This window comes from Mobula hypostoma, chromosome 6, assembly GCF_963921235.1.
Source record: "Mobula hypostoma chromosome 6, sMobHyp1.1, whole genome shotgun sequence".
Classification (NCBI taxonomy): domain Eukaryota; kingdom Metazoa; phylum Chordata; class Chondrichthyes; order Myliobatiformes; family Myliobatidae; genus Mobula; species Mobula hypostoma.
The window spans coordinates 186,965,426-187,037,514 of NC_086102.1; the positions used below are offsets into that span (position 1 = coordinate 186,965,426).

The 72,089-nt window shown below is 41.5% G+C and overlaps 1 protein-coding gene across 2 annotated transcripts; it reads right to left on the reverse strand.

The window, feature by feature from the left end:
- Positions 1-9,930: 9,930 nt before the first annotated feature.
- Positions 9,931-42,828, reverse strand: insig2 (insulin induced gene 2). 2 transcript variants are annotated; one of them, XM_063052468.1, is made up of 6 exons: positions 42,764-42,828; positions 34,672-34,993; positions 32,560-32,684; positions 32,119-32,285; positions 13,440-13,539; positions 9,931-11,781 (listed from the first exon to the last, which is right to left on the reverse strand). In XM_063052468.1, exons 2-6 carry the CDS (start codon positions 34,919-34,921, stop codon positions 11,740-11,742), a joined length of 684 nt encoding a protein of 227 aa, XP_062908538.1. In that variant the 5' UTR covers positions 34,922-34,993; positions 42,764-42,828; the 3' UTR covers positions 9,931-11,739. The 2 variants fall into 2 exon arrangements, with proteins under 2 accessions (XP_062908538.1, XP_062908539.1); XM_063052469.1 differs by lacking the exon at positions 42,764-42,828 and adding an exon at positions 38,683-38,788.
- Positions 42,829-72,089: the final 29,261 nt, after the last annotated feature.

Below are 72,089 nucleotides of genomic sequence, written 5' to 3' on the forward strand. Positions count from 1 at the left end.
TGAAACGTCGACTGCGCCTCTTCCTATAGATGCTGCCTGGCCTGCTGCGTTCACCAGCAACTTTGATGTATGTTGCTTGAATTTCCAGCATCTGCAGAATTCCTGTTGTTTGCATCCAATGGATGTGTTTTTTTTATTTTTTTCCTATCCAGCTTTTTATGTTCTACTAAAATCTGTTCTCTTTGTCCCAACTTCTACCCTCCTATTCACTCATTGTCTCTATGTTTGAGGAACCAGTGGGGGAAGCTGGGGAAGGTAGTGTCAGTGGTTTTTGCAGACCCTCGTGACTTCTTCCAGTTAGTCCATGGCGTGGTTATTTTTCTTCACTTGTGTCTTTCTTTTCTTTTCAAGGTGGTTGGGGTTCTATCAGATCTACAGTTCAAACTATGGTTCTTTGCAAGCGGTGGGTTTTCAGACCGGTTGTGCAGCCTGGTGCTTCTCTACCTCCGGGAACAGCGTGGAGGATGTGCACCTTCAGGGAGCGGCCCCCTAGACGACCCATTTCTTCACCAATTTCACCAAGTGAAACATCAAGGCAGCAGGCAGTGTGTGCGTCTCTTTGAGGAAGGCCTCTGTACTCAAGCGATCCCTCTCTCTCGTCCTCTCTTCCTGATGGAGTGCGAGAGTCTGTCGGTCCTCAAGTCAGGGGGACTCAGCAAAGCGATGTGGAAGATTGTAACATTGGAACAGCGAGTTGCTGGTCTCCACTCTCACTGTTGCAGGGGCAAATTCTCTCTCCCTCGATAGGGGACAGAGCCTGTCTGACATAACGAAATACTGGGTTACGAACTATCGTTTTTGATAGACTAGTAGCTGCCTCTCCACCTGTTTCCTGCAGTAAGATGGACCACAACACATAGGAGCAGAATTAATCCATTCAGCCCATCCAGCCTTCCCCACAATTTAATTAAGTCCGATTTATTATCCGTCTGAACCCCATATGATGGTGGCATAACAATGATCAAGTGTGTTGACTCCTCCGGTTCCACAGATGATATGTTGGTGATCGTTGTTCAGAGACTTGTTCAAGCTGGCCTGGTTGTAGAATGATAGAGAAGGTTTCCGGGTGTGCCGTTTCGTGCCTGCTGATTACATCGCTCAGCTCGGCCAGTGCCTGCTTGAGGATGGCCAGAGGTGGAATGTACACCACTGCCAGGATGATGGTGGAAAACTCCATCTGCGGATAAAATGACCGCTAGATTGTTCCATGTCGGCTGAGCGGGACTGAGACAGAATCGCCGTATCTGCGCATCGTGATGAGTTAATTATAAACCATACTCCAAATCTTCCGCTGCTAAAAGACTCAACTGACCTGCCTTTGTGGAGAATGATGAAGTCATCAGGCTGCAGCACTACGTCCAAAATGCTGCTATCACGTTAATCATTTCCATTGTTTCACTTTAGAACCTTCCGATAGTTTTCAACTATTTCTTCATATTTGTACTTCCTGAAATCTGTTGGCATGTTAGTGAATTCCCAATGAAACCTTCCTAAAGACTCACTAATCTTCCAATAGCAGAGATTCCAATAATAGATACCATCATTTAATTGTAATTGCATTAAGGCTTTAATAGTTTCCTGTGAATCAATTTGAACAATCACTAACCAAAATAAAACATGCATTTCTGTAAGGCTTACTGTGATAGCTCTACAAAATATATATCAATAAATGCTGTTTCATTTCAGATTCAGACTTGCAAATAGAAATGAGTTTAAAAATCATAATCCGAATCAGGTTTAATATTACAGGCATATGTTATGAAATTTATTGTCTTTGCAGCAGGAGTATAATGCAATATATAATATAAAATAACTTGAATTACAGTAAGTATGTATATATATATATGTAACAGTAAAGTTAAATAAGTACAAAAACAGAAATTAAAAAGTAGTGAGGTTCATGGATTCAATGTCCATTCAGAAATCTGACAGTAGAGGAGAAGAAAATGTTCCTGAATCACTGAATATGTTCCTTCAGGCTCCTGTACCTCCTCCCTAATGGTAACAATGAGGAGAGGGCATGTTCTGGGTGACATAGAAACTGAGAAACATAGAAAATAGGTGCAGGAGTAGGCCATTCAGCCCTTCGACCTGCACCGCCATTCAGTATGATCATGGCTGATCATCCAACTCAGAACCTTGTACCTGCTTTCTCTCCATACCCCCTGATCCCTTTAGCCACAAGGGCCATATTTAACTCCCTCTTAAATACAGCCAATGAACTGGCCTCAACTGTTTCCTGTGGCAGAGAATTCCACAGATTCATCCTCAAATGTGACGAGGGTCCTTAATGAAGGCCGTCGCATTTTGAGGCATGCTTCTTTAAGTTGTCCTGGATACTATAGAGGCTAGTGCCCATGATAGAGCTGACTAAATTTAAAACTCTCTGCAGCTTATTTCAATCCTGTGCAGCCCCCCACGCCCCAACACCCCAACACCAGAGGGTGACGCAGCCAGTTAGAATGCACTCCAGAATACATCTCGAGATATTTCTGAGTATCTTGGGAAAGAAAGTTAACAATTATTACTTTCTTAATGTTTTGTCTTGTTATTTATGTTAAGTTCTGATCATGAAATTATTTATTGTCAATATTCAACCTCTTTCAAAATCTGGGGCTGAGGGCAGTCCTTTCACTCATATTTATCATCAAAAGTGATGCCCTGATGTGAATGTGCTGTGTATCCCAACATGCATTAACAGCAATCTGTCAATGAGGTGGCACACTGACAGAAACGGATGAGCTAAGAGTGCATAATATGACATTAAAGCTTTAAAAAACTCTACCAATTTCAAGACAAGCAGCAGAATTAATAGTTGATTAAATCCTGATGTTGTCAGCATTTTTTCCAAATAAATTAAGCAAGTTAGAGAACAGAAAGGTACTCAGATAAACACAACATGGGCTAACTCGGAAAGCCACAAAACAGGTGCAGGAATGGTTAACCAAACACACTGATTTCAATGCAGACAGCATACCAACTTCCTGTTGTCTGCTCACTTGAGTGATTGCCATGTATCGTCAGTAGTAACCATGTTGTCTATTGGCCAGATATGTCAGCAGGAACCATGATCACAAGCAGCTTGTGTGGATTCTTAAAGCTAACCTGCACAGCTTAAAACATTGGCTGGTAGTATTAAGATAATGCTGTGTTGTCAAGAAGCAGCAGATTTCATGAGCTGTTAAATTAAGTTCCCAACTTTTCCTCCGAGTGAATGTGGAACTGGGCTGGCAGGGTGGAGATATGTCTCCACATGTCTTGTAAAGACACTGCCCAGAAGAAGACAATGGCAAACCACCTCAGCAGAAATATTTGCCAAGAACAATCACAGTCACAACAGAATCAACAAACTCATTCGTAAGGCCAGTGATGTTGTGGGGATGGAACTGGACTCTCTGACGGTGGTGTCTGAAAAGAGGATGCTGTCCAAGTTGCAGGCCATCTTGGACAAAGTCTCCCATCCACTACATAATGTACTGGTTGGGCACAGGAGTACATTCAGCCGGAGACTCATTCCTCTGAGATGCAACACAGAGCGTCATAGGAAGTCATTCCTGCCTGTGGCCATCAAACTTTACAACTCCTCCCTTGGAGGGTCAGACACCCTGAGCCAATAGGCTGGTCCTGGACTTACTTCCTGGCATAATTTACACATTATTATTTAATTATTTATGGTTTTATTACTATTTAATTACTTATGGTGCAACTGTAACAAAAACCAATTTCCCTCGGGATCGATAAAGTATGACTATGACTACTATAACTGCTACGTCATACAACACGGCACTTGATGGTTATGATACTTAATGGCCTATAGAGAGGAAATCCATCCAACAATCGGCATCCAGTCAGACATGGCTTAGAGCTCTTTTCTGATTTCAGTGACAGGAATGGCTGTGAGGAACTACGGTGTTAGTATTTTATGATTTCTAAATGTTCATTTAAATTCTTTTTTATTTTATAAGTTATAGGTTGAATACATTTAAAAGGCTTTACTAGTTTAATATCACAGTTATTCAGAAACAAGCTAACATTTTGATAGCTGCTTCAGCCATTAGGCAGTTGGCAAAGATTAGCTGCTGAAATTGTTTGTTTACGGCTGTTTGCAGACAGGACTTGATTAAGTCATCTCCTTTTGTCAAGTTTACAGAGGGCCAAATGCACAAGGTAAGTTAGAGGCTTCTTAAAATGGGCCAGGGACATGCACAAGTGGCAAATGATGTGTTCTGCTGATGTTAATTGAGGGATAAATAAGTGATAGAATACCAAGGAAAAGATACTGGCATGGGTAGAGGAATGGCTGACAGGCAGGAAGCAGTGAATGGAAACAAAGGGGGCCTTTTCTGTTTGGCTGCCTGTGACTGGTGATGTTCCTCAAGGGTCGGTATTGGGACCACTACTTTTCACAACGACAGTCATTTGGATAATAGAATTGATAGCTTTGTGGCAAACTTTACAGATGATACAAAGAAAGGTGGAGGGGTAGGTAGTGCTGACGAAGTTATGTGATTGCAGCAGAACTTAAACAAATTGGAAGAATGGGCAAAAAGAGGCAGATGGAATACAGTGTTGGGAAATGTACGATAATGTATTTTGGTAAAAGGAACAATAGTGGAGATTATTATCTAAATGTGGAGAAGGTTCAAACATCAGAGGTGCGGAGGGACTTGGGAGTCCTCGTGCAAGACTCCCAGAAGGTTAATTTACAGGTTATGTCTGTGGTAAAGAAGGCAAATGTAATGTTGGCACTTATTTCAAGGGGAGTAGAATATAAAAGCAAGGAGATAATACTGAGCTTTTGTGAGACACTCGTCAAGCCGCACTTGGGAGTATTGTCAACAGTTTTGGGCCCCACATCTCAGAAAGGATGTGCTGCCATTGGAGAGTCCAGAGGAGGTTCATGAGGATGATTCCAGGAATGAAGGGGTTAACATTCGAGGAGCTTTTGGCACCTTTGGGTTGTACTCACTGGAATTTAGAAGAATGCTGAGCGATCTCATTGAAACCCTCCAAATGTTGAAAGGACTGGACAGGATGGATGTGCAGAGGATGTTTCCTATGGTTGGGGTGTCCAAAACTAGAGGGTACTCCAAATTGAGGAGTGACCTTTTAGAACAGAGGTAAGGAGGAATTTGTTTTAGTCAGTGAATCTGCGGAAAGCTCTGCCACAGACTGCAATGACAACCAAATCCGTGGATATATTTAAGGCGGAAATTGATAGTTTCCTATATCCTGCCATCATACTTGACCTACCAAAATGAACCACCTCACACTTATCTGGGTTGAACTTCATCTGCCACTTCTCAGCCCAGTTTTGCATCCTATCAATGTCCCGCTGTAACCTCTGACAGCCCTCCACACTATCCACAATACCTCCAACCTTGGTGTCATCAGCAAATTTACTAACCCATCCCTCCACTTCCTCATCCAAGTCATTTATAAAAATCACAAAGAGAAGGGGTCCTAGAACAGATCCCTGAGGCACACCACTGGTCACTGACCTCCATGCAAAATATGACCAATGTACGACCACTCTTTGCCTTCTGTGGGCAAGCCAGCTCTGGATCCACAAAGCAAGGTCCCCTTGGATCCCCTGCCTCCTTACTTTCTCAATAAGCCTTGCATGGGATACCTTATCAAATGCCTTGCTGAAATCCATATACCCTACATCTACTGCTCTGCCTTCATCAATGTGTGTAGTCACATCCTCAAAAATTACAATCATATTATGCCTCTCCAAATGTTCATAAATCCTGCCTCACAAGATCTTCTCCATCAACTTACCAACCATTGAAGTAAGACTCACTGGTCTATAATTTTCTGGGCTATCTCTATTCCCTTTCTTGAATAAGGGAACAACATCTGCAATCCTCCAATCCTCTAGAAGTTCTCCCTTCCCCATTGATGATGCAAAGATCATTGCCAGAAGATCAGCTATCTGCTCCCATGCCTCTCACCTACCAGTTTCCGATACAGAATTCTTGAGCTGACACATTAACTGTTTCTCTCTCCGCAAATATTGTCTGACCTAGAATACCCCAAGTACTTTCTGATTCTTCAACCAAGTCTGCTACTTGATCACCTAATCACACAGATGTTCTTTAGTATCTCCCTTCAAAGACTTGAATCTGAGTGGTACATCAGGAACAACTTAAATTTATAATCTCCTGCAGAATTTCCATCAAGCAGAAGAACTAAAATGGTCTGTGCCAGGTTTAAATCTCTGTTGCCTTTTCCTCTTTGGAAATATGCTCTTTGTGCCATGTATTCAATAAAGTGTCTCAATGACATTAAAGACCCATTCAATAGCCACCTTTTGTGACAATCTCTGTTTTTAAATAGGGAATTCTTCAACTTATTTAGTATGGGACAAGCCACTTTTATACAACATTTTTTAAATTCATAATCCCACCCTTGCTTATAAGGAGTTTGTATGCTCTCCCTGTGAGCACTTGCGTTTCCTCCCACCAACCAAAGGTAAACAATTTGGTAGGTTAATTAGTCATTGTAAATCGGCCTGTGATTAAGCTAGGTTGAATCCAGGTTGCAGGGCAGCGTGTCTCAAAGGGCCGGAAGGGATTGTTCTGTGCTGAATCTCAAAAAATAAATAAATATTTTCTAAATAAATATTTTCTGAACAAATGCAACAGAAGCCCCGCATCGGTAACAGGAGGAGTGCACAACCCCACGCCTGCCTGCCCTGTCAGCTACTTCCTACCACATCTCTGAAGAGGCCACTGTTCTCACTAATCACCCAAGAACCTAAAAAAAACCTGAATGGAAGCAAGTCATCCTAAACACCTGGGAGAAAATTCTCTTTGAATTGAAAACTGACCACTGAAAATAACAACTCATTTGTTTTTAAACAGCTTACATAAATTGTTTGATGTGCCTGCTGCTTAGTTGTATAGCTCTAGAATATATCTGTCCCTGACAACAATTGGAACAGTCACCATAACACTAAATTGTCTCCATTGCTTCAAAACACAACAATTACTATGTGTTTATATAGATTAAGCATGTAAATTGACAATATAACATTTTTAGAGCAAAAAATGACGCTCTGCTCTTTGGTGGCTATAAAGAGGATTTTTTTAATGTTGTAAATAACTTTTTCCTGCAAAAATGCATTGCGAATATTATGCATATTATAACCCGAGTGAAATCCTTTAAATAGAATACAACTGCACAAACATGCAAGTGGCAAGAAGTAATGCAAGTCAAAAGGTAAATATTTCTTCTAAATCTCAAACAAAATTTATTATATACCTAGCCTTTTATTATGTGGGGCTCGAGTTTCAGCAGTATGATTGCTCAGGCAGAAAGAGAGAAAAAATTGAAATCAACTATTACTTTTCTCGTATCACTTCAATGCATCAGTAAATGTGCTGTTGAACTATAGTACTGTGCAAAGGTCTTAGGCACACGGTTGCAAAAAAAAGTTTGTGAACCCTTTGCGGCTATCTGGCTTTCTGTATTAATTACTCGTAAAATGTGGTCTGATCGTCATTTAAGTCACAATAATAGACAAGCACAAACTGCCTAAACTAATAAAACGCAAACAATTGTACTTCTTCACATGAATACTGAGTACACCCTTTAAACAATCACAGTCTAGGTTCTAATGAGTATGTGAACCTTTGGGGTAATGCCTTCTACAAATACTATTTGGAGGCAGGTGTTCCAGTCAATGAGATGAGATTGGAGGTGTGTGTTATAGAAGTGCCCTGCCCTATAAAAAAGACACATAAAATCAGGTTACTAACAGATCCGGCTCTCCTCAAGAAAGATCTGTTTATGTTCACCATGCCTCAATCAATCAGAACTGTAGAGATGGATGAAGCTGGAAAAGGCTGCAAAATCATTTCTAAAGACTTGAGTATTCATCAGTCCACTACAAGAGAAATTGTCTGCAAATGGAGTAAATTCAGTATTGTTGCTATTCTCCTTGGAGTGGCCATCAAGCAAAGATCACACCAAGAGCACAACGTGCAATGTTGAAGGAGGTGAAAAAGAATCCAAAGGTAACAGCAAAAGACCTGCAGAAACTTCTAGAACTTAAGTCTCTGTTCATGTGTCCACTATGAGAAAAACAATGAATGGTGTCCGTGGAAGGACACCACAGAGGAAAACACTGCTCTTAAAACAAAAAAATTGGTGTATGTCTTAAGTTTCCAGAAAACCAGCTCAATGTTCCACAACGCTTCTGGGACGATGTTCTGTGGACAGATGAGACAAAAGTTGATTTTTTTTTTGGCAGAAATGCACACTGCTACATTTGGAGGGAAAAGGACACTGCACACCAACACCAAAACCTCATCCCGACTGTGAAGCATGGTGGAAGGAGCATCATGGTTTGGGGCTGTTTTGCTGCTTCAGGGCCTGGACAGCTTGAGGGAACGATGAATTCAGAATTGTATCAAGCCATTTTACAGGAGAATATCAGGGTAGCAGTCAGTCACGTAAAGCTTAATAGAAGTTCAATGATGCAAGAGGACAATGACCCAAAACCCAAGAAAAAAAATCAACAGAATGGTTTAAAAAAAGAAATTTCCTGCTTTGGCATAGCCATGTCAGAATCCAGACTTTAACCCAATTGAGATACTGTGGCACGACATAAAGGCAGCTGTTCATGCACTGTATTCCAGAAATATTGATGAACTTAAGACAGTTTTGTATGGACGAATGGTCTAAAATTCCTCTCGCCATTGTGCAAATCTGATCAGCAGCTACAGGAAACACACATCAAAGTTGCTGGTGAACGCAGCAGGCCAGGCAACATCTCTAGGAAGAGGTACAGTCGACGTTTCAGGACGCAGGGTCTCGGCCTGAAACGTCGACTGTACGTCTTCCTAGAGATGCTGCCTGGCCTGCTGCGTTCACCAGCAACTTTGATGTGTGTTGCTTGATTTCCAGCATCTGCAGAATTCCTCTTGTTTGAGCTACAGGAAACATTTGGTGGAGGTTATTGCTGCTAAAGGAGGTTCTACCAGTTATTAAATACAAGGGTTCACATACTTTTTCCAGCCTGGACTGTGAATGATTAAACAATCTGTTGAATAAAGACATGAAAAGTTTGTGTGTTATTAGTTTAGGTAGATTGTGTTTGTCTATTATTATGACTTAGATGAAGACCAGACCACATATTATAAGTAATTAATGCAGAAAACTAGGTAATTGCAAAGGGATCACAATTTTTTTCTCGCAACTCTATATACGTGCCTAAGACTTTTGCACAATTCTTTATATGTCAACATGGAGCAGAGAGCAAGTTTGTAAATCTGGCAGGAGCGAATGATATTGGGAATGGCAGGGATGGAGCTCTGCAGGACAGGTGGCACAGGAGTGCTGGGTGGGCTTTGGCAGGGATGCAGCTTCACCCAACCCTGCTTTATTGATTATTACAGAACATCTCTGCTCTCTCCTCTCTCCCTTCCCCTTTACCCAATCATGATTCTCTTCTCCCTGCCCCCTTCCCACTCTCAATCCACAATACAGTCCCACATCAGAATCAGGTTTATCACTCATGTCATGAAATTAAAGTTTTTTGTACCAGCAGTACGTTGCAACACGAAATTACTACAGTACTGTGCAAAAGTCACAGGCACACCAACTATATATGTATTTCAAATTTTTAATTTAGTGCTAACAGAAGAGGGACAATGTGAATGTATTTGACAAACACTGGCTGATTTTGGCAACACACACACAAAATGGTGGAGGCAGCAAGCATGGGGAGGAATAGAGTCAACATGAGTTATTCTGGATTTTCAGCATCTCTTGTGAGGCTGACTTTGGCGATGTGTAGGCAAGTTGGATAATAAATGACGATTAAAGATTAGTCTTGATAAGCTTAATAAAACATTAAGGGGAAGGCAACAATATTTCTCCAAAAATACATTGCAGCATTAAGAAGAAATTGCACACTTGTAATATAAACTTTTATTGTGAAAAATATGTCATTTTATTTTTTTTTTAAGTATCTTACATTTACACTCTAATGTTCATAACCATTGTGATACCACACAATGGCTAAAGAATCTCGAGCTCCTTTTGCATACAGGCAAATCAAAGTAAACAATCATAAACACTACTGGTGCATTGCATGGTTAATATTTCATTGAGATCAAAAATACATATAAAATGCGTCTGTATTTGAAACTCAATCATTCTACTTCAATTGACAAAATTGAAAACCTGGCAGCTTTAATATTTGTGTTAAATTGCACACTGATTTTTTTTTTCATTATTCAGCGTTTTACTTAGCAAAGTCGAGGCATAACCTGTTCTAAATATTTTGGAAAGCCACAAACCTGAGCATACCAAGAAAACACAATATAGAACATTGCAGTCAGCTATTTCATTTTAGTCGAAGCTACTAAATGCACTGCATTAATGAGGCTCCATCCACATAACTGCTGACCCAAAAGTCCTATCAATTGACACTTCAAATTTTCAGAATGCCACAAAGCAGGTTACATACATCAGCAAAGAATTAGTGATTTGTTTAGGTGCAGCAAAATCCAAGATTTACACATGTACAAGTGAACAATTGATAGTATTAAACAATCCCCTGCATGTTTACATTTGTACATAATCCTACACAATCAGGAATTTTGTCTTCAAAAGCTTTCCTTTTGCGTTATTATTTTCTTAATCACTACCAAGTGTGATTAAAAGCTAACAAGGTTGAGTTATACAACTGGAGGGAAATGTTTAAAAATGGAAGATTTTGTTTCATTACAGGGCAAGAGACACCAACTTTACCGAAATATATTCAGGGGCATTCAGATTAAATTAGTCTACAATACCCGAGAGGCTAAATGCTTTTGTTCCCACCTAAAATTTGATATTTTGGATGAAAAGAACGAAAGCAATTTGTACAATAAATATCTTGCTTTAACTGAAACTTCATAAAGGGTGCTTGTTCCAAGTTAATTTTCTTTATTCTAAACAAAATACATATAGTAAACGTCATCATTTCAACTGCAAAAGCTGAAGGACATCCAAGTTTTGTTTTATGAAATAAAATTAGAAGCATTCAAATTTTTGAAGTATCAATAAATAGCTTATTGCTTTAGAAACATCACATCTATGTCAATACATATTGGTGAAAGCAGCTTCATGCATTAGTAAGTACTTTTTTCTTCTGCTGCAAGCAGGACTCTAAAAAGTTGGGAGGAACCAGGAAGTTCAGATAACTATATTCCCTGCAAGGCATGAAATATTCACATAGTAAACTTTAAAAAAATCAGAAATAATAATGTACTTTATGTCCTGACTTTCTAAACAGATGCATGCCAACTAGTGAAATGAGAAAACTAAATAACAAGATAACTTAAAGTGTTTGAAAATTATGCTTACTAAATAACTGCACGATTCTGCCGAATGAGCATCGCAAATGGGTAAAACTTGTGTCTTTTGCTCACATCAGGTATTATATTATTTGTATATGATCACCACACATATGTAAATAACAACATGTTCTAAAAATGAGGCTAAATGTTACACATAGATTAATGGTCTCGTAGATATATTATTCACACAACAAAATATTTTTTTTGCACCACCTGCAATCACAGATTGCACTTCATGTAGCAGAATGAGTAAGGAAAAACAAAACTGCAGCTTCTGCAATTTCATACTGGAATCCTTATTTACAGCTTTTTACATTCATTTGGCATATCATCCTGATTTCCAGCCGTCAATTTGAAGCCTTCAAATTCCCACACTATTACATCAATCTTGATGAGGTTTCTCTGGAATAACTTTACACTCGTACTGCAATTAAAGAAAATATAAAGTGGTAATGGTTTACAAGTTTTGGTGAAGAGTTCAATGTGTGTTCAGTCAAAATCTACTTTATAACTTCAACTGGGATGTAAAACAACTCATAAGAAAATTGGATGTTAAAGTTGATGTTAAACCACTCATAGATTTGCAGAATATGGATTTTAAAACAGAGGTTTCTAACCTCGGTTCCATGGACTTCTTGGTTAATGGTAAGACTCTATGGCATAAAAAAAGGTTGGGAACCTCTAATTTAACATCAAGAATGTGAAAACTAGACTGCTTCTATCTCCATTGCATTTATTTGTCCTTGCACTTCCATTTTCAGATCTGTTCGATTTTATTCCACAATCGCTCCTACCTTGTGCAGTAGAATGTGACAACTGAAGCTCCCCACGGATCTATTCCAGAAACTCAGTTTTTTCTAATTATATTGGGATGAAGTAAGTTAAAAATTCAAGTTTTCTAAGCAGCACAGAACATTTCAATGTAGCCCTCATTCCCAATGACCATCCACTACATAATGTACTGGGTGGGCACGGGAGTACATTCAGCCAGAGACTCATTCCACCGAGATGCAACACAGAGTGTCATAGGAAGTCATTCCTGCCTGTGGCCATCAAACTTTACAACTCCTCCCTTGGAGAGTCAGACACCCTGAGCCAAAAGGCTGGTCCTGGACTTATTTCCTGGCATAATTTACATATTACTATTTAATTATTTATGGTGCAACTGTAACGAAAACCAATTTCCCCCGAGATCAATAAAGTATGACTATGAAAGACCCTAACTATGTGGACACCTTGGTTGAAATCTCCATCCCAATGACATCATCATACACTGTTTCAAAGGAACCTCAAGGAATAGCAGCTCAGTTTTAGACTATTATAACCTTGTGACAGCAACAGTGTATTCAACAATATCCAAAATAGTCCTACTTTCACTTTAGATTCTTCCAAAAGCAATCTAATGCTCATCAAATCTAACTACAATGACCTTTTACCTGGCACCACTACACCTTTAATTATACTGTGGCTATGATGCTGCTCCAGCTAAGCTTTGCCGTTGTACCTATGTATAGAAGTAGAAACACAGAAAACCTACTGCACAATACCAGCCCTTTGGCCCACAATGCTGTGCTGAACATGTACTTACTTTAGAAATTACCAAGGGTTATCCATAGCCCTCATTTTTCTAAGCTCCATGTACCTATCCAGGAGTTTCTTAGAAGACCCTATTGTATCCACCTCCACCAACGTTGCTGGCAACCCATTCCACGCACTCACCACTCTCTGCATAAAAAATTTAATCTCGACATCGCCTCTATACCTACTTCCAAGCACCTTAAAACTGTGCCCTCTCATGTTAGCCATTTCAGCCCTGCGAAAAAGCCTCTGACTATCCACACGATCAACGCCTCTCATCATCTTATACACACATGACAATAAACATGGCTGACAATTAGCAAAGGTTCTTGTTCCTTAACATTGCTGGACTAAATCCTGGAACTGCATAAACCAGGGGCCCCCAACCTTTTTTTAATGCCATGGAACCAAGGGGTTCGTGGACCACAGGTTGGGAACCTCTGAACAATTTAGTAGCATTTTCAAGAAGTCATCATATTGGTAAAAATAATTTATTTCACTTACCAATGCTAACTGGCGTCCTATATTTCCCATTGTTATTCCACCAGCAAAAAATATACAAGGTAACCAAGAGCGAACATAGAGGAAATCTGGAGATGTGTATCTGCAGAACAAGATATAATAGGCAAAACCAAAATCGTGACATACAATTGAATCAAAACTAATGAAAGTTCTGTAAAGCAATACAATAGCTATACCAAATTTATCAGTAAAGACTGAATCCTATATAAAAATAGGTATGTGAATTAATTTTCAGAAGAAATTTGAACATTAAAGATAATGGAAATTTCAAATAAAAACAGAGAAAGAGCAAACACCCAGCAGGTCAAGCAGCATTTGTAAAAAGAAAAACAAAGTTAACAATTCTGTCAAAGATTCTTTGCCACAAGTGGTAAAGACCTGAAACACCAACTCTAGTTTCTCTTTCATAATTGATATGGTCAGTTCACCAAACTTAACTTATGCTAACAGTTGAAAACTATTTTCAGTCAGAAATTCATTCAGCATATAAACTTTAGTTCAGTAACCATGGTAGTCATCAACTATGTTAATCCCATTTTTAATCAGTTGGGCCACTACCTTCTATACCACAGATTTTTGTGTGTGTCTGTGTGTCAAATTTTTTCACAGAATTAGTTTGCCATTGCCTTCTTCTGGGCAGTGTCTTTATTTAACGGGCAACCCCAAACATTATCAAATATTCTTCAGAGACTGTCTGCCTAGTATCAGTGATCGCATAACCAGGACTTGTGATATGACCATCCACCACCTTTCCCATGGCTTCACATGACCCTGATCAAGGGACTAAGCAGGTGTTAAACCTTGCCAAAGGCTGACCTGCAGGCTAGTGGAGGGAAGGAGCGCCTCGCACCTCCTTTGGGAGAAACGCATTTCCACCCTGCCATGAACCAGTCCATTTATTATTTCGGGCAAGGATGAAAGTGTTTCACGCAATTGTTAAATTTGTGTTAACTTTTTCGACTAATAACTGCTAATTTGCAAAGTACTCAAGATCAAAATAATGGTGATGAATATTGCCATAAAATGTAAAAGCTTGAATTTAACACAACCACCACAACCGGATTTTAATTTCAAAAACAGTTACTGTAGCTCAGCTGCATGCTTAAAGACATTACTGACTACACAAGGAAAACAGTGTCTGCCGACTGTACCGGTGACACCTCCCTCACTGACACTCTAAATAACTTTTATGCACGCTTCAAGACATGCAATACAACGCTATCCATGAAAGATGCACCCCTCCCAGGTGAGCAGCCAGTGTCGATAAATGCAACAGATGTGAGGACTCTACAGAGTCAGCCCATTAAAAAAAAGGTTCAAAGGTTCATTTATTATCAAGTATACAACTTGAAATTCTTCTCCTCCAGGTAGCCATGAAACCAAGAAAGAAAAGAAAGATGCACGATTGTCAACCCCCGAAATGCCCCCTCCCTGCACACAACCCCCAACCAAAAAAAAACGAAACAGGCACAATGACCCCCAATTCCAATCCCTTGTCCATAACATGGCTTGGCCAGACAATATCCCAGGCTGAGCACTCAGGGAACCTGCACACCAGCTCAAGGATGACTTCAGATATCTTCAACCCTTCATTCACCCAGGCTGCTGTCCCCACATGCTGCAAATCAGCCATCATCATCCCTATAGCAAAGAATTTACACTCTCCAAACTAAACAACGACCATCCTATGACACGGATGCTAACCATCATGAAGCACTTTAAATGGCTGGTAATGGAAAATATCAAAAACTCCATTCCTGCCACTTTGGACACTCAGCTACAGAACCAGTCTACGAAACATGCCATAGCATCTGTCCCTGATACACAGAAAACAAGCAACAAATGCCAGATGAACTAATTAAGTATTTTTGCATAAGTCTCAATGTGGAAGACACCAACAATATGCCAGAAATTTGAGTGTCATGAGGCCGAAGTGAATGTAGTTGCAAATACTAAGGAGAAGGTACTTGGGAAGATGAACGGTCTAAAGGAAGGAAGTCACTGGGATCAAATAGACTACATCCCAGGGTTTTGAAAGAGGTAGTTGAAAGGACTGTGGAGGCATTAGTAGTGAACTTTCAAGAATTACAAGATTCTGGAATGGTACTGGAGTGGAAAATTGGAACTGTCAGTCCACATTTTAAGAAGGGAGATAGGCAAACAACAGACAATTACAGGCCAATAGGGAAGTATATGGTCATGCACTATCTTCTAAACAGAAAGTCCTAGTGGAGTATTCCCTCAAGGTTAACTTGCAGGTTACATCAGTGGTACAAAAGGCAAAAATACAAAGTTTTATTATTTATTTTCAGAGAACTAGAATATAAATGCAAGGATGTAATACTGAGGCTTTACAAATTGCATTTGGAGTATTGTGAACAGTTTTAGGCCCCATATTTAAGACAGGATGGGCTTGTATTGGAGAGGATCCAAAGGAGATTTACAAGAATGATCCTGGGAAAGACAGAGTCAATGTATGAGGTGTGCTTGATGGTTCTGGGCCTAATTTGCTGGAGTTTAGAATTATGGTAGGGTGGGGGAAGAGATCTCATTGAAATCTACTGTATATTGAAAAGCCTAGTTAGGAATGGATATTGAGAGAATGTTTCTAATAGTGGGAGTGTCTAGGAATGAAAGGCACAGCTTCAAAATAGATGGTCTTCCTTTTAGACAAGAGAGGAATAGGAATTTAGCTGGAGTGGTGTATTTCATTGCCACAGGCACCCGTGGAGGCCATAACATTGGCTATATTTAAAGCCAAGTTGATAGGTTCTTGATTAGTTAAGGGTGTCAAAGGTTATAGAAGTAGGCAAGAGAAGACAGGAGAGTGGAGATGAGAGGGAAAATACATTGGCCATGATCGAATGGCACAGTAGACTCAATAAGGGCCCAATGCCTAATTCTCCTCCCATGTCTTATGACCTTACAATCTTTCTACAGCCTTGCAAGTCCTTCAGGCGATACAGATTAAGTCTGAACTAGACTGTGTTAGCTACAACATTTATTTTCCATATGATCAAATGTCATATTTATGCCTTTCCAAAGAAGTGATTAAAATGCATGAGAATTATTTATTACAATAAACTACTAGATAGCTACATTCAAAAAATATTTTTCATATTTCAATGAATCAAAGTTTGCAACTTTTCTTTCTACATGCAGGGCAGCTTTATAACATTGTAATTGCTCATTGAGCAGGCAAGAGTTAAAAGGTCAAAATTATTTCAAATGTGAACTGTATAGAATCTGGATCCATGCATTCCAGTCATAATAAACTTTTGCCCACAATTAAAATTACACAAAAGTATCTGGCTGGAAAAAGCAGGAAGTCTTTTCTATAAATATTAGCACAACACTCCTTTACTTATTCAGACACCCTAGGCCAAACATTTCTCCCCACTTTTGTTCCCGAAGTGACAGCCAAAGCTTTGAAGTCTCAGTCTCCTGCAGTAGAAAAAAAAACTTCAAAGCTTATAAGCTCTGCTTTTCATTACCAAGGATAATGAAGCAATTAAACCATCTGAAATACCTGCAATAATTAGCTGCACAAGGCATGATAACCAAACACAACTGCACACCCAACAAATTTCACTTTTAATTGTAAAATGCTAACAGTATGAAAATGCAGGTTTTAATGTTAAGGTGACAATGCAATTAGTGGGAGATTAAGCAAAATAATTTCATGATGCAGAAGACACATGCCAATGTATCACAAATGGCAAGGCAGCAAATTCAGATTTTTTTTTCCTTTAAGGCTTGGATCCCAATTTATCACAATGAACAGAAAACACCAAAGTTAATTCTTGCATTTCACTTTTCCATTTGTTTGGGAAAATATAATCAACGAGTTAGCTCAGATATTTAGCTCACTGCTTCTGGACAACATACTAATGACAACTTCATGTTTCTATCTTACTATGTTATGGCTACAAAACCCACCACAAATGCCTTTTTTGATCATTTTTTAATTTCTACTGGTAAATGTGGCCAATGCTATCTGTAGATAAAGTGTATTTCTCCATTTGGAACTTGGGTAAGCTGATGTATTTTTTTTAGTTGAATTGGATGTTGTTTGTAACCACTCATATTCCAGATTAAATAGTAATTGACGTTTGTTTGCTTTATTGAGCTAGTGATGGTAAAATTACTATTGTTTTCTCACTGATACTAGTTAAGATGCAGGAAGTGACACAGCAGAGTTGCTACCTCAATGCCAGAGGCCCTGATGTCCAGTGCCATCTGTGCGAAGTTTGGACCTTTGCCCTGTAATTACACGGGTTTCCTCTGTATGGTATGGTTTTAGCCCACATCCCAAGAATGTGTGAATTGGTAGGTCTAAGGCAGAGTTAAGACTGCACCAAGTGGCTGCTTCTTTGAGCTCATCGGCAGAAACAGCCTAAATTCCTCTCTTTAATGTCTCCTTTGTTCCTTTTCAAGGTGGCTGGTGTTCTATCAAAGTCCCTGATATGCAACATCACTCAAAACTCTTTTTTTTCCACAGCGATGAACTCCTGTTCGTGGAGCTCACCGGCCGACTGGCCATCTTCCGACATTCTACAGGTGTGGCATGGAAGACGCCGGGGTGCGGCCCTGCGTGGCCCCGTGGATGACATTACAGGCTGGTGCCTGAGTTGTCACGGGATTTCACGGCAGCAGGTGCTGCTGCGGAGGTCTCTACGGGAGCAATTGCTTCCTCTCTTCCTCTCGATGGCGGCGAGTTTGCTGCTGATTCTCGAGTTTGGGAATCTCAGAATAAAAAGCAATGTGCAAACTGTATCATTGTCAACAGTGACTATTAGTCTCCCCTTTTGCTGTGAAACGGGTGACATCTGTTTGACCCTTGTTAGAGCGAGAGAGAGCGCTTGTGGCATGTCAAACTGTGCAGTACACAATAGTTTTTGTTAACTGAAGATCATGGTCTCTCTTGGGGCTTTGCTGTTGTTTGCTGGGTGGTGGGTGCTGATGCTTTTTTGCTGAAATGGGTAGGGGAGGGGGAAGTTGATGCTTGCTGGGGGACAGGGGGTTTTGGGGGTCTAACATTTTTCTGTCGTTCATTTTTTTGGGGTTCTTGTTTATCGTGGACATCTGCGAAGACCAAGGGTTTCAGGTTGCATACTGTATACATTCTCTGATAATCAATGGAACTATTCAACCACTGAACTCTAAATTGCTGCTATTGGAAAGTGATGAACATTTCAAGAATAAAACAGGTTACTGTAAAAATGGGTGCTTTGGGTTTGGTGCAAACAGTGGGACCATTGCCTGTTTACATTTGTATCGGTCACTATGTATTTGTCTTCCCCGCAATTTAGTAATAAAACTAAAATCAGAAACATAAATTTGAATAATTAAATATGATTAGAATGTACTTTAAATGGTCTTTAAAGGGTACTGCTACATGAAGGGAGGAACAGACAGGAAGTCGAATATTCAATTTGTATTTGGGCATAAGCTGTCATTCAATTCGTCTGAGTTATAGCAAAAATCATGAACGAAGTTTGACTGATGCAGAAAGGCTACCAGATTAGCTTAGATCAAACATGTTATCTTATAAAGTCTATGTTGCATATTAAAGAATACAAGTGAGACCAGAGCAACAGCAATGCTTTAAGCATAAAGGATCCCTTTGTCAAGGTTCCTTGCGCTGCAGCAGATAATTAACACTCAATATTTTCAAAAGAACCTACTTGTACATTCTGTTATGCCAGGTTATTGCAATTGACAAAGTATCAGGACATCCACAGATGTCAGAATGTCGTAACAAGTTGTTGATGCTAGACACTGATATAGATGGAGATTTCACAAATCAAAGATTTAAAAAGAAAGCTGAACTTGTAAAATAAAGCTGGGGTACTAAACTCTGGCTTTACTTTAGCATGAACACTAGGGATTATTAATACTAAGATTAACTACTTAGATGCTAACTTTTGGTAATCTGTTCTTTTGTATGCTGTTTCAAAAAGATGATTTGTAATTACCATTTGGTTTGCAGGCAACGTCTAATTTAATTCAATTCAAACAGTCAGGCATTTACCCAATGCAAATTACTTGTTTGCATGTTAATGATAAATTTGTGTTGAACATTTGAACACCTTTTTGATTGATATGTATTTTCTGTTGTTATTCCTGTATTCTATATCAATGAGGAATGAGGGAAGAATATAAAAATGGTACAAAATTTCCAGCTAAAGTGCATTGGCCTAAGGTGGACAAACTAAGCAATACTGAGTTACTAACAAAACCTTTCCAAGATCCATCAAGAAATTTGTTTTCTTTTCCCCCTCCAAGCCACCCGTAATACCCCTGGCCCAACTCTGCCTACATTCCTATGAGTAACCTTTAATACCTCAAGTCTCATTGCTTGGAAACTCACACAAGATAACAGACACTATCAGCTCCATCATGGGCACCAGCCTCCATAGCATTCAGGATATCAAAGAGCGAATGCTTAAAAAGGCAAAGTCCATCATTAAGGACCCCCATCACCCATGACATGCTCCCTTCACATTGCTACCATTAAAAAGGAGGTACATGAGCCTGAAGGCATACACACAGTGATTCAGGAACAGCTTCTTCCCTTTTGTTATCAGATTTCTGAATGGACATTGAACCCATTAACGTCTACTTTTTTTGCTGCTGCAAAAACAACTAATTTCATGACCTATGCTGGTGATATTAAACCTGATTCTGACTATCGAGGGATTCTAACACACTTTTCCTTCACTGTACACCATTCTATAGTATGCAATTAACAGGCATATCTGGAACGACTACAAAACATCTGGGGTCTACTCCAGAAGGAGTGGCACAGTGAAGGTTTCAAAGGGAAAAGGGCCCAGCAGCTGGAGTTGCAGAAAGACAGACAGACAATCACAACCAAGCTTATGGTCAGTGGTCAGAGCTAAGTCGAGAGTTAGAATGTAGCCTAAGTTGGGACCAAAGTGAGGGAGATGGGAAATGGAAACATAAAACATAGAAACATAGAAAACATACAGCACAACACAGTCGCTTCAACCCACAAAGCTGTGCCAAACATGTCCCTACCTTAGAACTACCTAGGCTTTACCCCATAGCCCTCTATTTTCCTAAGCTCCATGTAGCCATCCAGGAGTCCCTTAAAAGACCCTATCGTTTCCGCCTCCACCACTGCCGCCGGCAGCCCATTCCACACACTCACTCTCTGCATAAAAAACTTACCCCTGACATCTCCTCTGTACCTACTTCCAAGCACCTTAAAACTGTGCTCTCTCGTACTAGCCAATTCAGCCCTGGAGAAAAGCCTCTGAATATCCACACAATCAATGCTTCTCATTATCTTGTACACCTCTATCAAGTCATCTCTCATCCTCCATCGCTCCAGGGAGAAAAGGCCGAGCTCACTCAACCCATTCTCATAAAGCATGCTCCCCAATCCAGGCAACATCCTTGTAAATCTCCTCTGCACCCTTTCTATGGTTTCCACATCCTTCCTATAGTGAGGCGACCAGAAAGGGAAGCTAAATCAACAGAATTCCCATGGCAGTCCATAGAGTGTAACAGCCTTCAGAACGTGGACTTCGGAAGTAACAAAGCTTTGATGGATACAGAGGAAAATCAAATTAGCTTTTGGCTCAGTCGTGTAACATTGGTGCAAGTAAGGTGCCTTTTCTGATACTCTTCAATTTACACATTTTAGTGAGAATGAGACATGATGGAACAGCTTGACCAACTAGAATGCAAATTCTGCTCCGTGTGTGAGTTTATCAATTGCTCCAAACAATCACATGTAGGAAGCATCTCAAGCTGCAATACAAGAAGCCGTGTTCTGGAGCTGGAGTGGTGGCTGCAGTCACTGCAGGGCATCATGAAGCTGAGAATTTCATAGACACCACAGGTTAAACATGAGCAGGCAAAGAAAGTATACTAACTGCCAGAAAGACTGAGGAACGTGGGCGCAGGCAGTATGTGCAAGAGTCCCTTCCCATTCAGCCCAATGAGTCTGCTCTGCCATCTGGACACAGCTGATTTATAATTCCCTCTTGGCCTCATTCTCTTGCCTTCTCCCTGCAACCCTTGACACCCTTACTAATCAAGAACTTACCAATCTGCATTTTATATACACCAACACCAAGATACCTGCAGATGCTGGAAATTCAAGCAACACACACACGGCCCGAAATGTCGACTTCCAATAGATGCTGCCTGGCCTGCTGCATTCCACCAGCATTTTGTGTGTGTTGTTTTAAATACACCAAGTGACTTGGCCGCCACAGTCACTCCCTGCTGGCTAAGAAAGTTCCTCCTCAGCTGTATTAGAAGGATCTTTCTATTCTGAGGCTGTGCCTTCAGGTCTCAAACTCATCCACTACTGAAATCCTCCTCCCCATGTCCTCTCTATCCAGGCCTTTCAATATCCATTAGTTTCAATACTCAATAGCTTTCAATGACATTTCCCCTTATCCTTCTAAACTCCAGTGAGGACAGGTCCAGAGCTATCACACGCTACTCATACATTAACCCTTTCATCCCAGAGATCAAGTTAAAACCTCCTCTGAACCCTCTCCAATGCCAGCACATCCTTCCTTAGCTATGGGACCCAACACTGCTCAAAACACTAAATGCATTCTAACCAATGCTTTATAAAACCTCAGCATTAAACCCTCACATATATATTCTGGTCCTTTGGAAATAAATGCTAACACTGCATTTTCCCTCCTGATTACCGACTCAACTTGCAGGTTTACTTTTAGGGAAAAAGTAAATGCACTCCCTCCCCATTTAGAAAATTAGCTACGTCTTTATTCCTTCTACCAAGATTCAAGTTTATTTGTCACAGGTACATCAAAGTATAGAGTGAAATGTGCCAACTGTGTTAACAACCAACACGTCCAAGGGTACGCTGGGAGCAGCCGACAAGTGTCACATATTCTGGTGCCAACACAGCATGCTTATCATGCTCTGCAGAACACCACAGAACACAATTCCAGCTTCCAGTGGGCACTGACTTGGGCCTGCAGACAACGGGCTTCAACCTCCCCTGCAGACTCGCAGAGATTCACAAACTCACCGCTAGCCAATAGGCCTCAACTTCGAACTTGCAACTCACCCTTGGGCCTCACTATTAATCATCAACCCTAGGATAATCACTGAACATCAGACCTGGAAAATTTGGACTCGCTCATGGCAGGACCCAAAACACTGGACTTTCAAATCCAGTCTCATTGTTCTGCTAACCTAGGGATTCATCGGAACTAGTTTCTCCACGTCTGCGTCACTAAAATGTGTGACCACACACTTCCCTATGCCGTATTCCATCTGTCACTTATTTGCCCATTCGCCCAAACCATCCAAGTCCTTCTGAGACCACCTGCTTCTTCAACACAACCTGCCCATCCACCTATCTTATTATCATCTGCAAAGACAGTCACAAAACCATCAATTCCATTATCCAGATCATCAACATATAATAGAAAAGTAGCAGACTCAACACTGACTCCTGGGGAATACCACTAGTCACCAGCAGTTAACCAGAAAAGGCCTCTGCCAGGTACCCAACATTCTATCCATGCGAGCACCTCTCCTGTAATAGCAGTTATTAGAGCACATGGCATCTTGTTAAAGGCCTTCTGAAAATCCAAAATAAACAACATCCACTGGCTTTCCTTTGTCTATCCACCCTGTTACTTCCTCAAAGAGTTGTCAGAGATTGTACTGAATAAGCAGACTGTGGAAAATAAGGTTAGTGAGCTTCAGGAATATATTCTCAATGGTCACTGTATTATGTACCTTCTGTCGCTAATAAAGTGGCCACCAAGTACTCTGCTGCTGTATAAACTACCCACTCCAAGGTTTGACATGTTGTGCACTGAGATGTTCTTCTGCGCGCTGTTGTAATGCTTGGTTATTTAAGCTACTGTCATCTTACTGCCAGCTTGAGTCAGTCTGCCCATTCTGCACTAACCTCTCTCATTAACAAAGCGTTTTTGTCCACAGAACTGCTGCTCACTGGATTTTTTTTTTTGTTTGTTTGTTTTTGCACCATTCTCTATAAACTCTAGAATCTGTTGTGTGTGAAAATCCCAGATCAGCTGTCTCTGACATACTCAACCCAGCGTCTGGAAACAACAATCATTTCAGTCACTTATATCACATTCCTTCCCCATTCTGATTTTTAGTCTGAACAACTGAATCTCTTGACCATGTCTGCATGACTTTATGCAGTAAGCTGTTGCCACATGATTGGCTGATTAGGTATCTGCATTAATGAGGTGTACAGGTGTACTTAGTAAAGTGGCCACTGAGTGTATAACTATGCGAAAATATGGTTTAGTGTTCAAAATAGAAAATTGTGCAGAAAGGGACAGGATGAGGCATGAAGTATTCCTCAACTTCAATAAGGATAGAGAAGGAAAGACTGTCAGCAAGGTAGCACTGTTGGTAAGAGGAGACAAAAGCAGAAGTTATTGGGTTAGAGTTAAGACAGAATAGAGGGAATATGACACTGATTAGTGTGCTCTACATGTCCCTAAATGGGCGAGATAAAGAGAAGCAAAAGATGTCAGTATAACCAAAGAACTGACTATGGACTTCAGAAAGAGTAAGATGAGGTGTCACACACCAGTCCTTGGAAGAATCAGAAGTGGAGAGAGTGAACAATTTCAAGTTCCTGGGTGACAATTTTTACCCTGGGCCCAACATAATGATGCAGCCACAAAGGCGGCAAGACAGCAACTATATTTCATGAGGAGTTTGAGGAGATTTGGTATGTCACCAAAGACACTCATAAATTTCTACAGATTTACCCTCAAGAGCATTCAAACTGCTGCTTTTTTTGCAGAGGGTGCTACTGCACAGGATCAAATTAAGGTGGAGAGAGTTGTAAAATCATTTAGCTCCCCAGCATCCAGGACATCTTCAAGGAGTGATGCCTCAAGGAGGAGGCATCCGTCATTAAGGACCCCATCATCCAGGCCCTGCCTTGTTCTCGTTATGACCATCAGAAAGAAGGTATAGGAACCTGAAGGCACACACTCAATGATTCAGGAACAGCTTCTTCCACTTTGCCATCCGACTTCTGAATGGATATTGAACCCATGAACACACACATTATATATGATGGGTGAGTCCTGGACTGGACGACCTGCTCATTTAGGGAAGGTGAAGTGCATCCCACAGCCTTTCCTTTCCAGGTGTAGTGATCACCGCAGGACCACTGCTTGGCTTGTTATGCAGAAGGTCACTTGCATATGGCCGCTCCTAACTGCTGTGTCCGCAACAACGCCTTCACGTGGCACCCCTGTTCTTACTGAGTTTGCAATGTCCTGGTGCGACCGAGTGTCCAGTCTGGGCTCATCAGCCTTGGCTGGCAGTCAGACTAGGAGAAGGACAATTCTAATTCCAAACCTGGGTAGATGGAACTCATTAGCCTTGCCAGGCATCCTGTCTAGAAGGAAAACTCCGATACTTAACCTACAGCCTTGTGGTTGCCGCAGCTCACTGTGCCATTGTGGAACAACCCCACCCCCCAGCCTAGAGTGGCATTGTTCCATGTGCACCTATCCTAACTATCAACAGACAGCGCAGGCAAGAAAAGTCTTACAACAATGGAGATATTCCCTCCCGATTTTCGCAAATGAAGAACCAGTCATCGTCATCTGCAACTCATCATCAGCTCTGTGTAAAATGTCTGTTAAGGTTTCCTTTTCGGTTATTTTTGCCCCTCTCTTACTGTACCATTTAAATGGCTGTGTGTGCTCTTGTGCCAGATGTTGGAGAACTGGGAGACCCAGAGTCTCCCGGGGAACTACATCTGTGTGAAGTGCATCCGGCTGCAACTCCTTGAAGACCATGTTAGGGATCTGGAGCAGCAACTGGATGACCTTCTGCTTGTATGGAGAGCGAGGATATAATTGATCAATGTTACAGGGAGGTAGTCACCCCAAAGTTGCAGGAGGCAAGCAGCTGAGTAACTCTCAGGAGAAATGGAAATAGGCAGTTAGAGCTGAGCATCCCTGTGGCCATTCCTCAAAAACAAGTATACTGCTTTGGGTACGTTTGTGGGGGATAACCTCCTGGGAAAATGTCACAGCAACTGGGTTACAGGCACTGAGCATGGGCCCGTGGTGCAGAACGGAAAGAGAGAGAAGAGAGTGGTAGTGATAGGGGACACGATAGTGAGAGGAACAGGTAGGAGATTCTGTGGATGTGAACGGGACACCTGGATGGTATGTTGCCTCCCAGGTGCCAGGGTCAGGGATGTCTCAGATCACATCCACAACATTTTGGAGAGGGAGGGGGAGCAGCCAGATGTCTTGGTACATATTGGTACCAATGACATAGGAAAGAAAAGCAATGAGGTCCTCAAAAGAGAATTTAGAGAGCCAGGTAGAAAGCTGAGAACCAGGACCTCCCGAGTAGTAACTTCTGGATTGCTGCCTGTGCCACGCGACAGTAAGGGTAGAAACAAGATGATTTGGCAGATAAATGCGTGGCTGAGAAGCCGGTGCAGGCTGCAGGGCTTCAGGTTCTTGGGGAGGTATGATCTGTTATAAATTTAAGTGTTGCACCTGAACCCGAGGGGGAACCAATATTCTAGCAGGCAGGTTTGTTAGAGATGTTGGGGAGAGTTTAAACTAACTTGGCAGAGGAGTGGGAACCAGAGTGAAGGGACTCAGGAAAGGACAAATGCTAAAAATGTAAAGATAATGTGCAGTCAGATTGTCAAGAAGAGCAGGCAGGTGTTGGGACTTGGTTGCAGCCAACAGGCTGAGTATCAAATCATTAGGGATGCAAAGTCAGAAAGGATAGCAAATACGGTACTCAAGGTGTTGTATCTAAATGTACATAGCATAAGAAATAAGGGGGATGATCTTGTTGCAATATTACAGATTGTCAGGTATGATGTTGTGGCCATCCCTAAATCGCGGCTGAAGGATGGTTGTAGTTGGGAGCTAAATGTCCAAGGTTACACGTTATACGTGAGGGATAGGAAGGTAGGCAGAGGGGTTGGTGTGGCTCTAGTAGTAAAGAATGGCATCAAATCAGTAGAAAGATGTGGCATAGGATCAGAAGATGTTGAATCCTTGTGGGTTGAGTAAAGAAACTGCAAGGGTAAAATGACGTTGATGGCAGTTATATACAGGCCTCGTGGCTGAGAGGTGGACCACAGGTTACAACAAGAAATAGAAAAGGTGAGTCAAAAGGGTAGTGCTCTGGTAGTCATGGGAGATTTTCACATGCAGGTCAATTGGGAAAATCAGGTTGGTAATGGACCTCAAGAGAGCAAGTTTGTCGAATGCCTAAGAGATTGCTTTTTAGAGCAGTTTGTCGTTAAAACAACTAGGGAATCAACTATACTTTATGTAATGAACCAGAGGCGATTAGGGAGCTTAAGGTAAAAAAAACACTTAGGAACCAGTGTCTCAATATAATTGCGTTCAACTTGAAATTTGACAGGGAGAAAAGTAAAGTCTGATGTAGCAGTATTTCAGTGGAGTAAGGGAAATTACAGTGGTATGAGAGAGGAGTTGGCCAAAGTAAATAGGAAGGAGCTGCTGGCAGGGATGTCAGCAGAGCAGCAATGACGTGTGTTTCTGGGAAAAATGAGGAAGGTGCAGGACATGTGTATTAATAAAATGAAGAAATACTCAAATGGTAAAATAGTACAACTGTGGCTGACAAGGGAAGTCAAAGCTATTGTAAAAGCAAAAGAAAGGGCATACAACAAAGCAAAAATTAGTGGGAAGATAGAGGATTGGGAAGCTTTTAAAAACCTACAGAGAGCAACTAAAAATCATTAGAATGGAAAAGATGAAATATGAAAGCAAGCTAACAAATAATAAAGTGGATAGTAAAAGTTTTTTCCAAGTATGTTATAAATAAAAGAGAAATGAGGGTGGATATAGGAACACAAGAAAATGAGGCAGGAGAAATAATAATGGAGGACAAGGAGGTGGCTGATGAACTAAATGAGTATTTTGCATCAGACTTCACTGTGGAAGACACTAGCACTATGCCTGATGTTGTAGTGTGTGAAGGAAGAAAAGTGGGTGCAGTCAATATTACAGGAGAGGTGGTGCTCTTAAAGGTACATAAGTCACCTGGACCAGAGAAACTGCACCCTAGGGTTCTGAAAGAGGTAGCATTAGAAATGATCTTTCAAAAACCGTTGGACTCAGGCATCGTGCCAGAGGACTGGAAAATTGCAAATATTACTCCACTCTTTAAGAAAGGAGGAAGGCAGCAGAATGGAAATTATAGACCAGTTAGCCTGACCTCAGTGTTGGGAAGATGTTAGAGTCAATTGTTTAGGATGAGGTGATGGAGTACTTGATGACACAGAACAAAATAGTACAAAGTCAGCATGGTTTCCTTCAGGGAAACCATGTTGTATTTGAACTCATGCAGCATAAGTAGTAAAATGGACGAGGTTGAAATTCAGCTACAGATTGGCAAGTATGACGTTGTGGCCATCTCTGAAACTTGGATAAAGGATGGCTGCCATTGGGAGTTGAATGTCCAAGGATATACGGTGTATTGGAAAGATAGGTCAGTAGGCAGAGAGGATGGTGTGGCCCTGTGTATAAGAAATAATATTAAATCATTAGAAAGGAATGACATAGGATCGGAAGATGTAGAGTCTCTACGGGATGAGTTAAGAAATGGCAAGGGTAAAAGGACCCTAATGGCAGTTGGATACAAGCCTCCACACAGCAGCCAGGATGAAGATTACAAGTTACAGCAGGAGATAGAAAAGGCGTGTCAGAAGTCAATATCATGGTAGTCGTTGGGGATTTTAACATGAAAGTGGATTGGAAAAACCAGGCCAGTACTGTACCTCAAAAGAGAGAGTTTCTAGAATGTTTAAGGGATGGCTTTTCAGAACAGCTTGTTGTTGAGCCCACTAGGGGATCGGCTGTGCTGGATTGGGTGCTGTACAATGATCTGGAGGTGATAAGAGAGTAAGGTTAAGGAACTCTTAGGGAACAGTGATCACAATATGATCGAGTTCACTTTGAAATTTGAGAAGGAGAAACTAAATTCCAATGTGTCGGTATTTCAGTGGAATAAAGGAAATTACAATGGCATGAAAGCGGAACTGGCCAAGGTTGACTGGAAAGGGACACTAGCAGGAAGGACAGCAGAGCAGCAGTGGCTGGAGTTTCTGCAAAAAAATAAGGCAAGTGCAAGACAGATATACTCCAAATAGGAAGAAATTTTCAAATGGAAGGACACGACTGTGGTTGACAAGTGAAGTCAGAGCCAAAGTAAAAGCAAAAGAGAGGGCATACGAGGAAGCCAAAGCTAGTGAGAGGATTGAGAAGCTTTTAAAAAACTTGCAGAAGGAAACTAAGGAGGTCATTAGGAAGGAAAAGATGAATTATGATAGGAAGCTGGCAACTAATATCAAAGAAGACACCAGAATTCTTTTTTAAAGTATACAAAGGGTAAAAGAGAGTTGAGGGCAGATATAGGACCAATGGAAAATGATGCTGGAGATATTGTAATAAGAGACACGGAGATGGCAGAGGAACTGAATGCGTATTTGCATCAGTCTTCACAGTGGAAGACATCTGCAGTATACCAAATATTCAAGAGTGTTAGGGAAATGAAGTACATGCTGTGAAAATTACAACTGAGAAGGTGCTCTGGAAGCTTAATAGTCTGAGGGTGGATAAAACTCCTGGACCTGATGGAATGCACCCTCAGGTTCTGAAGGAAGTAGCTGGAGAGATTGCAGAGGCATTAACAATAATCTTTCATGAATTGATAGACTCTGTCATTTTACCGGATGGCTGGAAAATTACAAATGTTACTCCACTATTTAAGAAGGGTGGGGGGTAGCAGAAGGGAAACTATAGACCTATTAGCCTGACATCAGTGGTTGGGAAGTTGATGGAATCGATTGTTAGGGACGAGATTACGGAATATCTGGAGGCACATGACAAGACAGGCCAAAGCCAGCATGGTTTTCTGAAAGGAAAATCCTGCCTGACTAACCTACTGCAATTTTTTGAGGAAATTACAAGCAGAGTAGACAAAGGAGATGCCGTAGATGTGGTGTACTTGGATTTTCAGAAGGCCTTTGACAAGATGCCACACATGAGGCTGTTTCGTAAGTCAAGAGCCCATGGAATCACAGGGGAGTTACTAGCATGGGTGGAGCAATGGCTGATCGACAGAAAACAGAGTGGGAACAAAGAGATCCTATTCTGGCTGGCTGCCAGTTACCAGTGGAGTTCCACAGAGGTCGGTGGTGGGACCACTGTTTTTTATGTTGCATGTCAGTGACTTGGACTATGGGATTAATGGACTTGTGGCTAAATTTGCCGACGATACAAAGGTAGGTGGAAGAGCGGGTAGTGTAGAGCCTGCAGAAAGACTTTAGATAGTTTAGGGAATGGGCAAAGACGTGGCAAATGAAATACAATGTTGGAAAGTGTATGGTCATGCACTTTGGTGAAAGAAATAAATGGGCAGACTATTATTTAGATGGGGAGAAAATTCAAAGTGCAGAGATGTAAAGGGACTGTAAGTCCTTGTGCAGGATACCCTAAAGGTCCATCTCCAGGTTGAGTCAGTGATGAAGAAGCAAATGCAATGTTGGCATTCATTTCTAGAGGTATAGAATATAAGAGCAGGGATGTGATGTTGAAGTTCATAAGGCACCTGTGAGACCACACTTGGAGTATTGTTGTGCAGTTTTTGGCTCCTTATTTTAGAAAGGATATACTGACATTGGAGAGGGTGAGAGAAGATTCACGAGAATGATTCCAGGAATGAAAGGGTTACCATGTAAGGAACTTCTGGCAGCTCTTGGGCTGTATTCCCTGGATTTCAGGAGAATGAAGGGGAATGTCATAGGAACATTCCGAATGTTAAAAGGCCTGAACAGATTAGTTATGGCAAAGTTATTTCCCATGGTAGGGGAGTCTAGGACAAGAGGGCACGACTTCAGGATTGAAGGATGTCCATTTAGAACAGAGATGTGGAGAATTACTTTAGTCAGAGGGTGGTAAATCCGTGGAATTTTTTGCCACGAACAGCTGTGGAGGTCTTATCATTGGGTGCATTTAAGGCAGAGATAGTTAGGTTCTTGATTAGCCAGGGCATCAAAAGGTATGGTGAGAAGGCAGGGAGTGGGCATGACTGGAAGAATTGGATCAGCCTATGATTGAATGGCAGAGCAGACTCGATGGGCTGAATGGCCGAATTCTGCTCCTATATCTTATTGTCTTATGGAAAATCCTGCCTGACAAACGTGTTGGAATTCTTTGAGATTATAAGCAAGATAGATAAAGACGATGCAGTGGATATTGTATGTTTGCACTTTCGGAAGGCCTTTGACAAGGTGCCACACATGAGGCTGCTTACCAAGTTAAGAGCCCATAGTATTACAGGAAAGTTACTGGCATGGTTAGAGCATTAGTTGATTGGTAGGAGGCAGTAAGTGGGAATAAAAGGATCCTTTTCTGGTTGGCTGCCAGTGACTAGTGCTGTTCCTCAAGGGTTGCTGTTGGGACCACTTCTTTTTATGCTATATATAAATGATTTAGATTGATAGGTTCTTGATTAAACATGGCATCAAAGGTGATGAGGAGAAGGCCGGGAACTGGGATTGAGGAGGAGATAAGAGAAAAAGGATCAGCCGTAATTGAATGGCGGAACAGATTCAATGGGCCAGATGGCCTAATACTGCTCCTATGTCTCATGGTTTTATGGTCTTCATGTTTTTTCTATTAATTATGTATTGCATTGTACTGCTGCTGCAACACATTTGTACTGCTACAAGGCAACAATTTATGCTGGTGATACTAAACCAGATTCTGAGATAGAGACTGTACCAAAAAAGATTAACAGCCAACACAAATTCAAATCCTAAATTAACTCCTGCAAATATAGGTGGCAAAATGGTAACTCATGGAGGAGGCATGGAGTCCATTCAGGGTCAACATGGGAACTTGCACATGGTTCCTGCTGTACCTACTTCTGATCATTTTATTTTATCACAAACTGAAGTACTTTCACGTTCCTTCTATTACAATTTCTCAAATTCCACTGCAATATGTTTCACCTCAATCCAATATTCACTTAAAGCCAGTTTTGAAATAAATTTTATCCAAATTCTTGGCTAACCGTTTGGTTCAGCAACTACTTTTACATCCACATGAAACAGTGTGGACATAATAAACATTAAGAGTACTTATGAATTCACGTCGTTATTGGTCAGAAAAAAATGTCACAACAAATATCTAAGTTCTTCCTCCAAATTCAATCATTCTGTGAAGAATTCTGAAAAGTAAAGCAGGTTTCACACTCCGTATACCTAACTACTGAAGAATGAGCCTTACCTCCACCATGGAAACACTCCCATTTTAAAGAATTTTAATTCTTAACTAGAGTCCATGAATTAAAATAATAGCTTAAGTGTTATATTTAAATGAAAGGTTCCTTGGAACAGAGGTTCCCAACCTTGTTTATGCCAAGGACCCTTACCACCCACCGAGGAGTCTATGGACTCCAGGTTGGTAAACCCTGCTTTAGAAAACATATAGCAACAATCCAAGTCACCTACATACAATTCAGTTTTGTACAAAAAGCTAAAGACAAAAAAATTAATGTCCACAGAAAAATCATATTGGCACAGACCTTTCAATAGGTAAACCTTCTCTTTTATACTTACTGGTAAACACCATTGTAGACTAAAAGCTGAGTGACTAGTGTTGCAAGAAATGCAATTCCTATTCCAAGTCCTAAACCACTTCGAGATCTGTCAAATGTCCACCACAATCCAATGGAAAGTGCTGCTAATGTAAGGGATAGTTGCATATTGTTGGCAAAGTCTACTTTCTATAATAAATAGGTTAAGGCTTGAAACAGAGAATTCAACAATATTTAGATTAAATAGATATCTAAAATGTTAAGTTAATAAATAAATGTAAAATAAATCCCAATAAAAACCTCTTTGAATAAACTTTCTTAGCAGATACTTCTAACAGTAGGAACAACTATGTTCAAAATTAATCATTGATAGAATGTGTTTGTCTTCTTGATATGATACATGTATACAGTCAAAATATATATTTTTAAATCAACCTTTTGTAGTTTGGTAAACAAAGGATACAGCACTAGCATGGTTTATCCCAACAAAAACTGCCACACAACGCATTACGCTGGACCATTCTCTCTTGAATTTGTGTGGTTCTCCCAGATGGCTGTCAATGCAAGGATAAAGCAAACCAATCACAGCTAGAACAAAAAGAAAAAGGCATTGATTTGTGCACCCAAAAATACCATACTTTTACATAATTGTTTTATGTTGTTATTTAAAGGTTCTTCCTACTGATATCTGCGAACTTGCATGGAACAGCTATTACCCATCTGCCTCCTGAACTGGCATGGATAACTCCACTCACAACTTTGAACTGATTCCAGAACCTAGAATGACTTTCAAGAATCCTACAACTCATGTTCTCAGTTATTTATCTATGTCTTAATTTGCAAAATTTGTCTTTTGCACATAGGTTGTTTGTCAATCTTTAAATATAGTTCATAAATTCTACTGAATTTCTTTATTTTCCTGTAAATGCTTGCAAGAAGGCAAATCTTACGGTAGTTTACAGTAACATATGTACTCTGACAATAAATTTATGCTAACTCTAAAGACTGATGAACTGAGAGCATGAATCAATACACAGAATTAGGACATTACGGCCATTACCAAGACATTTAGATATTTAGAAGACGATGGAGTGGCATTACTAATCACACATACTATTATAGCTGCAGATTGTGATGGGATTGCCTACTGAGTCAGTGTGGCTGCAAGTGTTCTGGGACTTCTGCTCTTTGTGAACTTTATAAATAACGGATGAGGAAGTGAAAGGGAGGGTTATCAAGTTTGCAGATGGCACAAAGGTTGATGGTATTGTGGCTAGTGCAGAAGCTTTCAGCACAGCATTATGATGGGATATAGATAGGATGCAGAGCTGGGCTGAGAGGTAGCAGATGGAATTCAATCTGGAAAAGTCTGAAGAGGTACATTTGGGAAGATCGAACTTGAAGGCAAAGTACAAGTTAGTGGCAGGATTTTTAGGAGTGTGGAGGAACAGAGCAATGTCGGGGTCCAAATATATAGATTCTTCAAAGTTACTACGCAAGTTGAAAGGATAATTAGGAAGGTGTCTGGTGTGTTGGCCTTCATTAATCAAAGTTATAGGGTTCATTAATCAGCAAGGTAATGTAGTTCCATAAAATTCTGTTTAGAGCACACTTGGAGTATCATGTTCATTTTTAGTCACCTTATAGGAAGGATGTGAAAAGTTTAAAGATGATTTAGAGATTTGCCAGGATGCTGTCAGGACCAGAGAACATTTTTTTTTGAGTAAAGGTTGAACAAGTCCATGCGTTTTCCTTTGGAGCAGAAGAGAATGAGGGGTGACTTTATAGAGACGTATCACATTATGAGAGGCATAGATAGTGACAGCCAATACCAGCAATGGCCAATATCAGGGAACATCCATTTAAGGTTGAGTGTAGGAAAGCTTAGGGTACATGTCAGAGGTAGGTTTCTACACAGCAATAGGTACCTGGAATGCACTGGCAAGGTGACGGTAGAGATAAATATATTACAGACATTTGAGAGATTTAAAAGACACATGGATCTAAGGAAAATGGAGGATTATGGGCAGTGTAAGAGGGAAGGGTTAGTTTGATAGTGGACAGAAAGGCCCATACTGTGCTGGAACAAACCAACTAGAACCACTGCTAATTCTGACCCACAAGTTTTCAATGTTATAGTAGGGATGTTAACCGGCCACACCTTTAACAGTTTCCATTTTTCCAGCCACTTCTTGATATCATGTGGAGTGAATTAAACTGAGTGGAGACTTCAATTTTTTTCTTTCACATGGAGCTATGTCATTGGTATAAACCACTCCAACAAGGGTTCCCAGTTCTTTAATACCATGGAGCCCGAGCATTAACCGAGGAGTCTGTGGACCCCAGGTTGGCAACCCTTGCCCTAGAATAACACATGTGAATCCTGTCCTCATACAACAAGTAGAATAATTTCAATCAGGAAGCTAACATTAACAGTTTATTTTGTACTTACAAGATTTATCAGCAAAAATGAGAGAAAATTAGCCTGTCTAAGTGAAACCGATTTGCTCAAATGATCTTTATTTGCACCACTACACAAGTTTTACATAAACACAGAAACCCATTTTTGACTTACCAGACGCTGTGCCACAACATGGTGGAACCCACCACGCTGATGAGAAAATGCTGGCAATCACATCAGGAGGAAAGAGAGTAACGTTTCTTTGAATCTGCAACAAGTTCAATACAAGTGCTAAGAAGACACCAATGGAAAAGAGAACCACTCCCCGAATGAGCAAGTTCATGTTCTGGTTTGTGATAACAGGGAGATAAAGGCTATGTCCAATCTGCACAGTTGAGGTTTTGTTTCGTTCCTCGTCTGCCATTTATGCAAATGTGCTTTGAATTCTGCCGCCTCAAAGATGTACGTCCTCTTCACTCGACATTGTGTGTGCAACCTATCAGGTATTGAAATATATACATTACACAATTGCCACAACAAACAATCTACCAAAACTTGCATAACAGTTGTTACTACATAACCCCTTCACAGACTTCAATTCAAAAATGCAGACCGACTGCTATGGAATAAGCAAGAGTGTTAACATTTCAGAGTGAAAATATTTAATCAAGATGAGGAAAGAGATAAAATAGGTTAGCTTAAACAGAGTATGATTCAGGTGAATAGGACAAAGGGAACATTTGTTTGTTTATTTATTTATTTATTGAGATACGGCTCAGAGCCCTTCTGGTCCTTTGAGCTACGCTGCCCAGCAATCCCCCATTAACCCTAGCCCGAACAAGGGACAATTACAATGACCAATTAACCCACCAACCGGTATGTCTTTGGACAGTGGGAGGAAACCCACGCGGTCAGGAAGAGAATGTAAAATCTCCTTGCAGACAGCAGCAGGAATTGAACCTGAGTCACTGGTAAAGCGTTGTGCAAACCACTCAACTATCAATAACTTCAACTTCTGACTGGAGGGGCAGGACTGTTACAGCAATAACAGTTGATGAAGCCACCCTATTGACAGATTCATGAAGGCAATTAGACAAACAAAAGAAAGTGACCTGCTAAAAAATGGAAATGCAGGTTGAAACCATAGGAACATGCAGTAGATTGGGCAGTGGATGCCTATGTAGAATGAGAAATTTGATCAACTCTGTGACAATATTACAGATGAATTGGGCTGTTTCTGATCTAAACAGAAAGAAATTGTTTCATTTGGTATTGATCCTGACAACCGAACCTGCCCAAGTGGAGGAAGTGCATGTGAACTGTTACTTCATTCAAAAAGATTTGTTTGGGACTCTGGAAGATGTGAAAGATTTGTTTGGAACCTGAAAAGGAGAGAGGTCTTTGGAGATAGAGGAGCATTTATCAAAAATAGATATGGTGGATCACTGACAAGAGAACAAAATGTTTATGGCTAGAATAAATTTTAATTCTAATTTACCTTTTGTCTTTTCAACCAAATGTAATAAACTATCAAAGAAAATTAGTTTCTTTTTGCCCTTTTTGCACCACATTGTGGAAATCAGTAGCAAGAGCATGAACAATCCTCAATAAAGTGGTCAGAGCTAAAAATGGCACCAGGGGTGACTTCTCCCAGCTCCTCAGCGAAAGAGTTCTTCCTATTTAAATTTGTCTTTGCTTTCCTATTGCTTTCTTCAGTTCAATCTTTCCCATAATTACCGTGCATTCTAACTCCTCTTTCCTAATCACATGTCCACTGAAGTTACGTTGCCCTTTCATGATCTCATACATTATTTCTCTTTGTGTTTGCTCTGTTCGTGACATCCTCGTCAGATACTTCTTTCGTCCATGATATTCTTTGCATCCTCCCCAAAAACCACATCTCTGCTGCTACAATTCGTTTCCTCATGTTACTAGATATTGTCCAACATTCTGAGCCATATAACATAACTGGATAAACGTAACATTTCAATACTCTGAGGCTGGTTGTTATGCCTAGTTCAATATTGGTCAGTGTACTCTTCATTCTCGTAAAGGTGTCTTTTGCCATCCCTATTCTTCATTTGATGTCCATGTCGCACCTGCTATCTGATGTCACCCAGCTTCCTAAGTAGCAAAAGTTCTTTACTTGTTTTATGTCTTCCCCATTTATTCTCAGCCTGCAGCTAGGATTCTCCTTCTTTTTGGATATCACCATACATTCTGTCTTTTTGCAATTGATAGACAGACCCATTTTTGCACTTTCTTCAAGAACTATATCTATTAAGTTTTGTAGTTCTTCCTCCGTACTTGCAATTAACAGTGTCATCTACATAGCTGAAATTATTGATGTTTTCACCACCAACTTTGATTCCCAAGATGTCTCTTATTTTTTGTAATATTGTTTCACTGTACACATTACAGTGAAACAATACACATTGCAGTGAATCAGGGGAGAAAACACACCCTTGTCTAACGCCTCTCTTGATTTTCATAAACTGACTCACTTCTCCATCTATTCTTACAGCGGCAGTTTGCTCCCAGTACAGATTTCTGATGAACAGCTAGTAAGATTGAATCTGCTGTAGATCTATTGTGGCGATTAACAAATTGCAGCAGGTCAAAATCCTTACTTTGACATGACTGACCACTCAAAGCACTTCATCACAGTAGGTGTGAGTGCGACTGGGCGATATTCATTGTGGCATCTCACCCTGCTCGTCTTGGGTAATGATCATCACCCTTTTGAAGCAAGTGGGAACCTCTGACCACAGCAGTGGCAGACTGAAGCTGTGCTTGAACATTCCCAACAGTTGCATGGTACAGGGTTTCAGTGCCCTACCAGGTACACTATCGGGGCTGAGGCCCTACAAAGGTTCACCCTCTCCGACATTGGCCTTCGAGACAGAGATCACAGCATAGTGTTACCAGATGCCGCAGGGATTTGCACAGGTATAATTTTATTCTCCCTTTCAAAGCTGCATAAAAGATATGAGCTCACCTGGGAGTGAAGCAACACAGCCACTCATGTTAGGTTTCGCCTTGAAGGAAGTAATGGCTGCAAACCCTGCCAAGTCTGATATGCATCTGATTGTGTCTTCAACTTCAATTGGAATTGGCTTTTTGCTCTTAAGATAGCCTTACATAGGTCATCCAGGACTTTTTGGATGCCACAAATCTAGTCCTCAACAGACTATAAGTCTCTTGGTTCATCCATGGCATTTGGTCTGCGTATGTTCCCAAAAGCACACTCTCATCCACACAGGTCTTGAAGACAACTCTGGTGTATTAATATACAGATCCAAAGATGAATCCTTGAATATTGTCCAGTCCAGCAACTCAAAGTAGTAGTGCTTACAAGACTCCACCTCCCTTGACCATACCTTTGCAATCCTCTCCACTGATGCTGCAGTCTTTAGCCTCCACCTGTATGCCGGGAGTAGAAGTGATCGGACTTTCCAAGGTACGGTAAGTTTTCTTGATGATGGTATAACAGTGATCAAGTGTGTGGGCTCCTCTAGTTTTATAGGTGATATGTTGGTGGTAGTTGTTCAGGGACTTCTTCAAGCTGGCCTAGTTGTAATCCCCCACGTTGACAGAGAAGGCATCCGGCTGCTGATCACATTGCTCAGCTCCAGTGCCTGCCTGACATTCACCTGAGATGGCATGTACACAGCTACCAGGGTGATGGCAGGAAACTCCCTTGGCAGATAAAATGGATGACTCTTACCACTAGATGTTCCAGGTGGGGTGAGCAAGAGTGAGACAGAACCATCACATCTGTGTACCATGATGAGTTAATCATGAAGCATACTCCTCTCCTCTACCTTTAAAAAACTGAGCTGACCTGTCTTTGTAGAGAACGAAGCACCATGCCCGAAATGGCGACAGAGAGTCATGTTTCCCTGAAGCAACGTTGACAGATGTTCTTCTGGTACTGCAGTCTTACTCTGAGGTCTTTAATTTTATTTTCCTGAGATTGTACACTCACCACCAGGACTCCAGAGTGCAAGGGTAAGGGGGGGCCTGAGGCTTCTGTGTTTCAATCCTACCTGTTGACCAGTGCACCTGCCTAGCTTCCGTTTTCTTAAAGGGAAACCGCACTTGTGGCCCAAGTCTGTCATCTGGGGTTCATCAACTTTGAGGATTGATAAGATTGTTTAAGCATCACAAAACAATGTTGCTTACTTTAGTACCTATGGCTGTGACTATGGATTTGAGTTGTAGTAGCTCTAAACAGAAATATTTGGTGATTCCCATCTGAACTGCACGCAAAGAGTTGCCTCTTATTGGCGCCAACTTGCAATGAATAATCTTGGAAATCTTTTACTGTAAATATTTTGTCAGCTACTGAAAACAAAGAGAATAAGCTTAAATTTCATTTTACAATCTTATATTTAACACGTTTTCTTTCATGCAATTAATTCAGCACCACCTCAACAAACTGCATTTTAAAACCTCCACCAAACGTTCATTACCATTTTTAGAATGACAAACATTTACTCTATAGTTTCCAACAAATCAGAATTTAAAAATGTCACATTTTAAAAATCCTAATGATCAGAACCTGAGAAATTTGATGACAAATAATGCAGATCACTAAAATATAATAAAGAAGCAAGCTGATGTGACAAGTTGAATACCCTTCATCAGGATAAAAGTAATATTTCTCATAGGGTTGTCAATTAGTAAAAAGCTATGGAAGTCAGCTGGTTAAGAGACAGTTACTAAAAGAAAAATAATGAACAAAAGCTATGAAATGAGAGCAGTAAAACAAAAGAAATATGAAATATCTGTAAAAGCAGTGTTGTAATACATGACCAGCAGGACAGTTTGTGCTAATGGGGTGAGGAAAAGTATGAACCAAAAAAAACAACAGTTTGAGAGGGAGAAGACAAAGCCAGGTATATCCATATTAGAGTGGAGTAAAGGGAGTGGAGTAGAGAGGAGCTGTCCAAAGTTGATTGGAAGGGGGCACTTGCAGGGATGACAGCAAGGCAATTTGGAAGGCACAGAATAAGATACATCCTAAAGATGAAGTAGTATTCTGAAGGGAGGATGAGGCAAAGATGGCCGACAAAGGAAGTCAAAAATAGCATAAAAGCAAAAGAGAGGGCATGCAACATAGCAAAAATTAGTGGGAAGTTTGAGGATGGGGAAGCTTTCAAAATTCAACAGAACAACACACACAAAATGTTAGAGGAAGTCAGCAGGCCAGGCAGCATCTAAGGAAAAAAGTACAGTCAACGTTTCGGGCCGAATCCCTTCAGCAGGACTTTGGTCCGCTGAGTTCCACCAGTATTTCGTGTGTGTTGCTCAGATTTCCAGCATTCGCAGATTTTCTCGTTTGTGGTTTGAAAATCCAAAAGAAGGCATTTAAAAGAGCTGTAAGGAGAGAAAAGATTAAACTAAAAGGAATCTAACCAATATTATACAAGAGGATACCAAGAGCTTTTTTTTCCCCCACAAGTAGATAAGAGTAAAAACAAGATGAGTGAATATTGACTCCTGGAAAATGACGCTGGAGAAGTAGTAACGGGGACAAATACATGGCAGAGGAACTTAATAGGTATTCTGCATCAGTCCTCACTATGCAAGACACTAACAGTACACTAGAAATTCGAGTGTCAGGGGGCAGAAGTGCACTATTTTTAAATATATTCTTATTATAAGCTGTATGTATTGCACTGTACTGCTGCTACAATCCAAATTTCAGGACATGTGATAATAAACCTGATTCCCATTTTTATTATTACTGAAAGCAATCCGGCTGTTTTTATAGCTATTATGTAAATGTAACTGTCACATTTCATAACTTTATTTTGATATTTAGACAAAATATTAAAATATGATTCAAGAAAACTCCCATTAACAATACCTTAAAATCCACTCAAAGAAGCTGGCCTGCCTTAATATTTTAATTTGACAGACAAGATGCAGCATATCTTAGCTACTGTAATGAGCTTTAGGTTAGGTTATGAGGATTTAGGTTATAAATTATTTATTGATCTGATTGCCGACATTCAGCTGTTTACCTCACTTTTGTTTTTGCACTACTTATATAATATTTATTTACTCTAACTCGCGTTTTCTATTCTGTATTACATTGTACTACTGCCACAAAGACAAGTTCCACAACATATGGCAGTGATATTAAACCTCACTCTGCTCTCTCGAAATTTACTCAAACCCTATTACTCATCTTCAGTGTACGTCATTCTCTGCTAAGCAAAGATGTACTACAAGAGGGAAGACAAATGTTTACGGGAAACATTACCAATGTCATTAGAGACGCTGCTCTGTTGGCATTACTCTCACAAGTTCGTTGTCGTGAATAAAAGACTACTCTCGCAACATCAAATTGCCCGCAAACTCAGCTGCAATGTGCTCCAAGCTGCATTCTATTTACCGGCAGCATAGTAGAACCATAGAAACTACAGCACAGAAACAGGACCTTTGGCCCTTCTTGGCTGTGCCGAACCATTTTCTGCCTAGTCCCACTGACCTGCACACGGACCATATCCCTCCATACACCTCCCATCCATGTACCTGTCCAACTTATTCTTAAATGTTAAAAAAGAACCCGCATTTACCAGCTCATTCCATACTCCCACCACTCTCTGTGTGAAGAAGCCCCCACTAATGTTCCCTTTAAACTTTTCCCCCCTCACCGTTAACCCATGTCCTCTGGTTTTTTTCTCCCCTTGCCTCCCATGAAAAAGCCTGCTTGCATTCACTCTATCTATACCCATCATAATTTTATATACCTCTATCAAATCTCCCCTCATTCTTCTACGCTCCAGGGAATAAAGTCCAAACCTATTCAACCTTTCTCTGTAACTGAGTTTCTCAAGTCCCGGCAACATCCTTGTAAACCTTCTCTGCACTCTTTCAACCTTATTTATATCCTTCCTGTAATTTGGTGACCAAAACTGAACACAATACTCCAGATTCAGCCTCACCAATGCCTTATACAACCTCATCATAACATTCCAGCTCTTATACTCAATACTACGATTAATAAAGGCCAATGTACCAAAAGCTCTCTTTACAACCCTATCTACCTGTGACGACGCTTTTAGGGAATTTTGTATCTGTATTCCCAGATCCCTCTGTTCCACTGCACTCCTCAGTGCCTTACCATTAACCCTGTATGTTCTACCTTGGTTTGTCCTTCCAACGTGCAATACCTCACACTTGTCAGTATTAAACTCCATCTGCCATTTTTCAGCCAATTTTTCCAGCTGGTCCAAGTCCCTCTGCAGGCTCTGAAAACCTTCCTCACTGTCTACTACACCTCCAATCTTTGTATCATCAGCAAACTTGCTGATCCAATTTACCACATTATCATCCAGATCATTGATATAGATGACAAATAACAATGGACCCAGCACTGATCCCTGTGGCACACCACTAGTCACAGGCCTCCACTCGGAGAAGCAATTCTCTACTACCATTCTCTGGCTTCTTCCATTGAGCCAATGTCTAATCCAATTTACCACCTCTCCATGTATACCTAGTGACTGAATTTTCCTAACTAACCTCCCATGCGGGACCTTGTCAAAGGGCTTACTGAAGTCCATGTAGACAATATCCACTGCCTTCCCTTCATCCACTTTCCTGGTAACCTCCTCGAAAAACTCCAACAGATTGGTCAAACATGACCTACCATGCACAAAGCCATGTTGACTCTCCCTAATAAGCCCCTGTCTATCCAAATGCTTGTAGATTCTGTCTCTTAGTACTCCCTCCAATAACTTACCTACTACCGACGTTAAACTCATTTCCCGGATTACTTTTCGATCCTTTTTTAACCAACGGAACAACATGAGCCACTCTACCGTACGGTAGGTACGGTAATTGGAATGATAAAATGACATAGTGTAGACAGGTAGGTGAAGAAGATCAGCCCACCTTCAGCTTATCCGCACATAACCGCAACACTCACACCATCACGGAAGACATCCACCTAACCATGAGCCGACCGCTGGGACTACCGCGGCGTTAGCAGTAAACCCTGATAAATTAAGCAGGAAGGGGGTTTCCTTTATCGAAGGAGAAACCCGGACTCCCACCGGCCGGCAGAGGATCCCCGTCTAGTGCCAGCAGATGCCTAGGCCGCACGCAGCCGGCTGCTCCGAACAGCCCTTACCCAACACGGGCGCCGGGCTTGCTGCCGAACATTCAGCGGCACAGACAGACCTCCACGGGGCTGCCGCACACACCGGACCGGGGCGCCGCTGCCGCTGCCACCGCCGCCGCTACTTACCGCTCTCCGACTCCCATCACCGGTCCGGCGAGCGGCCGTGCGTGCGTGCGCACTCCCACGTACAGGACGGGCCGCCTGCGTGCGCGCCACCTACACTCCACGTACAGGACGGGCCGCCTGCGTGCGCGCCACCTACACTCCCACGTACAGGGCGGGCCGCCTGCGTGCGCGCCACCTACACTCCCACGTACAGGGCGGGCCGTCTGCGTGCGCGCCACGCGCCGGTATATGGAAAAGGGAGCTCAGCTGCTTGCGTGCGTGCGTACGCGCTCCCGATATATGGGGGGGGAGGGGAAGAGGAAGTAAACGCATGCGCACCCACCCCTGCAAAACAAATGGATTGAAGCAACAGGTATCAAAGTTGCTGGTGAACACAGCAGGCCAGGCAGCATCTCTAGGAAGAGGTGCAGTCGACGTTTCAGGCCGAGACCACAGTCCTGACGAAGGGTCTCGGCCTGAAACGCCAACTGCACCTCTTCCTGGAGATGCTGCCTGGCCTGCTGCGTTCACCAGCAACTTTGATGTGTGTTGCTTGAATTTCCAGCATCTGCAGAATTCTTGTTGTTTGCGTTTTTTTTAAATGGATTGAAGCCTCTGGGCAAGCTGATATAAAAAGTTGAAACAAGGCGTGCGCGTCCCTACGGTGCCTCTGCTTGAGGTTGCCAGGGTATGCATCCTTCCTCGTTATCTGAACAGGATAAACTGGGGGACACAGACACACACATTCTCCCAGATCCAAACATACAAAAGTGCTGGGACCTGGGAGAAAACGCATGCAGGGATTTGAGAATGTGTCTGTGTCCCCAGTAAATGAGTAGTCTTATATTCCCGATATATGAACAAATTAATAGTGGACAGCCAGAAGCTCTCATTCTCCTGCCTTCTCCTCGTAAGCTCATTCCTACTTATCAGCAATCTATCAACCCCTGCTTTAAATATAACCAAAGACTTGTCCCATGTAGCATCTGTGGCAATGAATTCCACAAATCTATTACCCTGTGGCTAAATAAATTCCTCCACAGTGTTGTTCTATAGGGATATCCTTGCATTCTGAGATTGTGCCCTCAGGTCCTAGACTCTTCCACTACTGGAAACATCCTCTTCATATCCACTCTGTCTGGGAATTTCATATTCAGTATGTTTAAAAGAGATTCCTCCCCCCCCCCCACATCCTTCTAAATTCCAGTGAGTACAGGCCCAGAGCCATCAAATACTCCCACATATGTTAACTCTTTCCTTTCCAGTATCACTCTAAGGATCTCTTCTGGATTCTCTCCTACGTCAGCACAGCCTTTCATAGATACTGGGCCCAAAACTGCTGACAATGCTCCAAGTGAGGCCTTGCCAGTGCCTTATAAAGCTTCAGCATCACATCCTTGCTTTTGTATTCTGGTCCTCTGGAAATGAATGCTAACATTGCATTTGCCTTCCTCACCACAGACTCAACCCGTAAATTAACTTTTAGGGAATCCTGCACAAGGACTTCCAAGTCCCCTTGCATGTCCAATTTCTGGATCTGCTCTGTATTTAAAAAGTAGTCTATGTCTTTATTACTTCTACCAAGTTGCATGACCATACACTTTCCTACATAGAAATTAATAGATTGGTAGGGTTTTTCAGCGTAGCACCAGGCCCTTCTGTCTGACTCATCTGTGCTGACCAAGACAGCCATCCAAGATGGATGGATCCATTTGGCTGGATTTAGTCCACATCTCTCTAAACTTGGGGTTCCCAACCTGGTGTGCAGGGATACCTTGCTAATGGTATTGGTCCATAGCATAAAGACAGTTGGAAACCCCTGCTCTAAATCTTTCCTATCTAATCACCTGTCCGATGCTTATTTGAACATTGCCTCTGACTTTTACCATCTTCTCTGGAGGCTTGTTCTATATACCCACCAACCTCTACACAAAAAGCCTTCCCTCAGATTCCCTTTAGATCTTTCTCATTTCAACTTAAACCAGCGCCCTTCAATTTTAGATTCTCCTATACTTGGGGGGAAAAGACTGTGATAAACTCTCCTCGGCATCCAGCCGGGTACAGCTATCGATTTTCAGGTATTGACGGCAGAGTCTGTCATCGAAATGCCAGTTAACGTCGATAGCTATACCCAACGGGAAACCCAAGAAGAGTTTATTTGTCAAATACGCCAGGAAAGCACTAGACCCTCTTTCAGATTGTGATTATATTCCCTATATATACCCCTCATGATCTTATAAACCCCTATAAGATCAGTGCTCAGCCTCCGACGCATCAAGGAAACAGGCCCAACCTATCCAGCCTCACCTGATAACACAAACCCACCAGTGCAGATAAGCTGGTTTATTGTTTCCACACGTACTGACGTTGAGTGAGGAATTTGTCTTGCATACCATTCATACAGATCACCATGGATCAATGGAGCTATGCTACTGTGGTGCCTTCACTTAACAAAGAGACCAAATCCACTCTCCTTTGTCATCCACCTGCCTCTGTGTCCTCCTCGCTTCCCCATATAGTTCCATCTCCCTATCATTCTTCACCCCTCAGTTCACCAATCGCATACTAGTCTCTGTCTCATCACATTCCCTCTCCACTCTCAGTTCCGATGCAGCACTTCAAACATTGACAATTCCCTTCCCCTCACTAGACACACTGAGCTCTTTCAGCAGATTGTTTACTGTTCTGACAGATTGATTATGTCCCTGCCTCTCTGCTCATGAATCATGGGGACTGCTTGTGCACCCTGATATACTTTCAGGTTAAAGAGACTGGATATGATTTGGCTTCAATATTTATGCAACAGGGAACCCACATGCATATAGCAGATATACCCAATGTTTGGAGAAGTTGTGCGCCCATCTCTGCTTTAGTCATAGGTTATATAATATGCTTACCTGGCCCTATGTGTGGTGGGGTGGAGATACGTCTCTTCCAAAGGAGGTGCAAGGTGCTCCCTCCCTCTGCTAGCCTGCAAGGTGTAGCACCTGCTTAGCCACCCAATCAAGGCCATGTGAAGCCATGGGAGCTGGTGGTGGATGGTCGTCTGAGCAGCTGGTGCAAATCACGTCCTGGTCAAGTGACCATTGACACCAGGCAGACAACCTCTAATGACAATTGATAGTGGCTGGGATCACCTGTCTTGTGAAGACACAGCCCAGAAGAAGGCAATGGCAATGGCAAAATTTGCCAAGAACAATCATGGTCACAAGACCGTGATCACCCACATCATACGACACAGCACATAATGATGATGATGACCTGGCCTTAAGATTGTGTGTGTGTCCATAACATACATCACAGGGAGACTACCTATGTGTCCCAATATACATTTAGGTTGGGAGGCCATGTGCAAACTTACAATTTATGCACAGATTAGGAAAGTCAAGGAAACCATCACAGACACAGATGATGGAACCTAAAGCAAAAAAAATCTGCTGGAGGAACTCAGTGAGTTAAACAGCGTCTTTTGGGGGTGGAATGTTGTTAAGATATTTTGATTAGAGATCCTGCATCTAGACTGAAAGTAGAAAGGGAAAATTCCCTAAAAATATCTCTTCAAAGGACAATCCAATCCTAGGAATTTATCTGGTGGATCTTTGTGGTTGTCATCAGCCTTGCCAGCCCTATGCACCTGTATTTATTAATTGTTTTCTCATCTGGAGTTGTTAAGCTCTTGTGCTTTCTGCTTAATCTTGTCAAATTTATTTTGACTGGCACGGGTTTTCATCCTATTGTAATTATTTAAAGTGGACTCCCAATTAACACTTATTGTGGGGTCTGTGTATGTGTATGTGGGTCTGTGTATTGTGGGGTCTGTGTATGTGTATGTGGGTTTCAAGAATGATTCATCTCATAGTGTCACTTGATCAAGCCACTGAAGTCTAATTGGCGTTCCGATGAATAAACTCTTGTTTCTGTCTCAATATGGGAGTTTATGGTTCCACTGCACCTGACTTCAGTCATCTGTCAATACACACCGTGACAGTAGTGTCCGCACTATTACAAACAGAGACTTGTTTAGCATACAGTTTTCCAAGTGCAGTCTTATCAGTGTCTCATGCAATTCCAGTAAGGCGTCCTTATTCTTGTTCCCATATCCTTTTGCAACAAAGGTCAACATATCATTTGTCTTTGTCATTGCTTGCCCTACCTGGATATTAACTTACACTAATTCATGTATAAAGTCAGCAAATTCGGTGAACACCAACACTTGTCAATATCTCATCATTTAGAAAAAATCGTTTCTCTTTTTTTCTGCCAAAGTAGATGACTTCAGATTTTTCCACATTATATTCCATCTCCCACTCACTTCTTCTGACTGTATCTATTCCCTTTAGGCCTTTCTACATCCTTGTCACATTCACACTGTCAGACAGATTTATATCGATAACAAATTTTGATATATTTCACTTGGCTTTGGCATCTAAATCATTAATAAAGATGATGAACAACTGGAACACGAGAAGACATTTCCAAATGTGAATTTTGCATTTGCCCCAATTCTGTTTTCTGTCCAATAACTAATCTCCAATCAATACTAGTATACTGACCCTCATACCATGTATTCTAATTTTACTCAACAATCTTTTATGTGATGCCTCATCAAAGACGTTCATGAAATCCAAGTGCATGCACAACCAATCCTAGTTTGTTTGGTTGTATGTTGAGATACAGCACAGAATAAGCCCTTCTGACCCTTTGAGCCCTGCTGCCCAGCAACCCCAATCTAACACTAGCCTAATTACAGGACCATTTAAAATGACCAACTGACCTACTAACTGGCATGTCTTTGGAGTGTGGGAGGAAACCCACGCGGTTACAGGGACAACATATAAACTTACAGGGAGCAGTGGGAAATGTACCCAGGTCGCTGGTACTGTAAAGCATTATGCTAACCATTGGACTACCATGCTTCCCCATTAGTATTTTATCCCCAAGCCATATGCTCTGATGTCATTTAATAATCTTTTTGTGACACCCTATTAATGACTTTCTGGAAACCCCAAGTCACCAATGTGCTCGGTTGGAGCTGGCCTCTCCTGTTGGTGCTGCTCTCCAGTGTTTGATCGGTGGAATGACAGGTTGGATTGCCAGGAACTGTACCATCAATTTGCGGGACATGTCCATCAGGGCCTTGGACTATATATATGTTCTTTTTTTGCATGACTATGGTTTTTTTTCTTGCTATTTTGAATGTGCTGTGCATGTTTTGCACCTTGACCCCAAAGGAATACTATTTTGTTCAGATGTATCCATGTATGTTTGAATGACAAGCAAACAATTTAAATTGATTTGATTCTCTATCTATGATCATGATTGTCTTGGCAAATTTTCTCACGGAAGTGGTTTGCCGTTTCCTTCTTCTGGGCAGTGTCTTTACAAGATGGGTGAGCCCAGCCATCATCAATACTATATAAATTGTCTGCCTGGTGTCAGAGGTCACAAAACCAGGAACTGTGATATGTACCAGCTGCTTACACGACCATCCACCACCTGCTCCCATAACGTCACGTGACCCTGAATGGCGCGGGTGAGGGTTAAGCAGGTGCTACATCTTGCCCAAGGCTAGTGGAGGGAAGGAGCACCTTACACCTCATTTGGTAGAGACATGGCTTCACGCCACCACACAAAATATGTCCTTTCTTAAGCTGATAAAGTGGATAAAATAGTGTTCTGCTCTATGTGCCCCAGATTTTACATTTATTCCACTTAGTTTCTCTGAAGAGTGTCAAATGCCTCAAAAATTTTATCTTCACTGATAGCTACTGAATCAACAAAGGTATCCAGAAAGATGAGTTTCACATCTGTGTAATAACAGAAGAGAAACATCACCAGCCGCCTGTTGGCCCTCTAATATGGGTTTGTTCCAAAGCTCAGCATTTAATACCATAATATCACCATCCCCTCAAAACTAATCAGTAAACTCCAAGGCCTGGGTCACAATAACTGGATCCCGGATTTCCTCACTTGCAGATCCCAGTCAGTTCTGATTGGCAAAAACATCTCCTCCACAATCTCTATCAGCACAAGAGCACCACAGGAATGTATACTTAGCCCCCTGCTCTACTCACTTTACACCTATGATTGTGTGGCTAAGTACAGCTCCAACACCGTATAGAAGTTTGCTGATGACACCACTGTTGTGGGCTGTATCAAAGGTGGTGATGAATCAGCATACAGGAGGGAGATTGAAAATCTGTCTGAGTGGTGTCATAACAACAACTTCTCACTCATTGTCAATAAGACCACGGTCGTAGATTTCAGGAGAGGGAAACTAGAGGTCCATGAGCAACTACTCATCAGTGGATCAGAGGTGGAGAGGGTCAATAGCTTTAAATTTCTGGGTGTCACTGTGCACGAAAGTGCTTCGACTTCCTTAGGATTCTGCACTGATTCAGCAAGTCACCTTGTCAAACTTATGCAGATACGTGGTAACAAGTGGGCTGACCAGCTACATTACAGCCTGCTATGGCAACACCAATGGCTCTGAGTGGAAAATCCTACAGAAGGTTTTAAATTACTTACTTACTTCCCATTTTTCTATTTTCTATTTATGATTTATAATTTAAGTTTTTAATATTTTTAATATTTAATATTTGTAATCCAGGGAGTGTGAAGCGCAGAATCAAATATCGCTGTGATGATCATACATTCTAGTACCAATTGTTTGGCAGCAATAAAGTATAAAGTATAAAGTATAAAAGTATTCAGCCCAGTACATCACAGGTAAAGCCCTCTCAACCACCGAGGACATCTACATGAAACACTGTTGTAGAAATGCAGCACCTATCATCAAAGATCCTCACCACCCAGGCCATGCTCTTTTCTCACTGCTGCCATCAGGTAGAAAGTACAAGTACCTCAGGACTCACACCACCAGGTTCAAGAACAGTTTCTATCCCTCAACCACCAGCCTCTTGAACAGAAGTGGATAACTACACTTATTCTACTTCTGGTGTTTCCACAACTGATGGTGTCACTTTAAGGACTCTTTATCTTGTTATTTCATGCTCTTGTTATTTATTGCTATTTATTTATATTTGTATTTGGACAGTTTGTTGTTCATTGATCCTGTTTACATATCAATCCATTCTATAGATTTGTTGAGTATGCCCACAGGAAAAAGAATCTCAGAGTTGTGTGTGGTGACATACATGTACTCTCATAATAAATTTTACTTTGAACTTTGAGCCTGTAGAGCCACTAATTTCCAAATCAATTGTGCACATGGTGGATATGCAGTGCAGAAAGAAATTGATGATGTAGGAAGTGAGGGAAGGTCTTTTATAATTCCCTATATGACTTCCTCATTCAATGAAATTGGCACACTGACAAATCCATCTCACTCCAACTAACCACCTTGCTCTACTCCCTCTTTATTCCCAATGAATGCATGCCACTGATTCCCTCAATTGCCTGATGTGTGATACTGCTACTGAGGGTGCTGTTCCAGAAATTGGCCGATGCTGTGAGATATATAGCAGATTTCCTCTCTGATGTCAGTGATGGAGAAGCCAAGTCTCTTTATTTTACGGTCTCAAATTCAGCATTTAAGGTTTTGATTGATAAACTGTGGTGCATGAATCAAGCACTTCAGTCTTTTGCAAAGGGCTTGTGGGATCTCATATCTGCCATCATTCCATCGGTCAGGGTGCTGCCAGGAGGTGGGGGCCATTGATCAAGATAGCTTTTCTTGGTTGACTTGTGCGGATTGATTGGCTGATGGGTGGCAGCACCACCCTGGGTCCCAGCCTTAGAGCAATAGGCATTTTACCAACTACATAAAATGCCATAGTAGTGTAGCGATTTGTGCCACACTGTTGCAGCTCAGGGTGTTCTGGAATTTGGGGTTCAATTCTGACGTGTTCTGTAAGGAGTCTCCGTACATCCCCCCTGTGGATTTTCTCTGGGTCCTCCATCGCCCAAAGATGTAGCAGGTAGGTTAATTGGTCATTGTAAATTGTCCCGCGATTAGGTTAGGGTTCATCAGGTTTATCTGGGCTTGATGGGGCAGCATGGCTCGAAGGGCCGAAGGGGGCTACTCCATGCTGTATAGCTAAATAAAATAAAAATAGGCTAGAATTTCAGTTCCACATTGTTGGAATGTATGCAATTATGGGCGCACTAGTCATTAGACTTTTATCACACCACTGTGCCCTAATTTTCAAACTATAGCTGGTTGTCAATGGCCAGGTGCCACCAAGGCTGAGTGAGATGTCTTAAGGGATTTGTCAGTTAGGGAAAGCTGTCAGTCTGGAAGATGTTTTCCTGCCTTGTTTCTACTATTCAAGATACAGAATTAGAAATGTTGAATATATGAAGCCATCAAAATTTTGCACAGGACAATTAAAATTCCCTTAATGTCAGCAAATGCAAATGGTCATTGAGTTCAGCAAGGGAGGGCGGGGGTGCACATATTACGGTCTATCTCAATCAGGCAGAGGTTGAAAGGGTTGTGAGCTTCAAGTTCCCAGGAGTGAACATCACCAATACCTTGTCGTGCTCCAAGCAAGTAGACCCCATGATCAAAAAAGCTTACCAATGCCCCTATTCGTCAAGAGGATAAAGAAATTGGTCACATCTCTTCTAACCTTCACTAATTTGTATCAATGCACCAAAGGAAGCACCTGTCTGGATGCATCACGGCTTGGTATTGAAACTGCTCTGCCCATGACCTCAAGAAAATGCTTGGGCTGTGGATAAACTCATCTCACGGAAACCAGCCTACCCTATGGTCTCTGTCTGTACCTTCTCACTGCCTCAGCAAAGTAGCAAGCATAATCAAAGACCCCACCCACCGTAGACATTTACTCTTCTCGTATCTCCCATTGGGCAGAACGTACAAAAGCCTGAAAGTGCATTCTACCAGGCTCAAGGACAGTGTCTACCCTGTTGTTTTAAGACTATTGAATGGTTCTCTAAAACAACTTCACTATCTGTGACAATAATAAACCAATTCCATGTCCAATTTTGTATCCCCTATAAACCTGAAGTGACACGTTTGATATAATTTTCTACACCTAGCCTATGTTTCCTTCTCTTCCCCAATCAATTTTTCAATATAAGACCATAAAACCATAAATACAGAAGCAGAATTAGACCATTCGGCCCATTGACTGAATGGGCTCTGCCATTTCATCATGGCTGATCCATTCCATCTCAACCTCAATCTCCTGCCCTCTCCCCATATCCCTTCATGCCTGACCAATTAAGAATCAATCAGCCTCTGCTTCAAATAGACCCAATGACTTGGCCTCCACATCTGCCTATAGCAATGAATTCCATAGATTCACCACTCTCTAGCTAAAGAAATGCTCCTCACTTCCATTCCAAATGGACGTCCCTCTATTCTGAGACTGCGTCTTTTAGTCTTGGAGGACCAGAGGGGAGAGTGGATGTTGGACCACTGGAAAATGATGCTGGCGAGGTAGTGATGGGGAACAAGGAAGTAGCGGGCGAACTGAATAAATATTTTGCATCTGTCTTCACTGCGGAAGAGCCTAGCAGTATGCCAGAAGTTTGTGAGTGTCGGGGGCAGAATATTAACCAGAATTGCCTTAATACAAGGGCTTAGGTGGGGAGGAATTAGTAACATGCATTCAAAAGGTTTTCTGAAGCAGTATGTAGAGAGAGGAGAGTGCTTGATCTGAAGGAATAAAGGTGGACAAGTGACTGAAGTGACAGTGGAGGAACCTTTTTCAGAACAGAGACCAAACACAGAACAGAATGGGCAGCACCTTAGAGGAGTAGTTAACACAATGTCTTACAGAACCGGCAAGTTGGGTTCAATTCCAGTTACTGCCTGTCAGTGGCATGCACGCTCTCCCTGTGACCATGTGAGTTTCCTCCAGGTGCTTCAGTTTCCTGCCACAGTCCAAACATCTACCAGTTGGTAGGTTAATTGGTCATTGTAAATTGTCCCGTTAGACTAGGATTAAATTGGGCTATTAATGAGTGATGTGGCTCGATGGGCCAGTGGGGTCTATTCCATTCTGCATCGCAACAAATAATTGAATAAATAATTCGAGGCTGTCGTGAAAAAGATAAAGTAGGTCCTCAAGTTAGGTCCCAGAGCTTGGGGAAGGCAAATGCTGATAGCGTAAAACAGAAGCTGGCAGAAGTAGATTAGGAGTAGCAGCTAGAGAGAAAAACAACTGATAAGTGTGAGTCGTTTCAAAGTGAGATAATAGACGTTCAGAGTCAGCATGTCACTGTAAGGGTAAAAGGCAGAGATGTTAAGTTTAGAGAACCTTGACTAACAAAAGATATTTGAGAAGGAGAAGCTAAAGTCAGATATATCAGTATTACAGTGGAGTAAAGAGAACTACAGAGGCATAAGAGGAGAACTAGCCAAAATTGATTGCAAGGAAACACTGGTAGGGATGACAGCAGAGCAGCAATGGCTGGTGATTCTTGGAGCGATTCGGAAGGTTCAGGGTAGATACACCCCAAGGATGAAAATGTATTCTAAAGGCAGGATGACACAACCATCACTGGCATGAGAAGTCAAAGCCAACATAAAAGCCAAAGAGAGGGCATGTAACAGCAAAAATTAGTGGGAAGTTAGATGATTAGAGAGCCTTTAAAAACCAACAGAAGGCAACTAAAAAAAGTCATAAAAAAGTAAAAAATAATGAAGGTAAGCTAGCTAATACTATTAAAGAGGATATCATGTTTCTTTCGATATATAAGGTGTAAAAGAGATGTTCCATCCTCACACATATTTCCATTATTACAACATTATCATAATTAGACCTTTAGCTCACTTATTCATCTAATCTGTGAGGCTCCTTGCATTAAATAAATGCAGTTAAGCCCACTGACCCTGTTAGGTTCGTCTTCCTGGTTCTTCCCACTGGATATATCTTGTAGCGGTTAATTGAAAACAAACCAAAACTACGAGAGAATGAGTACTGGAGATTGACGTGCTTCAAAATAATGAAGTTCCAAAGTAAAAAAAATACGTTCAATCCTTTATTATGAAACGTCACCTCAGCTGTGATGAAAAGTTTGTGACCTAACCCCCAGGCTCAGTGCACAAGCCTACAAACAAAAAGCTGACAACTCCAAATCAATCCCTGCCTTTCACTTGAAAATAAATCCTGTCCCTTAGAAGATTTTTTTTCTCTTATAGTTTCCCTACCAGTAACGTAAGACTCACTGGCCTGTCGTTCTCTGCCGTATCCCTGCTGTCCTTTCTGCATAAAGGAACATTTCCTCACATCAAGCAGTCCAGTACTTCATCTCTTGTAAATGCTACCAACATTTCAGTTCTCATAAACAGCTAGTTACTTTAGAGCAGGGGTTCCTGGCCTTTTTTAATGCCGTGGACCAAAACCATTAAGCAAGGAGCTGTGGTTGGGTATCCATGCAAAAGAGTCATTGGACCCTTCCTGTTTCTGACTTCCACTCACACTGACTCAGCAGACAATCCCTCCCTTTTTGCAGTTGTGCAACTATTCCTAATTAACAATGCCACTGTCACCCCCACCCCTTACTCCTTCCCTATTCCTTTTGAAACATCTAAGTCCCAGAAGATCAGGCAGTCAAACTTGTCCTGTTCCCTGAAAGTGCATAAGGTGGTTAAAAAAATAACATGCCATGGTATGCTTCTCTTTGTCAGTTGGGACATTGAGTATAGACTTGGGAAGTCAAATTGCAGCTGTATAATGTTTTGGTTATTGTGTGCATTTTGTGTATTGTTGATCGCTGTCTTAAATTGAGAGCAGGACTTCCCAAACTTTTTTAGACAAGTAAAGTAATAACACAGAAAAATATTAAATAAATAATATTTTAATATACTTTTTAGTTCAGGATGAGGATACTTACTTTATGTTCATAAAAATAATACCTTCATTGTTTAAATCTTCATATTAAAGTTGTTTAGGCTGCTTCTAATGCAGAGCAGGAAATTTTTAAACAAAGTTTGTGAAGGATAACAAGGCAGCTGAACTTTGGCAGTATGATATCTGATAGTTTGGGCATGAAATGTATACTGTACATCTTATCCTCCTTCCATAGAAACCAGCATAAAATGGCAGCTACCAAAGCAAAACTCTGTGGAAGTTGGCAATCTTCATTAAGCCAGAACACTGAAAATTATCAGCATGTCAGACAGCAGTTATACAGAATATCCTTTCATCAGAATTGGGAACTCTGTATCTATAAAGTCAATGTCCTTTCATCAGATGAAAAGGCTTAAGGGGCAGACTATATATAGTGTATACAGTACTGTATTTCTCAACATGGAATGGACAGCAAGTTTGTAAATCTGGTGGGAGCAAAGGATGTTGGGAATTACGAGGGTGGAGTGCCATGGGAGGGGTGTAGGAGAAGTGCTGGGGCGAGGGTAGCATAGGGGTACTGAGAAACGAGCAAGATCATTTGATTCCAAACAATTGGCTTATTGATCATTACAGAATGTCTCTCTGGTGCTTCCCACTCCCTCCCCTCTCCCTTCCCCTTTTCCCAACCATGATTCTCCTCTCCCTGCCCCTTCCTTCTCTCAGTCCACATTAGAGACCAATATCAGAATCAGATTCATCATCACTTACATACGTCATGAAATTTGATTTTTTTGCGGCAGCGATATAGTGCAATACATAAAATTACCACAGTACTGTGCAAAAGTCTTAGACACCCTAGCAATATATATTCACCTAACACTTTTGAATAGCACTATACACATATCTATAGTCAGTACTATTTCAGCACAGTAGTGTAGTGGTCGGCACAACATTTTACCATACAGGTAACCCCGGTTAAATAGCTGCCGCTGCCTGTAAAGTGTTTCTACGTTCCCGTTTCCCCTGTGACCACGTGGGTTTCCTCTGGATGCTCCGATTTCCTCCCACAGTCTGAAGACCTACCAGTCGTGATTAGACTATGCGTAAGTGGTTGGGTTCCTGGGAGGCACTGCTCAAAGGGCTGGAAGGGTCTGTTCGACACTCTATCTCAATAACTAATTAATTAAGAAATGTTGTTAATGCATTGCGGGGAGTTCCTGGAAGGTTAGTGAGCCTAGTTGTCAGAATAGTTGGGCTAAATTATGAGAGAAGATGGAAAACAATGCATGAGTCTAAAAGGGTGAGAGGCGATGCAGGAAACTAGGAGATATGATTGATATGGAGAGGATGTTTCCTCCAGTGCAGGGGTTCCCAACCTTCTTTATGCCACGGACCAATACCATTAAGCAAAGGGTTCATGGACCCTAGGTTGGGAACCCCTGCACTCTAGTGGGAAGAAACTCGAATGAGGAGTCACTGTTTAAAAATAAGAGTCATGACAGAGATGGGACATTTTTTTTCTCTTTCAGAAGATCATGCGCTTTTCAAACTTTCTTTAAAGCGTGGTGAAAATAGAGTGTTTGAATATACTTAAGGCAGAGTTTCATAGATATTTGATAAGAAAGTGAGTGAAAAGTTGCTGCAGGCTGGGGGACCAGAGCAGTGGGTAGAAAGTCTGTTGCAGAGGGACCGTAACTTTTCTTAGGAGGCCTCGATAAGCCGACACAAAGCCTCACAAAGAAATGGGAGAGAGAAACATTTTTATAGCTTAATGCAAGATTTCTCATGCATGCCTCTGGCTAAAAAATGTAGTCAGCTAGCTGATGAAGTAGTTGGTGACAAATACATACGGAAACATGATCTCAACATGTCTCCCTTAATTAAAATCAGACCCCAAATTAACACTCCAGAACCTTGAAAACCAATTTGAGGCCTCCGTTGGTTGATCAACCATAGATACTGTGTGCTAGGTGTTTACGTAAACACAAGCCAAGGCAGTATAATATGGAGAGCAAGCTGTTGTCCATGCAGCAGGCTCCCCCTCCCAACGCAGCTGATAAATCCAAAGGAAACGCAGAAACCAATACAATTGGCACCAGCAGCATCACAGGAGTTACCAGTCAGTGTTGAATTCAATGTAGGACTGCCTTAGGGACTCCAGCTCTGGATTTTCCCTCAGGAGTTTACTCCTGAAGCTTTCCCCATGAGTGGGTATAGCTACAAGTTTTCTAATGGAAAACTTGATAACCAACTCACTGGAAAATTTAACTGTAAGCCCACATATTTCAGTCTTCACACACATTCATAACTCATTGGTGGTTGCTAATTAACTCGAACTGAAAGTAATCTGGAAAATCACCACAGACTTGAGGCAAATGATGTGACTGTTCTGCAGTCAAACCTTGGAGGTTGAGTCTATAGTGAGGAAGGCAATTGCAATGTTAGCATTCATTTCAAGAGGACTGGAATATAAAAGCAAGGATGGGATGTTGAAACTTTATAAAGCACTGGTGAGGACTCACTTGGAGAATTGAGAGCAGTTTTGGGCCCCTTATCTTAGAAAGGATGTGCTGAATCTGGAGAGGGTTCAAAGGAGGTTCATGAAAATGATTCCAGGATTGAATGGCTTGTCAGATGAAGAACATTTGATGGCTCTGGGCCTGTATTCACTGGAATCCAGAAGAAAGAGGGGTGACCTCATTGAGACTTATTGAATGGTGAAAGGCCTTGATAGAATGGATGTAAAGAGAAAGTTTCCTATCGGGGGAGAGTCCAACACCAGAGGACACAGCCTCAGAAAAGAGGGACGTCCTTTTAGAATGGGTATGAGGAGGAACTCCTTTCCCAGAGGGTGGTGAACCTGTGGAATTTGCTACAGGAAACTGTGGAGACCAAGTTTTTATGTATATTAAAGGCAGCAGTTGATAGATTTTTGATTGGTCAGGGCATGAAGGGATACAGGGAGAAGGCAAGAGATTGGGGCTGAGAGGAAAATTGGATCAGACATGATGAAATGACGGAGCAGACTTGATGGGCCAAATGGCCTAATTCTGCTCTTATATTCTATGGTTTTATGATCTTATTTTCTTTGAAATCAAAGGTTGTGCTAGAGCTCTAGATCAAATGTGATTTGAAAATGGAAAGTAAGTAACTGTGAAATATTATCAGAAAATTACGGATTTAAGTAAGACTTAAATTTTTCATTGACTTTATGTCTTATATAAGTATTAAAATAAAAGCCTTAAATTCAACAGGAGATGGATCCTCATGAGGAACAAGCGAGAACATGGAATTCAGATCTACATCACATTAATTATGTTCCTTTTGAATGGTGGAGCAGTTTCAAGATGGGCCAGCAGACCTGATTCTGTGCTGTGGTGCTCTATGACTCTGTGATCAAGTCACCTACACTTGGTCCTGTTTGAGGACCTTGTGACATACTAACTCACCGTGTATTTGAATGCTCAGTGAGCATTGGCTCCACTCTCTACTATGATAGTCCAGTAGTTAAATTCTCGGATCAATATCCAGTACTCTGGATCATTCATCTATTCTAGAGACATGAGTTTGAAATTCATTGAGGCATCTGGGGAATTTAAATGTGGTTGATTAACTAAATCTGGAATGAACAGCTCACTAATAGTCATCATGAAACTAATGGATTGTTGTAAAAAAACACATTTGGTTCATTATATCCTACAGGGAAGAAAATCTGCCATCCTAAATTTGGTCTATTTATGTGTTCAGACTTCACCAATATAGTTGAATCTTAACTATCTCTTCACTTCGGGAGTAATTAGCAATGGAAAGTTAAAACTGGCCTTTTTAGATTTATACCTTGTGAACAAAATGAACTTCAAATTTGTTGGAACAGTTTATCTGAAACAAATTTTTCTTAAGTTTTTAAATAAGCAATGGAAATAAATAAATATGAACTTAAATCTAAAAAGTAAAAAGAAAGTAAAGAAAAACTAACTTAAAACTATATATGTATTCACCACCCCCATCCCCCAGAAGTTTTCATGTTTTATTGTTTTACAACATTGAATCACAGTGGATTTAATTTGCCTTTTTATGACACTGTTCAACACTTTGTGTCATAGTGAAAACAAATCTCTACAAAGTGATCTGAATAAATTGCAAACATAAAACACAAAATAATTGATTGCACAAGTATTCACCTCCTTTAATATGAAACACCAAATCATCACTGGTGCAGCCAATAGGTTTTAGAAGTCACATAATTAATTTAAAGGAGATCTGTTTTTGGAGACCTGTGTACAGACAAGGTACTTCAATTGATTGTAGTAAAAATATACCTTTATCTGGAAGGTCCAACTGCTGGTGAATCAGTATCCTGGAAAAAACTACAACATGAAGACAAAAGAACACTCCAAGCAACTCTGTAAAAAGGTTATTGAAAGGCACAAGTCAGGAGATGGATGCAAAAAAATTTCCAAGTCACTGAAAATCCCTTGGAGTACAGTTAAGTCAATCATCAAGAAAAGAATATGGCGCAGCTGTAAATCTGCCTAGAGCAGGCCATCCTCAAAAACAGAGTGACTGTGCAAGAAGGGGACCAGTGAGGGAGGTCACCAAGAGACCTCAGACAACTCTGGAGGAGTTACAAGCTTCAGTGGCTGAGATGGGAGAGACTACATATACAATATCTGTTGCCTGGGTGCTTCACCAGTCGCAGCTTTATGGGAGAGTGGCAAAGAGAAAGCCACTGTTGAAAAAAATTCACATGAAATCTCAGTTAGAGTTTGCCAGAAGGCATGTGGGAGACTCTGAAGTCAGCTGGAAGAAGGTTCTATGGTCTGATGAAACCAAAATTGAGCTTTTTGGCCATCAGACGAAACACTATGTTTGACGTAATCCAAACACCAGACATCATCAAAAACACACCATCCCTACCATGAAGCATGGTACTGGCTGCATCTTGCTGTGGGGATACTTCACTGCAGCAGGTCCTGGAAGGCTTGTGAAGGTAGAGGGTGAAATGAATGCAGCAAAATACAGGGAAATCCTGGAGGAAAACCTGATGCAGTCTGTAAAAGAACTGTGACTTGGGAGAAGATTTGTTTTCGAGCAAGACCACCCCAAGCATAAAGTCGAAGCTACACAGGAATGGCTTAAGAACAACAAAGTTAATGTCCTGGAGGGGCCAAGTCAGAGCCCAGATCTCAATCCAACTGAGAATTTATGGCTGGACTTGAAGATAGTTGTTCACTCACAATCCCCATGCAATCTGACAGAGCTTGAGCAGTTTTGTAAAGAAGGATGGGGAAAAATTGCAGTGTCCAGATGTGCAAAGCTGATAGAGACCTATCCACACAGATTCAAGACTGTCATTGCTGCCAAAGGTGCATCTACTAAATACTGACTTGAAGGGAGTGACTACTTATGCAATCAATTATTTTGTGTTTTATATTGTGTTGTATAATTTAGATCACTTTGTAGAGATTTGTTTTGACTTTGACTTGAAAGAGTCTTTTACTGTTGATCAGTGTCAAAAAAGCCAAATTAAGTCCAATGTGATTCAATGTTATAAAACAAGAAAACATGAAAAATTCCAAGGTGGGTGAACACTTTTTATAGGCACTGTATGTCACCATATATAACCCTGAGATTCATTTTCTTGCATGCTATAATAGAATAAAAACCATAACAGAATCAATGAAAGACCGCCCCAACTGGGCATTCAACCAGTGTTCAAAAGGCAGCAAACAAAAAGAAAGGAATATTAATAATAAATAAATTATTATTGGGGTAGCACAGTAACATAGTGGTCAGCACAATGCTTTACAGTACCAGTGACCCAGGTTCAATTTCCACCAAAGCTTGTAAGGGGTGTTCTCCCCATGACTGTGTGGGTTTCCTCCAGATGCTCCGGTTTCCTCCCACAGTCCATTAATTGGTCATTGTAAATTGTTCCATGATTAAGCTAGAGTTAAAATAGGACAATTGTTGGGTGGTGTGGCTCAAATGGCCATATTGGCTTATTCTGCACTGTATTTCAATAATAAATAAACAAAATAAGCAACAAATATCGAGAACATGAGATGCAGAGCCCTTGAAAGTGTGTCCATAGGTTGTGGGACCCGGTCAGTGATGGGCAAAGTGAAGTTGAGTGATGTTATCCCCTCTGGTTCAAGAGCCTGATGGTGGAGAGGGAACACTGTCCCTGAACCCGGTGGCGCGAGTCCTGCCAGCAACTTCCGCCAACATTAAAGTTGCTAATTTATAGATTTCATCTTTTTAGTTGAAATTGAGCATCATAAAGAATAGCAAACTATAAGTTGTTACAGATTATTAATTTTCATATTATGCTTCATTAAGACTGGGTCATCTACAAATGTTTTCATCACTTTTATAGATTTTAAAACAAATCAAGATTTTTAAAGGTTGATGCATTGATATTGAACTTGTTAAACCAATGATAATTTTTAATTACATTTTAATGCTTTCATACAAGTTCCATCTGCTTGTATACAATTGCTGTATTGAATAATACTATGTAGATGACTAACCTTATTGTACTAAAAAAAATAATGTTGAGCTAGAAAACACACTATTTCAGAAACATGAGTAAATCTGCAGATGCTGGAAATCCAGAGCAACATACACAAAGTGCTGGAGGAACACAATAGGTCAGGCAGCATCTGTGGAAATGAATAAACAGTAGATGTCTTGGGCTAAAACCCTTCTTCAGGACTGAAAAGGGAAGGGTAATATATCAAAATAAAAAGATGAGAGGAGGGGAAGTGTTACTCCTGCCTATTCACTTCCTCCCTCACCTCTATTCAGAACCCCTTCCAGGTGAGGCAAAATGACACCTGCGAATCTGCTGGTGTTGTCTATTGTCTCCAGTGCTCCTGCTGTGGCCTCCTCTACACTGGTGAGACCTGTCATAAATTGGTAGACCGCTTTATCAAGCACCTCCACTCCATCCGCCAAAAGCTGAACTTCATAGGTTCATAACTTCATAGGCTAAACATTTTAATACTGATTCCCATTCCTATTTCAACATGTCAGTCCTTGGCCTCCTCTTGTGTCATGATGAAGGTGGAGGAGCAACATTATGTGACAAGAATACACATAGATTAAGATGTAGCTGTCCTGTGCTGGCACCAGTGGGATCAGCAATTGGTCTGCCACCTGTCTTCAGGAGAGAGAGAGATAAGGAAAACAATGGAGCAGCATTTGGAGATGTTAACGAAGGGGAAGGAGAGCTGTCAAGAGCGGCTCCCCCTTTGAACCCTGAACTGTTTGAAGTGATGGACAGGCGATACCCCAGCAGGGGGATAAAAAGGGACAGGTTCGCTAAGGCAAGACACACACACGACACCCTAGGTAACAAGACCCTGGAAGCGGTGCGTCTCTCACGAGTCGGTGGGAAGTACCGGGCCATAGACGCACAGGGTGGAAAGGCACGATCGACGGGAACCTGGTTTGCGTCCACCCTTGCCTGGGTGCCAGGTTCACCGCAGGGAAACGATCGTATCTGGAAATGGAGGGGTCACGGTCGGTGACCTCAGATGACATCACAAAGGACTCGCCCGAAAGCTGACTGCGAAGGTCTGTGTGTGGAAGCCTTGAATATTCATTTGTTTTGCTCTCTCTCTCCTTCCCCCCACTGTCCATCGCCACGGCAGCGATTACTGCGAACTGAACTGAACTAAATTGAACTGAACTTTGCGTCACTTTGAAACTGGTCATTTACCCCTAGACAACGATAGAGCTTGATTGATCCTGTTATCTGAATTCTGTGTACATCTAATGTTTATCATTGCTGAACTGTTGCATTCATTATCCTTTTGATTAGAGTACTGTGTTGCTTGTTTCTTTAATAAAACTTTCTTAGTTCTAGTAATCCAGACTCCAACTGAGTGATCCTTTTCTGCTGGTTTGGCAACTCAGTTACGGGGTACATAACAGGAGCAACATTTTATCGTCTTTTAACGTTTGGGTAGCCTCCGTCCTGATGACATGAATATCAATTTCTTCTGGTAAAAATATTCTCCCTCACTCCTCTTCTTCTATTTCCCCACTCCGGCCCCTTACCTCTTCTCACCAGTCAATCACCTCCTACCGTTTCTCCAGTGGTCCACTGTCCTTTCCCATCAGATTCCTTCTTCTCCAGCCCTTTACCTTTCCCACCCGCCAGGTTTCACCTATCACCTTCTAGTAATTTTCCTTCCCCTCCCCTCACCTTTTTATTCTAGCCTCTTTCCCCCTTACTTCTCAGTCCTGAAGAAGGGTATCAGCCTGAAATGTTGACTGTTTATTAATTTCCGTAAATACCGTCTGACCTGCTGAGTTCCTCCAGCAATTCTATGTGTGTTGCTTTGGATTTCCAGCATCTGCAGAATCTCTTGTGTTTATTCATTTCCATAGATGCTGCCTGACCTGCTGAGTTCCTCCAGCATTTTGTGTGTGTTGCTCTATTCCATAGTGGTTTACAATGAATCAAAGAACACGACTCTCTCCCCAGTAAAAGAAAATGTGGAATTTTTCTTTCTTAATTCCTTCTGGTTCTGATCTTTAGTCAAACACCTTAAGGTATCCCTTGGAATACTGGATATTCCCATTCACCTTCAACTGGCTGCCTGGCCAATGGTACTAGTGGCAGGTTTTGTAAAAGGTTTCATCTTCATGAATCACCAGCATCAATGGTTCGAAAACAGCGGGAACACACGTTTCCACATTATTGCTATGATTCATCAAATGTCTTTATATCTCCTTTTTCTTAGAGTTGAATAGACTTTATCAGCTCACATCTCTTGTACACCATTAATAAACTGAGCTCCAATCATCCGGGGGACTGAAATTTTAACAGGCAAATTCCAGATATCATGAACTTATAAGTATTCACAGCTACTTTGGGTTATTTTGTCAGACATTCTGCTTATTCAGCTGAAAACTGCCACGCAGTGAAAAACTATTGTGAATATTGAACTAGAAGGACAAGTAAATATTGAACTAGAAGCACACACTTCCTACTTGATCTGAATATTTAGAACGCTATGCTCAGTTTGGGGCTTTTAGTTATCAGTTGTGCCGCTGATAAGTAGTTCACTTGATCACATCTTCAGAAATTAATCCATATTTGAGAAATATCCTCATAACATAGAGTCAGAGGTCCACACAGGTGGGTTCAGCAGGCACTGCCTCCGAAGATCTACAATCTCTGAGGTCGATGGGCCTTAGGGCATGGGCCAGCAATTCCTGAGGTTGGCAGTTCCTGGGATGGGGTTGGTTGGCAGGACCCGAGTAAGTACATTTGGCAGTGAGGCCCAAAGGTGGCCTGTACTGTGGTTGGAGGCCCAAGGTTGACTGGTCCAGAGTTTGAGGTGTCCAATCAGCTGGAGGGGGTGGTGTGGGGATAGAAAGGGGTTAGCTTTACTGTTGTTGTGTCTGTCTTGTTGTATGTTGGCTGCATGTTGTTCTGCTGAACACTTAGGCCAACATGCTATGTTGGCATCTGAAGCATGGCGACATTTGCCAGCTTCCCCAGCACCTCCTCAGTCTGTGTCATTTATTAATTCAAGTATTGCATTTCACTGTAAATAAATCTAATCAGGTGATATAATTTAGCCTCCAATATTTTAGTCTTACCAAATGTCTCTTTTAATTAATATAGAATAATTTAATTCAGGTTACTATTAAAGCTCACAGTAATTTGATTATCAAAGTGCAGGTATGTCACAATATACAATGCTGATATTCATTTTCTTCTAGGGATACTTAATAAATCTATAGAATAATAGCCATAACAAATCAATGAAAGACCACCCAACTAAGGCATTCAACCAGAGTGCAGAAGACAACAAATTGTGCAAATACAAAAAGGAAGAAATAATAATAATAATACGTAAAAAACAATAAATATCGAGAGCAAGAGATGAAGAGTCCTTGAAAGTGAAACGATTGGCTGTGGGAACATATTAATGATAGGGCAAGTGAGGCTGAGTGAAGTTATCTCATTTGATTCAAGAGCCTGGTGGTTCAACTGTTGTTGAACCTGGTGGTGTGAGTCGTGAGGCTCCTGCACCTTTTTCATGATGGTAGCAACGAGAAGAGAGCATGGCCTGGGTGGTGGAGGTCCCTGATGATGAATGCTGCTTTCCTGCAACACCAGCATCTAGATGTTTCATATAGATGTGCACAATGGTAGGGAGGGCTTTACCAATGATGGACTGGGCCAAATCCACTGCTTTAATGTGCTTTCCAGATTGTTCTTTAGACCTTTGTTCTATCTATTCCAATCCACTTCCATGGACATCTTTCCTCTTTATCCACACGTTTTAACCACGGAGAATTTGGTTTCCACTTGGCTGAGGAGTTGGTGCAGGGGGCAGGGTTTTAGATTTTTGGATCATTGGGATCTCTTCTGGGGAAGGTGGGACCTGTACAGATTGGATGGGTTGCACCTGAACTCGAGGGGAAGCAATATCCTTGCAGGTAGGTTTGCTAGCATGGTTCGGGAGGGTTTAAACTCATTTGCAAGGGGGATGGGACCCAGAGTGATAGAGCAGTGAAAGAAGTGCATGGAGTAAAGCCAGATCTAACATACAGAGAGGCTTTGAGGAAAGAGAAGCAGAATAAACAGTGTAAAGGTAGTAAGGCAGAAGGGCTGAAGTGTGTGTACCTCAATGCAAGAAGCATCAGGAACAAAGGTGATGAACTGAGAGCTTGGATACATACATGGAATTATGATGTAGTGGCCATTACAGAGACTTGGCTGGCACCAGGGCAGGAATGGATTCTCAATATTCCTGGATTTCAGTGCTTTAAAAAAGATAGAGAGGGCAGAAAAAGGGGAGGAGGGGTGACATTACTGGTCAAGGATACTATTACAGCTACAGAAAGGGTGGGTAATGTAGCAGGATCCTCTTTTGAGTCAATATGGGTGGAAGTCAGGAACAGGAAGGGAGCAGTTACTCTATTGGGGGTATTCTATAGGCCCCCTGGTAGCAGCAGAGATACAGAGGAGCAGATTGGGAGGCAGATTTTGGAAAGGTGCAAAAATAACAGGGTTGTTATCATAGGTGACTTTAACTTCCCTAATGTTGATTGGCACCTGATTAGTTCCAAGGGTTTAGATGGGGCAGAGTTTGTTAAGTGTGTCCAGGACGGATTCCTGTCACAGTATGTGGACAGGCCGACCAGGGGGAATACTATACTAGATCTAGTACAAGGTAATGAACCGGGTCAGGTCACAGATCTCTCAGTGGGTGAGCATCTGGGAGACAGTGACCACCGCTCCCTGGCCTTTAGCATTATCATGGAAAAGGATAGAATCAGAGAGGACAGGAAAATTTTTAATTGGGGAAGGGCAAATTATGAAGCTATAAGGCTAGAACTTGCGGGTGTGAATTGGGATGATGATTTTGCGGGGAAATGTACTATGGACATGTGGTCGATGTTTAGAGATCTCTTGCAGGATGTTAGGGATAAGTTTGTCCCGGTGAGGAAGATAAAGAATGGTAGGGTGACAAGTGAGGTGGAAAATCTAGTCAGGTGGAAGAAGGCAGCATACATGAGGTTTAGGAAGCAGGGTTCAGATAGGTCTATTGAGGAATATAGGGAAGCAAGAAAGGAGCTTAAGAAGGGGCTGAGAAGAGCAAGAAGGGGGCATGAGAAGGCCTTGGTGAGTAGGGTAAAGGAAAACCCCAAGGCGTTCTTCAATTATGTGAAGAAAAAAAGGATGACAGGAGTGAAGGTAGGACCAATTAGAGATAAAGATGGGAAGATGTGCCTGGAGGTTGTGAAAGTGAGTGAGGTCCTCAGTGAATATTTCTCTTCGGTATTCACCAGTGAGAGGGAACTTGATAATGGTGAGGACAATATGAGTGAGGTTGATGTTCTGGAGCATGTTGATATTAAGGGAGAGGAGTTGTTAAAATATAATAGGACAGATAAGTTCCTGAGGCCTGACGGAATATTCCCCAGGCTGCTCCACGAGGCAAGGGAAGAGATTGCTGAGCCTCTGACTAGGATCTTTATGTCCTCGTTGTCCACGGGAATGGTACCGGAGGATTGGAGGGAGGCGAATGTTGTCCCCTTGTTCAAAAAAGGTAGTAGAGATAGTCCAGGTAATTATAGACCAGTGAGCCTTATGTCTGTGGTGGGAAAGCTGTTGGAAAAGATTCTTAGATATAGGATCGATGGGCAATTAGAGAATCATGGTCTGATCAGGGACAGTCAGCATGGCTTTGTGAAGGGCAGATCATGTCTAACAAGCCTGCTGGAGTTCTTTGAGGAGGTGACCAGGCATATAGATGAGGGTAGTGCAGTGGATGTGATCTATATGGATTTTAGTAAGGCATTTGACAAGGTTCCATATGGTAGGCTTATTCAGAAAGTCAGAAGGCATGGGATCCAAGGAAGTTTGGCCAGGTGGATTCAGAATTGGCTTGTCTGCAGAAGGCAGAGGGTCATGGTGGAGGGAGTACATTCAGGTTGGAGGATTGTGATTAGTGGTGTCCCACAAGGATCTGTTCTGGGACATCTACTTTTCGTGATTTTTATTAATGACCTGGATGTAGGGGTAGAAGGGTGAGTTGGCAAGTTTGCAGATGACACAAAGTTTGGTGGTGTTGTAGATAGTGTAGACGATTGTCAAAGATTGCAGAGAGACATTGATGGGATGCAGAAGTGGGCTGAGAAGTGGCAGATGGAGTTCAACCCAGAGAAGTGTGAGGTGGTACACTTTGGAAGGACAAACTCCAAGGTAGAGTGCAAACTAAATGGCAGGATACTTGGTAGTGTGGAGGAGCAGAGAGATCTGGGGGTACATGTCCACAGATCCCTGAAAGTTGTCTCAGAGGTGGATAGGGTAGTTAAGAAAGCTTATGGGGTGTTAGCTTTCATAAGTCGCTGGATAGAGTTTAAGAGTCGCAATGTAATGATGCAGCTCTATAAAACTCTTACTAGGCCACACTTGGAGTACTGTGTCCAGTTCTGTTCCCCTCACTATAGGAAGGATGTGGAAGCATTGGAAAGGGTACAGAGGAGATTTACCAGGATGATGCTGCCTGGTTTGGAGAGTACGGATTGTGATCAGAGATTAAGGGAGCTAGGGCTTTACTCTTTGGAGAGAAGGAGGATGAGAGGAGACATGATAGAGGTGTACAAGATAATAAGAGGAATAGATAGAGTGGATAGCCAGTGCCTCTTCCCCAGGGCACCACTGCTCAATACAAGAAGGCATGGCTTTAAGGTAAGGGGTAGGAAGTTCAAGGGGGATATTAGAGGAAGGTTTTTAACTCAGAGAGTGGTTGGTGCATGGAATGCACTGCCTGAGTCAGTGGTGGAGGCAGATACACTAGTGAAGTTTAAGAGACTACTAGACAGGTATAGGGAGGAATTTAAGGTGGGGCAGGGTTTGAGGGTCGGCATAAATTGTGGGCCAAAGGGCCTGTACTGTGCTGTACTATTCTATGTCCTATGTTCTATGTTCAACGACCTTGCACTCAATGTCAGTGGACTTCAGAAAGCGTAAGACGAGGAAACACACACCAGAACTCACAGAGGGATCGGAAGTTGAAAGAGTGAGCAATTTCAGACTCCTTGATGTCAACATCTCTGAGGATCTAGCCAGGGCCCAATATAATCAATGTAGGTACAATGGAGACATGACAGCAACTATATTTCATTATGAGTTTCGGGAGATTTGGTATGTCACCAACGACACTTGCAAATTTCTACAGATGTACCGTGAAGAACAATCTAACTGGTTGCAGCACCATCTGCTAAGGGTGGGGGGGGGGGGCTGGAGGGCACTGCACAGAATCAAGATAAACTGCAGAGAGTTGTGAACTTAGTCAGCTCCATCATGGGCACCAGCCTCCACAGCATCCAGGACATCTTCAAGGAGCGATGCCTCAAAAAGGTGGCATCTGTCATTAAGGACCCCTTCCAATCAGGACACACCCTCTTCTCATTGCTACCATCAGGAAGGAGGTACAGGAGCCTGAAGTCACACACTCAATGACTCAGGAACAGCCTCTTCCCCCTGTCATCATATTTCTGAATGGACATTGAACCCAAGACACTACCTCACTACTTCTTTTTTCCCTTTTTACACTAGTTTGACAACAGACAACGGACAACAGACAATAGGTGCAGGAGTAGGCCATTCGGCCCTTCAAGCCAGCACCGCCATTCACTGTGATCATGGCTGATCATCCACAATCAGTATCCAGTTCCTGTCTTATCCCCATAACCTTTGATTCCGCTATATAGTTATTTAATTTAACTATATATATGTGTGTATAAGATGTGAGAGGCATTGATCGTGTGGATAGTCAGAGGCTTTTTCCCAGGGCTGAAATGGCTAACACGAGAGGGCACAGTTTTAAGGTGCTTGGAAGCAGGTACAGGGGAGATGTCAGGGGTAAGTTTTTTTACGCAGAGAGTGGTAAATGCGTGGAATAGGCTGCCGGTGACAGTGGTGGAGGCTGATACGATGGAGTCTTTTAATAGACTCTTGGGTAGGTACATGGAACTTAGAAAACAGAGGGCTTTGGGTAACCCTAGGTAATTTCTAAAGTAAGTACAGGTTTGACACATATGCCAGTGATATTAAACCTGACTTTGATTCTGCAATTACAATTTTATTGCCTTCGAAGTGCTGAACAGGATTTCCATTTTCTCACTGTTACCAATTTTAATGTCAACGTAATTCCTTGGGTCAACATATTTTGCATATTTCAGCTCAGCAGCTGCAAAAATGCCTCATATTGGAATCCTGCTCAGTTCAAATAAAATTACGGCTTCAGGCTTTACAATATTCCTGTGGCTGAAAGTCATTCTTTCTTCAAAGACTTTCTGAATGAGCTGCTGCATGCCATTTTGTTGATGTGCTTTGTGGACGTGGTCTCTCAGAAGGTTGAATAGGGAGAAACGGACTGATGAAGCTGCATTATGCCTGTACTGAGTTGGAAAGGAAAAACCCTGTTGTTGTTTAACAAAAGAGGAGAGGGATGATATTTTCTCCTAGAATGCATCACTGTTGCAAAATAATCAGTTGGAATAGAGAGGAGAATGAATTTCTTTTTCACGTGGTTAATGAAAACTTGGAATTTTCTATCCAAGAGGGCAGGGCAGTCTGTTATTGAGTGTATTAGTGAGGGAAATCAGAGGATTTAAAAAAGATTTTATGTGGATCAAAGAAAAGCGGTTAATGCAAAAAAAATGGTGCAGAGCTAAAAAATTAACTATGATCTCATTGAATGGCACAGCAGACGTGAAGGGACAAATTATTTAACCCAGTTTCTATTTCCATTGCTGTTATGCCAGATCCTGAGCTTAAAAATAGTGAAGGAAGAGCCAGGATGCCTTCTAGAAATTAACTCTAGTAAGATTCCTATCATTTATAGTACCTCCTCTGCCACCTCTGGCTGCTGCTGGAGAAGGTGTCTGTGTGTCATGGTCTCTCTCTTTCTCTCTTTCTCTCTCTCTATCTCTCGCTCTCTCTCTCTCTCTCCCTCCCTCTCCCTCTCTCTCTATCTATCTCTCTCTCTCTTTCTCACTCTCTCACTCTTTCTCTCTCTCTCTCTATCTCTCTCTCTAGCTATCTCTCCCTCCTTCCCTCTCTCTCTCTCCCCCCTCTCTCTCTCTGTTTTTCTCACTCTCTCTCACTCTTTCTTTCTCTCGCTCTCTCTCTATCTCTCTCTCTCCCTCTCTCTCCCTTCCTCCCCCCCCCCTCACTCACTGCTCCTGAGGGAAGGTCCCTGTGTTCGATGATCTCTCTCCCTCGATACAGTTGCAGAATGGTGCTGGAGAAAGTCCTAATCGACATAGTTTCTGGATTGGACTGTAGTTTACATCATGATGTACTCTCTAGTTTATGGTCGCTCGATTTTTTTGCTACTTTTCGGAGACTTTGATTGGGGCGGCCTGCCGATAATGAACACGCAGCTGAACTGAATATGGATTCTTTTGTTTTTGTGTTTTTATATTCTCTGTTTTCGCTCATTCTTTTTGTTGTCATTGCACATTTTTTTTTGCCCGTGGGGGTGTTGATGTTTTCCTTGAATGGGTTGCATGGCTTTCTTTGTTTCGTGGCTATCTGGAGAAGACGAGTCTCAGGGTTGTATACTGCATACATACTTTGATAATGAATGTACTTTGAATCCTTTGAAATGATTAGCATCCATACTTAGGATTTCGAAAGCCAATCTCAGCATCCTGTCTTTAGCTGAATGTAGTGTTGTTTCATTCACAGCCTTACCTGCTAGAAACCATACTACAAACCTTACAATGATTGGTGCATGCAGCATCCAACCTTACCCTTCCTTTAAGGGCTGAATGTAGGCTCTGGGGTTTTACTTTACTTCATGTTATCCGAACAATTTCTCAACTTCCACTTTTAAAAAAAAAGACAAACAACCCTCAACAGATGGCTGCTGACAAATGATGGGCTCTCAAACTTGAGAACACTTCTCCCTTTTGGAAGAAGCTTTATAGGTCCTGGGGAGGGACCATCAAAGATGTTGAGACAGGAAGCAGGAGTGTATGGTCCAACTGAGGGTTCATTGGGACATCCTGAATTTAATTTTGGAAACACAACTGAGATTTTTTTCACAATGATCCCTTGAGATTCCAATGGAATACATATGGAAAATATTCCAGAAAACATTAACAGTTAAAATTGACATTAGAGAAAAACTTAGATTAAAATTCATTAATCTTGATGATATATTTTCAGCCAATGATTACCGTGCAATGTACTTTTGCTAATTCCTTTCTATTGCCCATTTTAGGATTAATTCATTAAATTTATGATGATTTAATATTCCATTGTCTTGCTATGGCACATCTTGATTTAATCCATCATCTAAGTATTTTTTTCTATTTTCCTTTTTCTTCTGTATGCTATAGAGTGATTATTAACAACACATTTCTAGAATTCAGGCAGTTATGATTTAGTGTAAAATCCCGAGGATATCAAGTGTTGATATCTGGGCTTCCTAGTCAACATCATAATCTGTCATTTGCCTTTTCACAATAAAACCAATCACATTTATTCATATATGGTCAAAATGAACGACAACTTTCAATCTTACTTCATCTGTATGTTAGTCAAAATCAAACCATGATTTCGGTCTTCACTTTTAAATTACCTTGTTCACCGGGAGCTGCTAAGCTGTTGGGTCTAATTAGCTGACAATAATTTTGTTATTATTTCATGTAATTATCTTTTTTGTGGAAAGAATTCAGCTGACCAGAGTAATAAAACTGTCTGCTCTGTTTCCAAACCCTTCCTCTGCAGCCAACAAAAATCTTTTCCTTAGAGAACAAGAGATTGACATAGACTGCTGGTATAGACTCGAGAGGCCTTTTTCTCAATAATGCTGCTATCCAGAATACAGTAAAGGGCGAATAACCTTGACACAATGTGAAACAGATGTTATACTTCTGTTAATATGATACATTTAGCATCCTTACTTTTCTCATGTAGAACAATTATTATTAACAGAAACAACAAAATTGAGTATAGATCATAGAGGAAAAGGTATTAATCCATTGGTACAAAAGAATATAAG

Bases quoted from the DNA above. Each gene is read 5' to 3' on its own strand.
- insig2 (XM_063052468.1), bottom strand. From the start codon at position 34,921: ATGGCAGACGAGGAACGAAACAAAACCTCAACTGTGCAGATTGGACAT. The intron at 13,540-32,118 runs GTAAGTATAAAA...CTTGTTCTGCAG, and splicing joins GTCTACAATGGTGTTTACCA to ATACACATCTCCAGATTTCC. The intron at 11,782-13,439 runs GTAAGTGAAATA...CTTTAATTGCAG, and splicing joins TAGGACGCCAGTTAGCATTG to TACGAGTGTAAAGTTATTCC.